The following is a 69,972-nucleotide window of genomic DNA, read 5'->3' on the forward strand; positions in this document are numbered from 1 at the left end:
ATCAGGCCATTATGGTAAAGTGGCCAGACGGAAGCCACTTCTCAGTAAAAGGTACATGACAGCCCGCTTGGAGTTTGTCAAAAGGCACCTAAAGACTCTCAGACCATGAGAAACAAGATTCTCTGGTCTGATGAAACCAAGATTGAACTCTTTGACCTGAATGGCAAGCGTCACATCAGGAGGAAACCTGGCACCATCCCTACGGTGAAGCATATTGTGGCAGCATCATGCTGTGAGGATGGCTTCAAAACCTCTCAATGGAGAATGCATCATCAATCCAGGGTTCATATACTCTGAATATACAAAACACCTGCTCTTTCCATGACAGTTGAATATATGAAATGATGTATCTGTAATATAGAATAGAACACATTGTTATTTTAGTTGTTCAAACCGTTATCAACATATTTTTCAATGTTTTAAAACATAAAGCCTTGTGGTTATTCTGTGACTTTAGCTAATACGCTTTCTTTTTCTTTTTGCCATGGTATCGTTTCAGTATCGAGTATCGTTTTGGTATTGAGTATCATTTAGGGGTTGAGTATCGTGATACTTAACCTGGTATCAAAGTCAAAATTCTGCTATCATGACAACACTACTTAACACTTCGCCCATGTTACTTGAACTGGTCTAAAAAAGGACAAAACTGGCACCTGGCTTCAGAACAATGGTTCAGTTTAAGTTTTGGATATCTGCAACAAGGACACATTTGATGCATTCCGAAGCAGTCATTCTGGGGCCACAAAAACACATCTTGTGCCCCCGGGCATTGAGTTTGAGACCCACGTCCTACTGTATTTGTTGGTGGCATAAACGATTATGTGTGAGGGATTACTGCTTGTGACAGGGAGCCCAGAGAGATTCTACTGTACAAAGGTAAAGGTGAGGACGAACGGGATCATGTTTCAGCACCATACTGTGCGGGTTCCCGCTGTGAGGGAACGATGTCTCAAATGGGACAGTCACAACAATCCTGTGACAGAACTTGGGAACTATTATACAGGGACACAGCATCTCATCAAATCCTATACAGTGGAAGTGAGGTCACACACAAATCCAATGGGCAACCCACTGACTGTCAACCAGTGACAGTAACATACAACCAGTCACAGCCTATACTGGAGTGAGAGGTTTGAGTGATGGGTGGGACAGTCAAGCACTCTGTGTCACCCACACAAGCGAGGAGAATTATAGGCAGAAAGACAAGAGATTCCTCTGCTCTTCAATTTGTCTTCGGAGGGATTGTCTATTATTGATAGATTTCTAGGTCAGCGACCCTTTGTGCTGTTCAAAGGATCTAAAAGCCCCCAGATGGGCCTTCTCAAGATGGAGCCTATTGTGGTGGGCTTTCTATGGCGTCTAACACATGAAAACTGCAGGAGCCATTAGCCGGCCCGGGATTGTTTTAGGGGTGGCCACTCCTCTCATGTGGGGTACTGATGACAGTCTCCACCACAGATCAGTCATCTCGACCATTGTAGCCTGGCTCCTTTCTCGGGAAAAAGGCTTTGCTCATTTCACTCTCACATTGCTTTGCTCTGGGGAATAAACACTTGGTTGGGCTTTACAAAAGAGCGCCGGAGGCCAGAGACGTTAGTGATGTTGTGAGACCTGTTCAGGCCAGTATCTTCAGTCTCAACAATCATAGGTTTAGAGTCCACAGCATCAATGGGAAATGATTAGCCCACATTATCTTTCCAACACCTGTCAATTCTGTACTATGGCAACTAATGACATGGTTCACTTTATTTTCAATAATTTGATGCATCACATTTGTAAGTTCTCTCAAAAGAAAAAAGGTATTTATTCTCTCTAACAATGTATTTATATAGTTCCCCATTGCTTTACATCTAAATAACAAATAGGTATTGTCACTCGGTCTCTGGGGTTTTGTTGAGCCAGAAAGTCATCACATCCTCCACCACAGCTTCCCGGTATTTGTTGTCGTCCACCAGGGTTTGTCGGATTTCTTTGAGTTTCTCGTGGATGTAGATCGCCTCCTTCAGTTCATGTAGGAAAGCCTCGGTTACCCCGTAAACTCTGGGAATAGAAGGCACAAGACCCATAGACTCCAGGGCTCTGACCAGCGCAGGTATAAACCTGCAGGACCCCAGTCTTTTCACCAGCTCCTCAAAATGGTTGAAGAAGTAGTATTTTGGGGGCTCGTATAAACACGGATGCCGGCGCTGGCTGGGGTGATTGATCTCACTCTCCAATCACCACGTTTAAAAGTGTGGCTACAGAGGCCTTGATGGTGTCCACAAAAATAGTACTGACCACCCCATCAAACACATCCTCAGGCTGTGGACATGTAGGGGGTGTCGAGGGTCTTGGCTGGGGGGAGTAGAATGGTTGGCTGCGAGGCATACAGTCCTTAAGGGTCTGGCCCCCATGACGTATCAGAGTCCAGGTATGTTGTAGGAATATCCATGGTATATGCTGAAATGAAGAAGTGGAGGCTTTAAGGGACCTCCTTTTATTGTAGAACCAGGCCTTTGGGTGGGGTCAGGGCGTGGTTAACGCAGCCGCGTACTTAGTTTTCTTCAGGGGCTGACCCTTCTGAGGATGAGCCTTCTTGGGATTGCTTTGAATTATAATCCTCAGGATTCGTATATATTATGCACTTCCTTAGCCGAACAATGCTCTGCCACTGTTGGCTCTGTACAAAAAGAACATCCAACAACTCTAACATGCTCAATTCCATTAGATCTCAACTTTTAAAAGGAATAAGCATGCGTAACCTGAAATCCCCAGTCAGGCCACCATCACAAATGTTTTGGTTGCGGGTTTCCTCGTTGCTGATATAGAACTCCACGCAGCCACATGGAAGTCCATTCTTTCTCTGTATTTTCACCCTGTGAAATACTCTTCCTGAGGAGTCTGGGGTACCTTCCCAACGGGTCTCGTAGCCCGTGAACAAGCTATACCCCTTGGTGATAACTCTCAGTTCGGGACACAAAACCTTGCGAAAAACCGCCCAGTCTTCAACCCCATAGTCCACTCCTAAAGTCTGGTCTGTATATTCTCCACCTTCGGCTACAGTATAGAGTTTCACTCTACGGGCCGGGTAATCAAACTGATACCCCCAGTGCTGTCCATTAGACATCATCACTTGATCTTTCAGTGCAGTTGCGGGCGGTATTTGGGTTCTACACACACATATAAACCGCTTTTTTGGCGCGTCGTATATTGTTGCTTTATACTGGGTCTTTTCTCTATGTTTCAGCCGAGGTCCTGCTTCCATTGTTACGGTCATCACTGCTTTACCAAAATCCATGTTTATTTTTAAAATCTTGTTTAGTGTTCTGGGGCCGCATGTGTGTCTGGGGTGTATTTATAAGACGTCTGCCTCCAACACATAACCCCCCGGACATTCCTAATTCATAGACAACAACCCTAAGAGCAATAAAATAGGGGGGTGTGGGGTCAGCCTCTTTGAAATGTTCAAACACAACCCCCCCAGTTCAATGAGGGCCCTACACATCAATCATCATGACAACTTCAAAGAGATGCAATATAGATATAACACACACTCTAACACGTGACAGAACAGGATAAAACTATATGACCCTAACCACGTGACACCTTCCCGCCAGGATGTCCAGACCGGATGCCCTTATTTGGGCATGTACGAACCAGCCGGACATAGGGTCATAAATCAGACGCATAGGGTCATAAATCACGATTTTGACCGATGCTGTCTCCTTTATTCTCTCTCTGGCGCTCTCTCTGGCCCGCCCCCCCCCCTCTCTCTCTCTCTCTCTCGCTCTCTCTCTCTCTCTCTCTCTCTCTCTCTCTCTCTCTCTCTCTCTCTCTCTCTCTCTCTCTCTCTCTCTCTCACTGGCCCTCTCTCTCTCTTTATCTCTCTCTCTCTCTGGCCATCTCTCTCTCTCTCTCTGGCCCTCTCTCTTTCTCGCTCTCTGGCCCTCTCTCTCGCTCTCTGGCCCTCTCTCTATTTCTCTGGCCCTCTCTCTCTTTCTCTGGCCCTCTCTCTATTTCTCTGGCCCTCTCTCTCTTTCTCTGGCCCTCTCTCTCTCTCTCTCCATCTCTGGCCCCTCTCTCTCTCTCTCTCTCTCTCTTTCTCTGGCCCCCTCTCTCGCTCTTTGGCCCCCTCTCGCTCTCTCTCTCTGGTCACCTCTCTCTCTCTCTCTGGCCCTCTCTCTCTCTCTCTCTCTCTCTGGCCCTCTCTCTCTCTCTCTCTGGCCCTCTCTCTCTCGCTCTCTCTCTGGCCCCCTCTCTCTCTCTCTATCTCTCTCTCTCTCTCTCTCTCTCAATCTCTGGCCCCTCTCTCTCTCTCTCGCTCTCTCTGCCCCGCTCTCTCTCTCACTCTCTCTGGCCCCCTCTCTCTCTCTCCCTGGCCCCCCCCTCTCTCTCTCTCTGGCCCCCTCTCTCTCTCTCTCTGGCCCCCTCTCTCTCTCCCTCTGGCCCCCTCTCTCTCTCTCTCTCTCTGGCCCCCTCTCTCTCTCTCTCTGGCCCCCTCTCTCTCTCTCTCTGGCCCTCTCTCTCTCTGGCCCTCTCTCTCTCTGGCCCTCTCTCTCTCTGGCCCTCTCTCTCTCTCTGGATGCTGGGAGTCGGGAAGTAGGAGCAATTGTGGGAGCAACTGGAATTATTTTCACCCTATTGGGTTTCAGTGTGTATATACACTGCTCAAAAAAATAAAGGGAACACTTAAACACCACAATGTAACTCCAAGTCAATCACACTTCTGTGAAATCAAACTGTCCACTTAGGAAGCAACACTGACTGACAATAAATTTCACATGCTGTTGTGTTGTGCAAATGGAATAGACAACAGGTGGAAATTATAGGCAATTAGCAAGACACCCCCAATAAAGGAGTGGTCCTGCAGGTGGGGACCACAGACCACTTCTCAGTTCCTATGCTTCCTGGCTGATGTTTTGGTCTCTTTTGAATGCTGGCGGTGCTTTCACTCTAGTGGTAGCATGAGATGGAGTCTACAACCCACACAAGTGGCTCAGGTAGCGCAGCTCATCCAGGATGGCACATCAATGCGAGCTATGGCAAGAAGGTTTGCTGTGTCTGTCAGCGTAGTGTCCAGAGCATGGAGGCGCTACCAGGAGACAGGCCAGTACATCAGGAGACGTGGAGGAGGCCGTAGGAGGGCAACAACCCAGCAGCAGGACCGCTACCTCCGCCTTTGTGCAAGGAAGAGCAGGAGAAGCACTGCCAGAGCCCTGAAAAATGACCTCCAGCAGGCCACAAATGTGCATGTGTCTGCTCAAACGGTCAGAAACAGACTCCATGAGGGTGGTATGAGGGCCCGACGTCCACAGGTGGGGGTTGTGCTTACAACCCAACACCGTGCAGGACGTTTGGCATTTACCAGAGAACACCAAGATTGGCAAATTCGCAACTGGCGCCCTGTGCTCTTCACAGATGAAAGCAGGTTCACACTGAGCACATGTGACAGACGTGACAGAGTCTGGAGATGCCGTGGAGAACGTTCTGCCTGCAACATCCTCCAGCATGACCGGTTTGGAGGTGGGTCAGTCATGGTGTGGGGTGGCATTTCTTTGGGGGGCCGCACAGCCCTCCATGTGCTCGCCAGAGGTAGCCTGACTGCCATTAGGTACCGAGATGAGATCCTCAGACCCCTTGTGAGACCATATGCTGGTGCGGTTGACCCTGGGTTCCTCCTAATGCAAGACAATGCTAGACCTCATGTGGCTGGAGTGTGTCAGCAGTTCCTGCAAGAGGAAGGCATTGATGCAATGGACTGGCCCGCCCGTTCCCCAGACCTGAATCAAATTGAGCACATCTGGGACATCATGTCTCGCTCCATCCACCAACGCCACGTTGCACCACAGACTGTCCAGGAGTTGGCAGATGCTTTAGTCCAGGTCTGGGAGGAGATCCCTCAGGAGACCATCCGCCACCTCATCAGGAGCATGCCCAGGCGTTGTAGGGAGGTCATACAGGCACGTGGAGGCCACACACACTACTGAGCCTCATTTTGACTTGTTTTAAGGACATTACATCAAAGTTGGATCAGCCTGTAGTGTGGTTTTCCACTTTAATTTTGAGTGTGACTCCAAATCCAGACCTCCATGGGTTGATAAATTGGATTTCCATTGATTATTTTTGTGTGATTTTGTTGTCAGCACATTCAACTATGTAAAGAAAAAAGTATTTAATAACATTATTTCATTCATTCAGATCTAGGTTGTGTTGTTTAAGTGTTCCCTTTATTTTTTTGAGCAGTATATTTATATATACAGTATATATTGATTAGTTGAGTTGTTTTAAGGTTGTATTGTCTCACTATCACTAAGCACGTGTAGGGGTGGTGAGACCGTTGAGGTTGTTTCTCTCGAGGGCGCAACCAGTGGGAGCGGCTGGCTGTAATGGTCACTCGTGGAGGTGTAGAGTTTTAAAAACTTAGTCGGCAGCATGGGGTGAAGATTCCCTCTGTGACAGGTTGTTCGGTGGAAGAATGTAGATTAGCAGTGGGCGCTATCATTGGGTATGATAGCAATAAATCAGCCTCAAGGAAGAATAGCGCTATAGTAATGTTCTTAGACTCCATTGAAAATGTGAATACGATAGTTGAGAGTGGTGTTGTGTTGCGGGAGACACAGACGTCAGTGTTCCCTCTTATAAATCCGGCGAAGAAAGTTATACTTTCTAACATGAGATGAAGTGTTGGAGCGAGAGTTATCTCATCATGGACAACTTGTTTCTACAATAAAAAAGGTTATTTTAGGATGCAAATCGCCTTTGCTGAAACATGTCATATCTCTTAGGAGACAAGTGCACATAATTTTAAAGAAGGATACTGATGAAGTGAATTTAGCATTCAGTTTCAAGATTGATGGGTTTGATGATGTGTTCTACACTTCTACTGAGTCAATGAAATGCTTTGGGTGTGGAAGAGAGGCGTATTTGGTGCATAATTGTCCAGAGAACGAGCGTGCAGAGCCCGTTAGCAGCTCTAGCGCTGGTGCAGCTAAAGCACCACTGAGAAGGAACAACAGGCTAAAGGTTCAGGAGAAGGGAGAAGGTGGGCAGATGTGGTGGGAAAAATAGGAAAGGAGAGCAATGTGGCTACGGGGGAAGTTGTGATAGAGCAGAGAAAAGGGGGGGGGCAGTAGGTGAGGCTGCGATTGAGGTCGCTGAGGGGGTGCTGGAGAATGAAATGGGAGTTCAAGAGGAGAGTGAAACAATGGAAAATGAAACAGCGGTTTCAAAGTACCGAGGTGGAAGAGGAAGAATTTAAGGGGTGGTGAAGGTTCTAATTCTAAGAGGAAAGTAGAGATGATAAATCAGTTGAGGATAAACAGGTTGTAGAGATGATAAATCAGTTGAGGATAAACAGGAAGTAGAGATGATAAATCAGTTGAGGATAAACAGGTTGTAGAGATGATAAATCAGTTGAGGATAAACAGGTTGTAGAGATGATAAATCAGTTGAGGATAAACAGGTTGTAGAGATGATAAATCAGTTGAGGATAAACAGGAAGGAGAGATGATAAATCAGTTGAGGATAAACAGGTTGTAGAGATGATAAATCAGTTGAGGATAAACAGGTTGTAGAGATGATAAATCAGTTGAGGATAAATAGGTTGTAGAGATGATAAATCAGTTGAGGATAAACAGGTTGTAGAGATGATAAATCAGTTGAGGATAAACAGGTTGTAGAGATGGAATGTTCTTCTAGGGATGATAGTGGCAGTGAGGCATCTGATGCGTCACAAAATATAGCGAGAGAAATGGGGTGGAAGGGAGGTATGGGATTGAAAAGGTACGTTAATTTCTGAATTTGATAAAAGGGAAGAAATATATGCAGGATTATAATGTAACAGATTTTTTCCCTGAAAGTGAATTGTTTATTGAATCAGCAAAGTTTCTGATATAAAACATAACGGGTGGAGGTTTGACAAGCCCAGAAATTGCTAGACTAAAGAAAGTGGTCACGAGAGTGACAACTGAGGTTGACATTTGACCGAGTTGAACGTCAATACCGATGGCACACTTTTGAGGCTTTTGGTTTCAGCTCTGGTTTTATTGCCATGATTAGGGTGATATACAGTGATATTGAAAGTGTATTGAAAGTTAACGGTGGCTTGAGTGCTCCTTTTAAAGTGTGTAGAGGAATTAGGCAGGGGTGTTCGTTGTCAGGAATGTTGTATTCCATCGCTATAGAGCCACTACTAAATAGCATTAGAAGTCACATTGAAGGGGGATATTCCTCCTATTGGTCTCTCAGCATATGCTGATGTAGTTACATTGGTGAAAAATCAAGCTGAGGTGGATAGCTTGAGTCTCATAGTTGATGGGCTTAAGGGAATATCCTCTGCAAAGGTAAATTGGGAAAAAAAGTGCTTTACAGATTGGGAAATGGTCTGGAGGGATCATGGCTTTGCCGGGGGGTTGGAATGGTAGAAAGAAGGTTTCAGGTATCTTGTAGTGTACCTAGGGGATGAGGGGACTATGGAAAAAAATTGGAATGGGGGGTTGAAATTGTGGAAGGGAGGATGAGATGGCGGTGGTTGTTATCTCGTATGTCATATAGGGGGCGCACTATTATTGTTAACAATGGGGTTGTCTCTGCACTGTGGTATCGGTTGTCATGTTAGAGCCGCTGTCTGGCCTTCTGGCCGAGATACAGGCAATTATAGTAGGTTTTTGGGGGGATAAATATCATTGGGTTCCACAAAGTGTTTTGTATTTGTCAAAAGAAGAGGGGGGACAAGGTCTTGTACATCTTGCTAGTAGGGCCGCTGCTTTCTGGTTCCAGTTTATTCAAAGGTTGCTCTATGGACCGGAAAATGTGGTGTGGAGATGGGTGGCAGGTCTGGTATTACAGAAGGTAGGGGGATTAGATTTAAAGAAGGCTTTATTTTTGGTTGATAGTAGCGATGGAGTATCTCCATTTTACAGAGGCCTTCTTAGGGTTTGGAGGATAATGAAGGTGTCCAGACACACTAAGGCGGAGTCAGTGCATTGGCTGTTGGAGGATCCTCTGGTGTATGGGGCAAGACTGGATTGTACAACTGAAGCTATTCCACATTTCTCCAAGATGCTGATGGGCAAAATCATCACCTCAAGGAAGTTAATGGACATGGCTGGTCCCACATTAATGGATGGAGGACGGGTGGCTGAACATTTGGGGGTGAGGTCGGAAAGGATTGTCGGACAACTGCTGGGAAGTTGCAGGAAGGCTCTGTCAGAAGAGGAGTGGATTATGCTCAAGAGTTACTACAAAAAGGCACAAGATGAAGACGCCCCATTTCCAAGACTAAGGATTAGACCCAATATGCCAGAGTCAGACAGAAAGGCTTTATTAGTGGATTTGAGAGGGTTGGAAGAGGTGGGTTTGGATGAGGTGAATGGGAAGGAGTTATATAGGGGGTGTGTCAAGGTTTTAAATAAAGAAAACATTTTAAATAGAAAAGACACTCCTTCGAGGGTAAAACTGGGACTTGATGACAAGGTAAAACCAGCATGGAGAGCACTGTACAAGCCACTGGTACAAAAGGGTACTGGTGATATGCAATGGAGGGTGTTGCATGGCATCATTGCAGTTAATGCTTTTGTATCTGTCATTAATTCAGATGTTGGAGATGGATGTCCTTTTTGTAATATAAGAGAAACAATGTTTCACTGTTTTATGGAGTGTGAGAGGATAAAGCCTCTCTTTGAAATATTAGAGTTGTTGTTTACAGCTGGGGAGATTTTCAATAACACTGTTTTAATTTTGGGGTTTCAATACAGTAAGCAGCAGAAAAGAGAATGTCAACTGTTAAATTTTATTTTGGGACAAGCTAAAATGTCAATTTTTCTGAGTAGGAAAAATAAGATAGACAAGGGCTATAGTAAGGATGTAAGATGTGTTTTTAAAAGATTAGTAAAAGCGAGAATAAAAGTGGATTTTCAGTTCTTCTCGGCTGTAAAAGACCTCCCATTGTTTGAGGAGAAGTTGACTTATGAAGGAGCGGTATGTTTTGTGGAGGAGGGGAAACTATTTTTTGTTAATGTAATAAGTTGAATAATTTTTTCTTTTAATTAAATGTATTCATTTTTTATGTTTATTTAAGGAGGACACATTTGTTGTGTAATTTCTGAAAAGGTAGTGTGCAAATATTTGTGTTAATACTTTAGTTAAAAAAAAAGGTTTAATAAAATCTCTCTCGCTCTGTCTCCCTGGCCCTCGCTCTCTCTCTCTCTGGCCCTCGCTCTCGCTGTCTCTGGCCCTCGCTCTCGCTGTCTCTGGCCCTCGCTCTCGCTGTCTCTGGCCCTCGCTCTCGCTGTCTCTGGCCCTCGCTCTCTCTCTCTCTGGCCCTCGCTCTCGCTGTCTCTGGCCCTCGCTCTCTCTCTCTCTGGCCCTCGCTCTCTCTCTCTCTGGCCCTCGCTCTCGCTGTCTCTGGCCCTTGCTCGCTCTCTCTCTCTCTGGCCCTCGCTCTCTCTCTCTCTGGCCCTCGCTCTCTCTCTCTCTGGCCCTCGCTCTCTCTCTCTCTGGCCCTCGCTCTCTCTCTCTCTGGCCCTCGCTCTCGCTGTCTCTGGCCCTTGCTCGCTCTCTCTCTCTCTGGCCCTCGCTCTCGCTGTCTCTGGCCCTTGCTCGCTCTCTCTCTCTCTGGCCCTCGCTCTTTCTCTCTCTCTCTCTCTCTCTGGCCCTAGCACGCTCTCTACCTCTATCTCTGGCTCTCTCTCTCTCTCTGGCCCTCGCTCTCTTTGGCCCTCGCTTGCTCTCTCTCTGGCTCGCGCTCTCTCTCTCTCTCTCTCTGGCCCTCGCTCTCGCTGTCTCTGGCCCTTGCTCGCTCTCTCTCTCTCTGGCCCTCGCTCTCTCTCTCTCTGGCCCTCGCTCTCGCTGTCTCTGGCCCTTGCTCGCTCTCTCTCTCTCTGGCCCTCGCTCTCGCTGTCTCTGGCCCTTGCTCGCTCTCTCTCTCTCTGGCCCTCGCTCTTTCTCTCTCTCTCTCTCTCTCTGGCCCTAGCACGCTCTCTACCTCTATCTCTGGCTCTCTCTCTCTCTCTGGCCCTCGCTCTCTTTGGCCCTCGCTTGCTCTCTCTCTGGCTCGCGCTCTCTCTCTCTCTCTCTCTGGCCCTCGCTCGCTCGATCTCTCTCTGGCCCTCGCTCGCTCGCTCTCTCTCTGGCCCTCGCTCGCTCTCTCTCTCTCTTTCCCTCGCTCGCTAGCTCTCTCTGGACCTCGCTCGCACTCTCTTGCTCTCTCTGGCCCTCACTCGCTCTCTCTCTCTGGCCATCGCTCGCTCTCTCTCTCTCTGGCCATCGCTCGCTCTTTCTCTGGCCCTCGCTCTCTCTCTCTCTGGCCCTCGCTCTCTCTCTGGCCCTCGCTCACTCTCTCTCTCTCTCTGGCCCTCGCTCTCTCTGGCCCTCGCTCTCTCTCTGGCCCTCGCTCTCTCTGGCCCTCGCTCTCTCTCTGGCCCTCGCTCTCTCTGGCCCTCGCTCTCTCTCTCTCTGGTCCTCGCTCTCTCTCTCTGGCCCTCGCTCGCTCTCTCTCTCTGGCCCTCGCTCGCTCGTACTCTCTCTCTCTCTGGCCCTCGCTCGCTCTCTCTCTCTGGCCCTCGCTCGCTCTCTCTCTCTGGCCCTCACTCGCTCTCTCTCTCTGGCCCTCGCTCGCTCTCTCTCTCTGGCCCTCGCTCGCTCTCTCTCTGGCCCTCGCTCGCTCTCTTTCTCTGGCCCTCGCTCGCTCTCTCTCTCTGGCCCTCACTCGCTCTTTCTCTCTGGCCCTAGCTTGCTCTCTCTCTCTGGCCCTCGTTCGCTCTCTCTTTTTCTGGCCCTCGCTCGCTCTCTCTCTCTCTGGCTCTCTCTCTCTCTGGCCCTAGCTTGCTCTCTCTCTCTCTGGCCCTCGCTCGCTCGTACTCTCTCTCTCTCTGGCCCTCGCTCGCTCTCTCTCTCTGGCCCTCACTCGCTCTCTCTCTCTGGCCCTCGCTCGCTCTCTCTCTCTGGCCCTCGCTCGCTCTCTCTCTCTGGCCCTCGCTCGCTCTCTCTCTCTGGCCCTCACTCGCTCTTTCTCTCTGGCCCTAGCTTGCTCTCTCTCTCTCTGGCCCTCGTTCGCTCTCTCTTTTTCTGGCCCTCGCTCGCTCTCTCTCTCTCTGGCTCTCTCTCTCTCTGGCCCTAGCTTGCTCTCTCTCTCTCTGGCCCTCGCTCGCTCGTACTCTCTCTCTCTCTGGCCCTCGCTTGCTCTCTCTCTCTGGCCCTCGCTCGCTCTCTCTCTGGCCCTCACTCGCTCTCTCTCTCTGGCCCTCGCTCGCTCTCTCTCTCTGGCCCTCGCTCGCTCTCTCTCTCTGGCCCTCACTCGCTCTTTCTCTCTGGCCCTAGCTTGCTCTCTCTCTCTCTGGCCCTCGTTCGCTCTCTCTTTTTCTGGCCCTCGCTCGCTCTCTCTCTCTCTGGCTCGCTCTCTCTCTGGCCCTAGCTTGCTCTCTCTCTCTCTCTCTCTGGCCCTCGCTCGCTCGTACTCCCCTCTCTCTGGCCCTCGCTCGCTCTCTCTCTCTCTCTGGCTTGCTCTCTCTCTCTCTGGCCCTAGCTCTCACTCTGGCCCTAGCTCACTCTCTCTCTCTCTCTCTCTCTCTCTGGCCCTCACTCGCTCTTTCTCTCTGGCCCTAGCTTGCTCTCGCTCTCTCTGGCCCTCGTTCGCTCTCTCTTTTTCTGGCCCTCGCTCGCTCTCTCTCTGGCTCTCTCTCTCTCTGGCCCTAGCTTGCTCTCTCTCTCTGGCCCTCGCTCGTACTCTCTCTCTCTCTCTGGCCCTCGCTCGCTCTCTCTCTCTCTCTCTGGCTCTAGCTTGCTCTCTCTCGCTCTCTGGCCCTAGCTCTCACTCTGGCCCTAGCTCACTCTCTCTCTCTCTCTCTGGCCCTCGCTCGCTCTCTCTGGCCCTCGCTCTCTCTCTCTCGCTCTCTCTCTTTTAAGGACAACAAAGTCAAGGCAATGGAGTGGCCATCACAAAGCCCTGACCTCAATCCTATAGAAAAAAACTGAAAAAGCGTGTGTGAGCAAGGAGGCCTACAAACCTGACTCAGTTACACCAGCTCTGTCAGGAGGAATGGGCCAAAATTCACCCAACTTATTGTGGGAAGCTTGTGAAAGGCTACCCAAAACGTTTGTCCCAAGTTATACAATTTCAAGGCAATGCTACCAAATACTAATTGAGTGTATGCAAACTTCTGACCCACTGGCAATGTGATGAAAGAAATAAAAGCTGAAATAAATCATTCTCTCTGCTATTATTCTGACATTTCACATTCTTAAAATAAAGTGGTGATCCTAACTGACCTAAATCAGGGAGTTTTTACAAGGATTAAATGTCAGAAATTGTGAAAAACTGAGTTTAAATGTATTTGGCTAAGGTGTATGTAAACTTCAGACTTCAACTGTACATATAAATATATGGATGAGCAATTGCCAAGTGGCATAGGAAAGATGCAATAGATGGTATAAAATACATTATACACATATGAGATGAGTAATGTAAGATATGTAAACATTATTAAATTGGCATTATTTAAAGTGACTAGTGATCCATTTATTAAAGTGGCCAATGATTTGAGTCTGTATGTAGGCAGCAGCCTCACTGTGTTAGTGACGGCAACTTCTTCAGGATCGGTGGGTCCCCCACGGGACGGTTGAGCTAACTTAGGCTAATGCGATTAGCATGAGGTTGTAAGTAACAAGAACATTTCCCAGGACATAGAAATATCTGATATTGGCAGAAAGCTTAAATTCTTGTTAGTCTAACTGCACTGTCCAATTTACAGTAGCTATTACAGTGAAATAATACCATACTATTATTTGAGGAGAGTGCACAGTTTTGAACTTGAAAAGTTATTAATAAACCAATTTGGCACATTTGACAAGTCCTGACACAACATTTTGAACAGAAATACAATGGTTCATTTGATCAGTCTAAAACTTTGCGCATACACTGCTGCCATCTGGTAGCCAAAATATAAATCGCACCTGGGCTGAACTAATACATTATGGCCTTTCTCTTGCATTTCAAAGATGTAACCAAAAAAAATACAAAAGATGTTGATTTTTTTCTTTGTATTCTCTTTTACCAGATCTAATGTGCTATATTCTCCTACATTCCTTTCACATTTCCACAAAATTCAAAGTGTTACCTTTCAAATGGTATCAAGAATATGCATATCCTTGCGTCAGGGCCTGAGCTACAGGCAGTTAGATTTGGGTATGTCATTTTAGGTAAAAATTGAAAAAAAGGGGCGTATCCTTAAGATTAACAGTCTGATGGCCTTGAGATAGCTGCTTTTCAGTCTCTCGGTCCCAGCTTTGATGCACCTGTACTGACCTCGCCTTCTGGATGGTAGCGGGGTGAACAGGCAGTGGCTCAGGTGGTTGTTGTCCTTGATGATCTTTTTGGCCTTCCTGTGACATCGGGTGCTGTAGATGTCCTGGAGGGCAGGTAGTTTTCCCCCGGTGATGTGTTGTGCAGACCGCACCACCCTCTGGAGAGCCTTGCGGCTAAGGGTGGTGCAGTTGCCGTACCAGGCGGTGATACATCCTCGACATGATGCTCTCAATTGTGCATTTGTAAAAGTTTGTGAGGGTTTCAGGTGACAAGCCAAATTTCTTCAGCCTATTTGGCTGTCTGTGTGGGTGGATCATTTCAGTTGGTCCGTGATGTGTACACCGAGGAACTTAACATTTTCTGCCTTCTCCACTACTGTCCCATCAATGTATATATGGGGGTGCTCCCTCCGCTATTTCCTGAAGTGCACGATCATCGGCTGATGATTCTTGACACACAAATACAATAAAAAGAGTATCCTGTTGACAATAGATCCCGCTTCGCCCTTTAGAATAATAACTAAGACTCTAACTGTTCAGCAAAGTCAACCATTTGACCCAGTATATTATGTGTTCCGTTTTGACTCAAACTGATTAAACCACAAGTAGAACCTACTATGAGCCGAACCGTTCTCTTTGTATCAGTTCCTTTCTCCCTCACAAAAAGGTGTCTGACCGTGCTTCCTGATCCACCGCAGGGTGACCACAGGGTGTGGGAAATGGGCCTGCCCGTCCCCTCCCTGAGCAGATCAATAAGCACTGGACACTATCTACCTGCTGTCCCCCAAATGACCAACAGGGAATGAGCCTTGGCAGCTCACGGTGTTCTACCACTGAATGACACACAGGACAAGGTAAAAACTCTCAGGCAAGTGGTGCAAATGGAACACCATGAGCTGCTTGCCAAGGCTCATTCCCTGTTGGTCATTTGGGGGACAGCGGGTGCATGGTGTCCGGTCATACACATTTCTGTGAGGGAGAAAGGAACTGGTACACAGAGGAGAAAGGTTTGTCTCATAGTAAGTTCTACTTGTGGTACCTACTTATTTATTCAATAAAGCATTCATTTTGTACATATTTACAGAGACTACAACAATGGCAAATACACTGGATGTCACATTCTAAAAGACACAGAAACGATAACGGTGATACATAGTGTAATCACCTCTATTTTGCTTCCTTAATTGTTCATTGGTAAACCAAATTCAAAGTGGGTTATAGATGAAGCTGACTTGACATCGACCTGTAGTAGTCGGCAGTAGGTTATGAGTAAGTGGACTGAGCCAACCTAAACCCCACACATGCAGCTGTGGGGGATGGAGTCTGACCCTGTGAGTATGGGACACCAGTGGCTGGGAATGGACAGCTAATTCAGAACACAATCCCATTTGATTTCCAGCAGCTCCTAGGCTGCCTGCCCCCCTCTGCGACACGTATCCCTCAGCCTACAGCAGGTGACAGTGAGCCAGCCGGCCACATATGGATCCTCCCTTGATTTCATCCAGTCAGCGTGTAATCTTATTATGCAAAGTCCTAATCCTCACCTATGTTTTATGCCCCAAGGGTCGCAATATTGTGATATCAAGGTTCTGGGGGGGTCATGTTTTGTGATCCCTGATCTATTCTTCTGAGGAGATGTGGGACTTAAGGACTGTCCCCAGAGGCCAACCGGCAATACACAGAGAGAAAGAGAAAGGGGGAAACCTGCAGCATGGGTTTGTAAAACGAGATTGACATGAGGTCCCTTGCTAGGATTACAGATTTGATTTGTAGCAGTGGGATTTTTCCAGCAGACACGTTATTGGACGGGGAATAAGGGGCCACCAGCGTGCTGAAATTAGATGAAGATTGGCATTCTCAGCGAGTCGGCGCGCCGGCTAAAACAGCAGCTGCCTGAAGATTTTCACTCCTTTCAGGTGAAGCCACCTCCAGTCACTTGGAAAGAGAAAGGATGGAAAGTGAGCAGGAGGATGGGAGGGGGGCAGGACAGCAGGGAGAGAAGGAGGAGAGAGGGAGAGGGGGAGGGTGTGAGTGGGGCAGGAGGGCAGGAGGGCAGGGAGAAAAGGAGGAGAGAGGGAGGTTGTGAGGGGGGCAGGAGGGCAGGGAGAGAAGGAGGGGTGATGGAGAGGGGGAGTTTGTGAGGGGAGCAGGAGGGCAGGAAGAGAAGGAGGAGTGATGGAGAGGGGGAGGTTGTGAGGGGGGCAGGAGGGCAGGAAGAGAAGGAGGAGTGATGAGAGACGGATATTGTGAGGGGGCAGGAGGGTAGGGAGAGGGAGAGGAGAGGGGGGCAGGAGGGCAGGGAGAGGAGGAGGAGAGAGGGAGGTTGTGAGGGGGCAGGAGGGCAGGGAGAGGAGGAGAGAGGGAGGTTGTGAGGGGGCAGGAGGGCAAGGAGAGGAGGAGGAGAGAGGGAGGTTGTGAGGGGGGCAGGAGGGCAGGGAGAGGAGGGGGAGGGGGGTGATCATTTTGATGTCTGTGAGATTTAATAGCGACGTAATGGGATTAAGTGTAACACCTTTGCTAGAGGAAAAAGCCACCTGGCGCTGTAACGAAGAGAGCAAGGCCTAATCCGTTCCCATCTGTAGGATGTCATTCATAAAGCTCCTGGTGGTTTCCGCTCTGCTTGCTTTAGTTAATGCCATCAACAGGAGCAATGTGGAGAAAAATGCAGAACTCATTACCCTGCAACAATAACAAGCCGATGAGGCGTCATCCTCCTACCCAAACTGGGTGGAGAGGTAAGTGTGTTATGGGAACAGGTTGTAATATAGCCTACACATTGGCATGAAATGTAATTTATAGAAGGCTACCTTTTTATGTCAGATGTACTAGTGCCAGTTAAATTGGAGGAGGAAGTAAATCCTACTGTGTCTACTGGACTACAGGTTTGTAGTGTGGTAACTGAGGTGTGAGGTTAGTTAGGGTATAATAAACATTTCTGATTGTAGTGTGGTAACAGTGAGGTGTAAAGTTAGTTAGGGTATAATAAACATTTCTGATTGTAGTGTGGTAACAGTGAGGTGTAAAGTTAGTTAGGGTATAATAAACATTTCTGATTGTAGTGTGGTAACAGTGAGGTGTAAAGTTAGTTAGGGTATAATAAACATTTCTGATTGTAGTGTGGTAACTGTGAGGTGTAAAGTTAGTTAGGGTATAATAAACATTTCTGATTGTAGTGTGGTAACAGTGAGGTGTAAAGTTAGTTAGGGTATAATAAACATTTCTGATTGTAGTGTGGTAACAGTGAGGTGTAAAGTTAGTTAGGGTATAATAAACATTTCTGATTGTAGTGTGGTAACTGTGAGGTGTAAAGTTAGTTAGGGTATAATGAACATCTCTAGACCGGTTAGTGATCAGCTGGGGATGCCAGGGTGGGGCTGTCATGTCACTAACAAGCTGCAGCTATGTTCATCTGCAGGTCCTGACATGTAGCAGGCAAAACCCAAGGGCTAAATGGCTTCTCTAACCAAGATGGCTGTCGCTCACTCTGCCTCAGCGTACATATGGGAGTTCAGCCAGGTATTCCTACCCTCACCAGTACTCGTCAATGTTAAAATTCCCAAAGGGTTAGTTTGCTTCTCTAACCAATATGGCTGTCGCTCACTCTGCCCCAGCGTACATAGTGGAGTTCGACCAGGAAATTGCTTTTAAAACTCCTGTCCTCCAAATGATGGAAAGATCTTGTTATATATTATAATTTTCTAATAATACAATATTAGACTCTGCTCACAGCGGCTGTAGGTAGACTAAAATAATATGAAAACTTGTATCAGACACCCTACATCAGAACGCAACCAACAGTGCAATGAGTCCTTTATACATGTTATTTTGTACATCTATTGTTCAACTAGAAACCAGTCATGTTTTAATCTTGTTCTCATTTGTCTATCCCTTTCAAAACACACAGACACACACAGGTCTACAATTGCATTCAGGGCTGTTAGTATTATTGCCAGCTGAGTTGACAGGCTGATGGGATGGGCAGTAAACCTCTGGCTCTGAAACAGGCTCAGACATAAACAAAGAGACAGTCTTAAGACTGCTATAGCGGTCTCATTACATACTGACTGGCCTTACCCATCTAACTACAATACAGCTCCAGTAATTCAACTTAACAACCCAAACCAAGTACCAACTTAACTTTAGCGATTCTGATTGATCATTAATATCTCATTCTGAAAGAGATTGTACCGTATTATTTTTCCTCTACCTGAAGTGAAATCAATGGTTCCAACGGTGGGTTTTATATCTGTGTATTGGATGTGGCCTTCGTTTAGCAGTAAAGTCAAGCAGAGTAGACTTCTCTCTGTCTGTCCCCTCCTGGCAGCTAGGCTAAAGCATGGGACCAATGTCACATTAAGGGAAGGCTTCTGTTTACCCTCTGGTTTAAGAGGGGCTCTGTGTAAAGAGGGTTGCCCACTGAGCTCTAAGGCAAACAAGAGGAGCAACATGGTGGTTTGAGGTGTTGACAACATGTCACTCTCACACAGTCTATCTCACTATCTAACAAGTCTCAATGTTAACACAATGCTTCAGACAAACTCCAAATAACAAGCCGAGCGTTTACTAGGGTCTTTCTCTCTGAGGCAGTGTTGTTTGCATAGGGCTTGGTATCCTTGTCTGCATTAAGCCATGTTGAGGAGGTACTAGATAGCACAACACAAGACTTTCACTTAATTGAAAGGAGGAAATATTGTACATATTGCCAAACAATTGACTTGCCGTTTAGATGATCTGCTGGTCATGAGTACTTCTCTAACAGATGTCCAACAATAATGGCCACTAAAAAAATGACCAGTTATTCATCATTTATTTGTGCTAGAAGACAAGCGGTTTCTAATATTGAGCTTACATTAATGAGCGTTCAAAAATCCTACTGTTTTACTGCATGTGATTTTCAAACTAAGTAACACCTGCAGTGTACTGTAAAGCCCACCTTTTGTCCAGCTAACACCAAGTCTCTGGGAGCGGCAATTCCATTGGTGGTAATAATAGCAGAGCACTACTTCTACAGATCTCAGTGTGTTGGGATATAAATTAGATGAGGCGGGGGGGGTCCTTCCTTTGTCCGTCTGAGATTAAGTCGGAGTTCCAGAGGAAAAACTAGGGAAGAAAATCCATTGAGGTTGATTAGGAGAAAGAGTGGCTTTCTCTCCCTCCCCCTTTGAGTGTGAGCCTCCCTTTCAGGCGTTCTTTTCAAAGATACCTGTGAACTTGGAAGGAGATCTGTGAAAGTCTCTCCTTCGTTCTGTTCACACTTGACAGGGGTTTCAGGTTACGGCTGCCATTCACACAGAAAGACCCAGCGCCACAGGACTCCTTCTCCTCCAATATCGTGACAACAACTAGCGGAGAGAGTAGGAGGCCCCACTTTTTTCCCGTACAGTATATACTGTGAGGTTCAAGATTACTGTCTCATAGAAATAATAAAAGATACTGACCAATATATGCTCCATAAAATGGGGAAATATTAGATTTTGTTTAACAAGTAATATACTTAAAAAATAAAAAGAGTTGGGGTTAAAATTATTGACACCCCCGTTTTCAATTCCTCACCTTGCGAGGATAACGGCACAGCCTTTTTCTCAAATGTTTTGAGTTGGAGAACACATTGGTAGGGATCTTAGTCCATTCCTCCATGAATATGTCTTTCCAGAGACTTGATATTCTTTGTCTGTGCTTATGGACTTCCCTTTTCAATTCAAACCACAGGTTCTCAATGGGTTTCAAATCCAGAGACTGAGATGGCTATTGCAAAATGTTGATTTGGTGGCCAATTAACCAAATCTTTGTGGAAGATCCCATTTCCATCGCTATTCACACAGCCTTAACACATCTCGACAAGAGGAACACCTATGTGAGAATGCTGTTCATTGACTACAGTTCAGCATTCAACACTATTGTTCCCTCCTAGCTCAATGCCCTGGGCCTGGACACTATGCTCTGCAACTGGATCCTGGACTTCCTGACGGGCAGACCACAGGCTGTGAGGATTGGCAACAACACCTCCTCCACATTGACTTAACACAGGGCCCCCCAGGGGGGTGCAATATGGTTATATTGCAGACTACAATTCGGAGCATTTCTTGATATCAGGAAACGCCCACCGACACCTGCCACTGGTCAGTTCCGTTATGAGACTGATGGTTTCTCGACACAGATGATTTGTTTACATAGCAGGTTAGGATAACTAACTTGGCAGGTTAGGTGAATTACCGTGGCAGGTTAAGAGAATGAGGTTAAGGTTAGGAAAGGAATTAGGGTTAGGCTTAGTTACAGTTGTCAACAACTGTTGTCCCCGACGCGAAAGAAACGGCCATGGGCCAATGGCGAGCACCAATGTGTGTAACTTGACTTTAAGAAACGCAGATATTAGAAAACAGACCTAATTGGGGTCTGCAATTACACCCTTCTCGGGGTGTGTCCTCAGTCCTCTGCTGTACTCCCTGTTCACCCACGACTGCCTGGCTTTGCATGACACCAACTCCATTGTAGGCCTGATAACCAACAATGACGAGTCAGCCTATAGGGAGGAAGTAAGTGAACTGGCATTGTGGTGCCAGAACAAAAACCTCTCCCTCAGTGTCAGAAAAACAAAGGAGTTAATTGTTGACTTCAGGAAGCTGAGGAGGGAACACGCCCAAATCCACATCAACGGGACTGCAGTAGAGTCAGCAGTTTTAAGTTCCTCTGCGTCCACATCACCAATGACTTGACATGGACTAACAACACCACCACTCAGAAGTGGTAGTATTGGTCCTCTCCAATACTACCACTGCACCATCGAGAGTGTCCTGACCGTTTGCATTACGGCCTGGTACAGGAATTGCTCTGTCCGCACCCGCAAAGCCCTTCAGTGGGTGAAGACGGCCCAGTACATCCCCTGGGGCTGTGTTCCCACCCATCCAGGACATCTACTTGAAACAGTGCCTGAGGTAGTCCCACAGCATCATAAAGAGCCCCACACACCCCAGCCACAAGCTATTTTCTCCCTTACCGTCGGGCAGGCGGTATCGAAGCATGAAGTCTGATACCAACAGGCTCAGAGACACTTCCTATCTAGAAGCCATCAGACTGCTGAACACTTGAACTGAACACCTGCACTGACTCTCCGCAACTTCACACATGCATTCACACACGCACATCTGCTACCAGACATTTATTTACTATTGCTAATTCTGCACAATTTAAACACTTGCCCCCCATTCCGCTCTTCTCTCATACATGTGTAAATACTGGACTATAAACTGTGCCTTCCTGTATTATACTTATGCTAAAATGTTTATTATATTCTACTGAGCCATTTACTTTATGTTCATATTCTAATATTATATTATTTCTTATTGTTCTTGCATTGTCAAGAAGAAACCTGCAAGTAAGCATTTGGTTGGACAGTGTATACCATGTGTATCCTGTATATAACATTCATAACACTTGGATTTTGACGTGTGTTTGAGTTATTGTCTTGCTGGAAGATCCACTTCAGGCTACATTTTAGTCTCCTGCTAGGGGCAACCAGGTTTTTGACTAAAATGTCCTGTTACTTGGTAGAGTTCATGATGCCGTTGACCTTAACAATGGACCCAGGACCAGTGGAAGAAAAATAGCTCATAACATCAGAGCTACCACCATATTTGACAGTAGGTATGGGGTTATTTTCAGCTTGTGTCTTCTCATTTCGAGACCAAACCCACCACTTGTGTGCGTGGGCAAAGAGCTCCATTTTCATGTCATTTGACCAAAGCACTGGTTTCAATCCAAGTGCCAATGCCTTTTAGCAAACACCAGGCTTTACATTTGTTGAATGACATGAAAGTCAAGCTCTTTGCCACACACACCAGTGGTGGGTTTGGCATCAAAATGAGAATGCATGAGCAGAAAACAGCACATATCACAATCCACAAAGAAATGGTTAATTGGCCACCAAATCAACATTTTGCAATGGCCATCTCAGACTTGAAACCATGTGGTTTGAATCGAAGAGGGCAGTCCATAAGCACAGATGAAGGATATAAAGGATCTGGAAGGATGCTGTAAGAAGGAATGGTCCAAGATCCCCCCCCCCCATTGTGTTCTCCAACTCATAAAACATTTAGAAAAAAGCTCAGTGCTGTTATCCTCACATGCTGAGGTATTGAAAGATATTGAAAACAGGGGGGGCAATATTTTTTGACCTCTACCTTTGAGAAAAAAATGTATTACTTGTTAAATGAAATCTCTCTGAGCAATAGTACAGGTATAAAATAATAAGATTTCCCAATTTTTTGGAGCATACAATATAGCTCAGTATTTGAATTATTTATTTTATACAGTCATTTTTGCATCTTTATCAAGTGTCAATCATTTCAGACCCCACTGTTGTATCTTTACAGAGAATCATCGGAATCTACAACATTTCTAAGTCACAACAAAACAAAGCTCAAAATGCCATCATATCAAACGTTCATTCCGACTACTATTGGAAGTCATTTAAATCAATACGGAGCTGAACATACACATTTTCCAACTGTAAACTAATATAGAAGATTTCTCCAAACAGAGACCCAAGTTCACACCAGGTTAAAAGTGACATCCACACAAATCGCCTCTGGGATTCTAATGTCCATCACTACACCATAATGTGTTGTTGATCTTGTCTGCACTATATAGGAGAGACACCGAGAGAACTTAATTAAAGCTTTGACAAGCCCAATCTCTAAAAGTGATGAGATTATTCCTAATTGATGTCACAGTGGATTAGGGTTCGGACTGTTGATGGCCCAATGGCAGGTCTAGCCCTGGTTCAGACTGTGGGATATTGGTGAAAAGTGTGGTTCGCCCCGCTCAAGCTGTTTCTGCTACAAAAGGATAGATTTTAGCGAACAGCCTAATGACTCTGTTTGAAGTATAATGAAGCCATGACCCCGTCCCATTGCTGTAACCTCTCCTATCTACCAACATGGGGGCTGAGGGACAATAAGACAAAAATGTTGGCATTCACTAGGGTGGTCTTCTGTGGTGAAGTGTGGAGGCCGTTTGTAACCGCATTGAGTCTATAAAAAAAGAATTTATTTACATGCAAACAAAGTTAAGAGCTAACAAGTTACCGAGCCATTTGCTTTTCACAATGGAAGGGGGGTGCAAACAAAGTGCAGATTATTTTACTCAATAGGACTTCAGGGTCTACTCAACAGGACTTCAGGATCTACCAGAGACTAAGGGCTCTATTTTCTGCTGGCGTTAAGGCATCAAAAGTGTCAAACGCATTATAGTTTGCAATTTCGTCATGTAAAAACTGGCACACTGGTATTTTCCAGGCCTAACGCCAGGTTTGGCAATTTACCTGTCTTCTATCAGCTTGCTTGCGCTCAGATGGGAGAGGTGGAAATATTTTAGGTGTGGCCTTAAAAACGTGCTAATTTCAGGCAGTGTTGACAGGGATAGTTAAGACCAATCAAAAGCAGGTTTTAGCATTAACACAGTTGGTTATGGCATGAATTCTGACAGCGGAAACACTGCCCATCTAACCGTGATGCACACTGCCCATATGAACATGGAACTAGAGTAGCCTAATGTGCTTTTGGTGCCTGTATACATCGTATTGAGAAACAAAAACACAAAATGTTTTTTCCCCATTTCGTTTTATTTGGTTAAAAACCAAGCATAGCCTTCCCTCCTCTCAATTAAGTAATTTTTTTTTGTCCTGCCCAATGCAATCACGAAGTAGTCAAGACTGTCGATAAAGGGTTTGGCTCCTGAGACCGCTTGGAAATTAATCTTAAAAATCACCAAAGATTTATTAAAGTTTGAGAGGAGTAAAACAGTGAGCTGACATTCCCTTTTTATCTATGCACTGTAGGCAGGCCCACATTATTTTAGCCATGCAGGTCCCTTTTTTTGGACGTGCATAAAACCCCCGATCTGAATGCGATCTAATAGGTTTCAATTATGTTCAGAAAACATAGACCTATTTGGGAGCACTATAACAGTGAGTGGACGTTATCCCTCTCTTTACAGTGGATTTTGTCCAGCTACTTTTAAAAGTTTGGATGTGCGCAAAACCCTCCACGTTGTTTTAATATTATATGCCCACAGGGAGAAATGATGGTGCCTGTAAGTGTGACATAGCCTATTTAAGATCAAGTTGTTTTGTTCAGAACTTGCTTCAAATTATTCACTCTCTTTCTAGGCCTTATCAACAATGAATTAAATCTTGTGCATTGACAATGTTTGACATGTCCATGCTCAGCCATAATGCAATTTATAGGAGGCCTAGCCCCTAAACCAGTGTGAATGCTATTGAAGCCACAACAAATGGGTTCAAGTTAATGTATTTAGCAAAGGTATACATTTTTTTATTTTTTATTATTTAAACTATAAAACGGACTAACATTGGAATTGGAGTTGATTCCAAGGCAATACATAAAAGACCCTAAATACACAACTTGAAGCAACCAAATATTTCACCATGGAGCATGTTCTGATTGGCCAGTGAGGGGCCAAGCCTCTACAGTTTATTCAAAACCCAGCCCTTTCGGCACCAACGGCAGCAAGTGCGCCGATATCTTTCATTATGAAAATAGCAAACATATTTCAGACACACCCCTGAACCTATAGCGCTACCACCTGCGTTTAGATGTACCATTGTACAAGGTCTGTTAAACTAGAGCCCATTATATGTGCGTGCATGTGAGACCCACACACCCATTACCATGACACAGTTCACTTGATTGGTTGTTAGTTGAATTTTGCACCATGATTTTATTGCATGACATTTAAAGGAGCAAAATCACATTTGCTTTCATTGTCCAATAGACAGGTGCACAAGGTCCCATGGGGGTGCCCATTTAAAAATAGGCTAAAATGTGACATGTTCGGTGGATGTAGATTAAAATAAAACTATGAACCTCCTTGATCTAGTTCTTCAGGATTTAGAGGCATCTGGCGAACAATGAGACAGTCAGTCAGGTTGTCGTCTTGACTTCTATGCTGAGTGAACAGGTATCACAGCACACAATGGCCTCTTCCCCCTCCACCTCCCCTCTTCCAATGGAGAATTCCCCTCCACAGCGACAGCCATACGTGTACACCTCGTTATCTGAAAAGAGAACACAGACAATGTCAAACAGCTGAGAGAACAGGGGCACATGGGATGAGACAGGTGGAGAAGGACTTTATGGATCTATCTACGATGACTTCAATGGCAGCAGAGAAGAGATCATGATTAAATAAGATAAAGAAGATGACTATAACTTGACTCACCGTCATCCCAAGTCATGTCATCCAGACAGACACAGGCGTCGACTGGCCAACTCTGATTCAGTTCGCTGGCTGTATTGAGACACAAAAGAAACATGAAAATATCACAAATCTATATTTTGAAAAAAGTGTCACTCCACAATGATACAATAATTGACAATAGAAAATACAGATTTTAAAAATCACATTGACGCTCTCAGATAAATATTTGTAGGCTACTGTTGTGCCAGTGACATTCAGTGTTCAAGAGAGTGACACAGGAGACTCAAGAGTATCACAGGCAAAGCACACAAACGAAAGGCAGATGGAGGGGAGATGGGAGGATGTGAGATGTTGGACTCTGATCTCATTCAATGGTAGTTTCTTGGGGAAGACAATTGAGATCTTGCATGAATCTCTGTCTACATAGTAAGGAATATGAAGGCATTAGGCAGCCCCTCCAGGACTGTTTATATGTTTTTATACAGAACCAGTCAAAAGTTTGTAGAATAGTGAAGACATGAAATAATACATATGGAGTCATGTAGTAACCAAAAAAGTGTTAAACAAATCAAAATATATTTTATTTTAGATTCTTCAAAGTAGCCACCCTTTGCCTTGATGACAGCTTTGCACTCTTGGCATTCTCTCAACCAGCTTCATGAGGTAGTCACCTGGAATGCATTTCAATTAACAGGTGTGCCTTAATTTAAGTTGTGGAATTTCTTTACTTCTTAATGCATTTGAGCCAATCAGTTGTGTTGTGACAAGGTAGGGGTGGTATATAGAAGATCGCCTTATTTGGTAAAAGACCAAGTCCATATTGTGGCACGAACAGCTCAAATAAGCAAAGAGAAATGACAGTCCATCATTACTTTGAGACATGAAGGTCAGTCAATCCGGAACATTTCAAGAACTTTGAAAGTACGCAGAGTAGTGCGGTCATCTTTGGTGACAATTCCGACACGCTCTTAGGTAACGTTAGGACACATACTGCTGAATATGCAAGATACAGATATACCTCCCTGCAAAGGATGGATGAACTATGTCTCAGTATCCTGGACCCAAACGTCCTGGTTTATAACAGTGCATATAGCCTAGTCTTATCTGTATTGTACTTCAAACTGTGTCAGACATTTGACGTTATAGGCCAGCCTACTGTTAATATAAGAACAAAGACAGACAACTACAGTAGTAGATTTTAACACTTCACTCCATTCCCAGCAGTACCTCTTCACCAGTCTCTGTGAGGAAACGGTAATTAGCACATTTTGATGCCACTCTTTAATGCTGGTCTTTAATTAGTCAGGAGACTAGCCTAAGTGGCCTACCTCACAGCTATGTATGGATATCATTGGATAGGTTTGGTGAATACATTTTCACCTGCTGTTCTCATGAGTTTTTTAAGTAGCGGTACAGTGAGATTGAGGAAAGGTGTCAGTAAATTCTCAGTAAAGGTGTCTGTTAATTCATCCTGGTGATATACTGTACCATTTTAGGGATGAGGCTCAAATGACAGATAACCAAATCTACATTTTGATTGGTGTAACTTCTGCCGTTGTTACTGCAATCTTGTGAGACCATAATTTGCCAGTGGTCAGGTGCAAATTATAGTCCTACATCTACGTGATTCAATACATCATACAAAACGAGGCTATACATTCACTGGTACCCTTTGTCACAGTGCTTCAACAGTTAAGCTAATACTACAGGGCAAATAAATGTCCATGCCTAATCAGAGCCTCAAAATGACTTGTAAAGGAACAAAAGTAGATCAACTACACTGCACACTGTAGTCTTGAAGGGACACTGTAGTCTTGCTAGTGTTGAGGGAGTCAGAGTGACCATGTCCTAATAATAGGGTGACTCAGCCAGTTGATGCACCCTTCCCAGAAGGCCCAGATGACAGCCAGTCACTACTGAGAGATCCCAAGGAGGCTCTGCCAGGTCCCATGAACAACTGCTATTTTATTCAGGTGCCGGAGCACCATTTTTTATGACGTCAGCATTTCTCTAAGTTTGTATCGACAAGATGTAGCCTATTGAATATCATTTTAGAAAGTGCATAAAATGCCTCGTCAAAATGCTACCACTGCATAGGCATATTTTTGGTGTATATTTTCGCAATACACCAAATTAGGCCATCACTGTCAATCATGAATGATAATTCTTCACGTTTTACAGGTGAAATGTCCAAACTGCATCTACAAGTCAATAATTTCATCTCAATCAGTTTCATGGGAATATCCATTTAAATCTTCTTGAATTATGTAGGTCAGGTCAGAGGTAGGCAACTCCATTCAGCCGCGGGACCATTTTTGTCGGATGGTCGGGGGCAGGAACATAATGATAATAATCATTTGTACACAGGAAATTGACGACAACTAAGCCCAAAAAGAGATTGTATTTCAAAATAATAATTTCATACCTCAAGTGGGGCTGATAATTAAAACATACGACTGAGACACGATCACATCCTGTCATTTTATTTGTGGGAATACTTGGGAACACATTTACTAAATGAAACTCCTGTTTTGCTGAATTCCTGGTGATTTGTGTTTTATTTTACTAAAAACTGAAATCCCCCACAAAATACACACATAATTTGTATTTATTTTTTACTTTGAGGGAGAAAAAAAAACAATCCTTTCACCTGTTGCCGACCCCTGATGTAGGCCTACATAGCATAGCTACTGTTTTGTGAGTGAATTAGAGCAGATAGTGTTAACTAAAGCATGTATTTTGCCTCGTGGCGAGCGGTTGGAGATCTATGGAGGTCACTGGTCTCAGTGTTGGGGAGGTGGAGAAACATGCCTCTCCAGTGGGCTGCTGCAAGGTGCCCTGAAACAACCCGGGAAGACGACCACTATGTGTTTGGCGATGGGGCGGTGGAGGTGGTGCACATTAAGAATGAGATGATTTAGTGTTAGTCAGGGCCGGCTGCACATCGCTCCTAGACAACCCAACAGCGTGTCAGAGACCTGGAGCAGAACGAGTCCACCCTGCACACACACACACACACACACACAAACACTTCTCCCTCCGCCACAAAACACAATTACCGTCCCTAGTAATTACCATACATGTCTGCCTAAACACAGGAAAATGCAACCCTGGTCTCAGTACCAAACTGATTTGCAACGCCGGTTGTTTATGATATAGTTTGACAGCCAACATGGGATTGGTTCCTAATGCTTTGAGACTATCAGCTTTTAACTATTTCTTTGTTGTAATGGTATTGAATATCACTTTGAGGAAGGAAAGGCTATACATTCTCAGTTGTAATAGACATGGGGATAGTAATGGATGAATATCCATCCCCCTTCATTTCTAATGAGCAAGAAGATAAAACATTCCACTCATGATGAAGTTCAAAAGGGCCTAGCAACAGAGTTTCATCCATCTCCCTCTGATAAACAACAGGAGGACTGACTGAGTTCCTCTGAAATCTGGATGAAACAGGCCTTTGAGCTGGCTTCAGTCGTGTTTGTTTTAATTATCAGCCCCACTTGATCACAGTGGAGAATGAGCCAGTCCTTCTGAATGGCTGGGCAACATTAAACACTATGGTGATGTTTACTGGTAGGTACTGGAGAGCTGCCTCTGATTGAACACTACAGAGATCTACAGCGGCCAGACAGATGGGAGCTGTGCGCTGCTAGTCTACTACCCAACCCTCCCTATTGGGCAGTGGTGGAAAAAGTACCCAATTGTCATAAAAGAAAGATACCATAAGAGAAAATACTTGCATAAAATACTTGCGCAAAAGTCAAAGTATTTGGTTTTAAATATACTTAAGTATCAAAGGTAAATGTAATTGCTAAAATATACTTAAGTATCAAAAGTAAAAGTATAAATCATTTCAAAATTCCTTATTTTAAGCAAACCTGACAGCGACATTCTTTTCTTAATTTATGGATAGCCAGGGTCACACTCCAATACTCAAGACATCATTTACAAACAAAGCATTTGTCTTTAGTGATTCCACCAGATCAGAGGAGGTAGGGATGACCAGGGATATTCTCCTGATAAGTGCGTGAATTGGACCATTTTCCTGTTCCTCTAAGCATTCAAAATGTAACGAGTACTTTTGGGTGCAGGGAAAACGTATGGGGTAAAAAAGTACATTATTTTCTTAAGGAATGTAGTGAAGTAAAAGTTGTCAAAAATATAAATAGTAAAGTACAGATAACCCACAAAACTACTTAAGTAGTACTTTAAATAATTTTTTACTTAAAGTACTTTACACCTCTGCTATTGGGTGCTTACAACAATCACCCTGCAACCAGCCATGAAGTACATACAATATTTTTTGACCGGCCAACAAAGAATGCCCAGATTTCACATTCAACAGAGAAACTCTGATTTGTCTGTGTTATAAAAATGTGTGTTGGATATAAAGTATTCATGCTGGAAATCAAAATGATCGTTAAATGAAAACACAACCTTCAATTCTTTCTTACTCATTGTTAGGTCATAATGGATAACTGTCCATGGAGATCTAAATGTTAGATATTCAGAGGATGAGTGAAAAAATAATGATTTAAAAAGCGGTTAAAAAAGGGTGTTTACAGAGGGAATCTTTGGAGTTTGGTTATTGTAAGGCAGCATACAATGGAAGACAAAGTCAATACCATCTATGAGGGCCAGACAGGGGTTTCTTTATATTACAGACACTCTATATGTCAATGCTATGGCTGGAATGTGTTGCCTTATAGAGTGGCACTGTGCTGTGGCTGGCTGGCTGAGTGTTTGCCCCCAAAGGCGATGAGAGCTCTCCCCTGCTAATGGTGCACACAGACACACACACAGGGCCTGGATGTAGAGTTGTTGAAGGTCCTAATGGAGAGCTAGCTAGGGGAACCTCTTTCCTGGGATCACGGGGGAGCATATCACTTCATGTAAAGCTAGGCCATGTGTAACAGGCCTGACCTACATTTCCCCCTTCTCTCCTCCCAGAAGCCCCTGCTCTCCTCCCCTCTTCTGTCCTGCAAGGAGCATTTTATGAGGGACAGAGATGGCAGAAAACAACCATTGTCAGGAGCCCGACACAATCTCTTGCTTGTTTTATTCATATATTGGCTGTGTGTGTGGGTGAATAGGAGGGTCTTTGCAAAACACACTCTCTGCCCTTTCTTGTGCACCCAGATAAGTGAGAAATGATCACGTGAACATACTTCGTAAAACAGGCCAGTCGGTACTAGAGACTATTATTGCTTCTGACTTTTAAAGTTTCAAGGAAATCTTGGAAATAGAATTTAAGTTATGCAAACTGGATTGGTTCATGCCTCCTTTAGTGTGACCTTTTCAGGCACAAAATAGGCCTACTAGTTATATGTGGCCTTAGCGACTTCACACAGCGTCACTCTTTATCACTCAATATTAAGCAAGGGATGGTCCCAAGGGGAATTGCTATTGAATTTAATTGAGCATGAACCAACCAGTAAGAATAAATAAAAATATAAAATTCCAAACGTGTAATGAAATGAAAAATCATGTTTCATGTTCAAATGAATCACAGCAGAGCTATTAAAAAAAAAGAGTGAGAGGGATGAGATGGTGGCTGAAGGAAGAGCATCAGAGAGTGGGAGTACAATATGCTAGTGTAGATGTAATGTACATTATGGGAGAGTGAGTGTTTAACGGAGCCGGGTTGTAGTGTGTTCCTCTGAGAGACTCCTCTGAACTGTGGAAGAGGACGACTTACCACGCAACTGCAGATCATAGGCTCTCTTTGTCTCCTGGTTGCTCAGGACCTTCCAAGCCTGATCGACCTCAATGAACCTGTGTAAGTGCTCCTCTGCCTCAGTCACAGTCACACCTGGGCCCTGCTTGTCGGGGTGATACTGTCAGCCAGTACAGAGGACAGGAGAAACACAGGTTAGAGACAGCCACAATGACAAGACTGACAACAGCCATCACAACAGAAACAATGACCAAAATCACAGCAGCCATCAGTCCCTTGAACTAGTACTTTGTTTGAGATGGTAGAGGGGAGAGGAGAGGTGTGGGAGGGGAGAGGAGAGGGGATGGCTCAGACACACTAGACAGAAGCTAGGTTAATTAGACCATAGTAGTCATTGACAATCTGCCAGTGAAAAAGCATGCACCTGCACCGTCAGCTTTTTCTGGGTAATTTGCTGATGGACCAATGCTCTTCTTCTAGACAATTTACCAGAGGAGGCAGAGTGCAGTTTTGTAAACACAACTAGATTGAGACATCAGAGGACAGAACCGTTATCCCAGACAGCTTTGGGCAGAGAGCTGGAGAAGAGCATTGGCCATCCCACGACACCTCTGGCCAAATACAGTAGCGATACCACCCATGCTCTCTTTTGCGTTTTATTGTTGTTTTGTTAGGGGAGAGGGGCTATAGCAATATCCGCATTATGTCATCCGCTGACTAATATCAATATTGAAGGATCCCCTCATGTAATGCTCACACTGGCCCTGAGGTATGTCCCTGTTCTCTAGTGGATACTGACGGCCCTGTCTGTGTGTTTCCTTGCACATGGAACAGCTCTAATTTCCTCCTGCAGGTCTATGCAGTCCAGGCTTCAGCCACCGATTAGTGAGGGTCGCAGGAGGATGGATCATGGGCTCCTGATCCGCCTATGGGAGAGGAGGGAGGTGGTGGAGGGGCTTTGGGAAAACTTAGATCTATCCTAGCAGCATTCACACAGACCATTGCACGTGTTCTTGTATGGTCACTGTAGTTCAGAAACGGAAGCTCTTCAAGAACGGGTAATGATACATGGGGTGATACTGAACTACAATGACCAATGGTCTCAGCTAGGCAAATTAATGTCCACCGCAAATATAATTTACATTTTAAGTAACTTGAAGACTGGCAAACAAATTTTAAAAAATACATAATGTCCGCCTCCACATACAATTTAAGAAAGATCGTCAAGGATAACACAATAAAGCTTAGCAGCTTATTTCCATTGTGGTCCTTTTGGAGGGGGAAGAGGGGAATGCAGCAAGATTAGGAACTGCATTGGCAACACACAATGACAGACGAAATTGTTGTTTGTTTCATAAAATTAGCTAATTAGTACAGTTCAATTTACTAATAAACAACAATTGATAGGTACATCTCCCTTGTCTCACATACCCCTAACATATAAAACAAGTCAATCCCTAATATATACAAGACATTCACAATATGATAGACAATAGCCAGACCACATGCTATCCTGGGTATTTTCTTCTCAGACACGTACTGTACTATAATCTTGACTCACTTGAAACATGCAACTATTTAGCAATTTTTTCATTGAGAATTTGAAACTACCCATTGAAGGTATACATTTCAAATTCCTCTGAAGACTATTCCAAAGAATGGCAGCCGAGTACGACCCATAGTCGAAGTGGCACTGAACAAGAGCCCCTACCAATGCCACCATTGCATTCTTATCCAGATATTTGGAGGTTCTTGCCAGAAACCACATTTTATGGTTCACTTTGGATATAACCATCTGACAGGGGAGAGCATGGCACAAAAGGTTATCTAGCCCACATCCAAGATAATTAACAGACTCTTTTGCTGTGACTGCTAAGTCACCTACTACCACCTTAAAATCAGTTTCACTTTGGACCCGAGCAAGATGGACTGTTTCCAAGGTGAAGTGACAGCTTGTCATAATAGAACCGTTTACTGACATTCAGAAGTTCAGCACTGAGGGCCTCCTCAACCACAATTTTGTCTTTGTAAGAAACCAACAGTGCAGAATCATCTGCATAAAGGAAAAGGTCACATGTACAGGCAGATTTTAGATAATTTCTACACACAACAGAAAGAAAAGTAGACCCAGCACACTCCCTCAGGGTACACTGCAGTTTTAGATTTTGGGTTTAGACAGGGTCCCATCCACACCTACCATGTGTTTTCTTCCTTGCAGATAAGAGCTAACCCATTTTACGGCTAAGTTGTTCAAGCCCATGGCTCTTAGTTTGATTAACAGAATCTCATGATCCACTGTACCAAACACCTTTTGGAGATCTAACATAACCATACCACAACATTTCCCTGAGGTCCAAAATAAGCACATAGAAAAGCATTGGCCTTATTTTGGACAGATCTTAGCGAGAGTGAAACTTCGTTTCGCCTCTTACTCTATCGTTTACACAGACCAGGCCCCTCCCCATCTCACACGCCAACAAAGTTGAGAAATCCTTCGCTCTGACAAGCAATTTCAACTCGCTATTTGCATTTGCGGTTTGGTCGAACAGAAAAATCGGTCATATGGACACAAACACATTGAGAGATTATCTTACTGTTATAAAGAAGAAGTTACCTTTTCTAACGATACCCTTTTTATGTCTGAACTACTCAAATTGCGCGCAGAGCAGACACTACTAAAACGAGAATCAGTGAAGTTTGATTCTGGAAAATGAATGCTCAGTGTCGTGTTTGGCATTGGGGTACTACGTACTGTTAGCAGCATTTTAGCCAAAGACTGTTCTACTAACTGTCTAGTCTGTGTTTTATAAAATGTGCAATAAGCATAAAACAATTATATACGGAATTGGCAACTCGTTCTCATTCTGAGAAATAAGGTAGGCCACTTCATTTGAACATCTGAACTAAGTGGACAGGCTAACATGCTTTTCAAACAGTTGACAGAAGGGTGTGCTCATAACAATTCAACTATTCTACCTTGTTAGCTAGCAAATACATCCAAGTTAGCTAAACTTGAAATATAAAGATTAGCTGACTAATCAGTAGCATGCAGGCTTGAGAGATTGTTGATGAGACCTGTGTTCCTTTTCTATAGCTTAATGCTTGATACAATAAGCCATTATTAGTGAATGTGCATTATGCATGGTTCTAGTTAAATTTGTAACTAGAAAAGGTCTCTTTCATAGATAGACTTGAAAGCCAGATGAGTGATTATTGCCCCCCCCAAAAAGCAGGTTAAATTATTTATGAAATAATTAAATTATTAGTGGGTCTTATGGTTGTGGAAGGCTTATATTTAGCCTAGGTGTGAGTTCATAAGCCCTGATTTCATTAGATTACTGCTGACTGTTTGAAATGCAGTGTATTTGACCTTAAAATTGTACAACGCTTATTTACAGAAAACAAACATTTAGACATTGTGAATAGCCCATAACTTCAAAAAAAATTAAGATATGATTTTTAGGCTATATCGCCCAGCCCTAACGTAATGTTAATTAATTTCTCTACCATAAGCCACCTCAGATGCCGCTTTAGAGAATTTGGCAGTACGTATAAATAAATGGTGGTCACACCAGATACCGATTGGTTTTCTGATCCACGTCCCTAACTTTCTTTTAAGGAACCTGTGACCACCAGATGCATATCTGTATTCCCAGTCATGTCAAAATCCATAGATTAGGGCCGTATTTATTTAAATTGACAGATTTCCTTATACGAACTGTAACTGTAAAATCATTGAAATGGTAGCATTTATATTTTTGTTCAGTGTACAATCACAACTCACTACCTAAAACACACACCCTTGGAGACCAACCACAACATTTCCTTACAACGCACTGAGGCATTATCAAATATTACACTACAGTGTTGTTTTCACTTTGTAAAAGGACAATCTGAATAGGATGAGAAAAAAAGCAACTTTACAACAAGCCAAAAATGTACTTCCTGATTGAATCATTAACAGCAATTTGCACTGAACTGAAGCAGAATTGTGTTTTATGACTGAGGGGACAGCATTCACACATCTCTCAAGAAAACCTGGAGCACAGGGCCAGCCACTCTTAAACACCTTCCGACTAACGAGATGGACAAGCCAGCACAGGTGTAACACATTGACTAACGTGGTGATACCAATTCATGCCCCCTACGTACTAACATGCTATACGTGCTAAAAGTCCAACCTCAAAACATAAATGGGAAAAACTAAACCTGTGACACCTTCCCCCTTAAGACAACAAATATATCCTATATTTTTGTTGGACAAGTTCTCACCAACAGAAAACAACTTCCATTTCACAACTAAAATGTGTCGCCTCCTCCAATATAAACATTTTAAATGTATATTGTATATATATTAGAGGTCGACCGATTATTCGGAATGGCCAATTAATTAGGGCTGATTTCACGTTTTCATAACAATCGGAAATTGGTATTTTTGGACACTGATTTGTTTTTTTACACCGTTATTTAACTAGGCAAGTCAGTTAAGAACACATTCTTATTTTCAATGACGGCCTAGGAATGGTGGGTTAACTGCCTTGTTCAGGGGCAGAACGACAGATTTTTACCTTGTCAGCTCGAGGATTCAATCTTGCAACCTTACGGTTAACTAGTCCAACGCTCTAACCACCTGCTTTACATTGCACTCCACGAGGAGCCTGCCTGTTCCGCGAATACAGTAAGAAGCCAAGGTAAGTTGCTAGCTAGCATTAAACTTATCTTATAAAAAACAATCAATAAATTATAATCACTAGTTAACTACACATGGTTGATGATATTACTAGTTTATCTAGCCTGTCCTGCGTTGTATATAATCGCTTAGGTACACGTTGCTCCAACGTGTACCTAACCATAAACATCAACGCCTTTCTTAAAATCAATACACAAGTATATATTTTTAAACCTGCATATTTAGTAAATATTGCCTGCTAACATGAATTTCTTTTAACTAGGGAAAATGTGTCACTTCTCTTGCAACAGTCAGGGTATCTGCAGCAGTTTGGGCCGCCTGGCTCGTTGCGAACTGTGAAGAGTATTTCTTCCAAACAAAGACAGCCGACTTCGCCAAACGGGGGGATGATTTAACAAAAGCGCATTTGCGAAAAAGCATAATCGTTGCACAAATCTACCTAACCATAAACATCAATGCCTTTCTTAAAATCAATACACAGATGTATATATTTTTAAACCTGCATATTTAGCTAAAAGAAATCCAGGTTAGCAGGCAATATTAACCAGGTGAAATTGTGTCACTTCTCTTGCATTCATTGCATGCAGAGTCAGGGTATATGCAACAGTTTAGGCCAGCTGGCTCGTTGCGAACTAATTTGCCAGAATTTTACGTAATTATGACATAACATTGATGGTTGTGCAATGTAACAGGAATATTTACTTATGGATGCCACCCGTTAGATAAAATACGGAACGGTTCCGTATTTCACTGAAAGAATAAACGTGATAGTTTCCGGATTCGACCATATTAATGACCTAAGGCTCGTATTTCTGTGTGTCATTATATTATAATTAAGTCTATGATTTGATAGAGCAGTCTGACTGAGCGATGATAAGCACCAGCAGGCTCGTAAGCATTCATTCAAACAGCACTTTCGTGCGTTTAGCCAGCAGCTCTTCGCAATGCTTCAAGCATTGCGCTGTTTATGACTTCAAGCCTATCAACTCCCGAGATTAGGCTGGTGTAACCCATGTGAAATGGCTAGCTAGTTAGCGGGGTGCGCGCTAATAGCGTTTCAAACGTCACTCGCTCTGAGACTTGGAGTAGTTGTTCCCCTTGCTCTGCATGGGAACGCTGCTTCGAGGGTGGCTGTTGTCGATGTGTTCCTGGTTCGAGCCCAGGTAGGAGCGAGGAGAGGGACGGAAGCTATACTGTTACACTGGCAATACTAAAGTGCCTATAAGAACATCCAATATTCAAAGGTATATGAAATACAAATCGTATAGAGAGAAATTGTCCATTAATTCCTATAATAGCTGACTACAACCTAAAACTTCTTACCTGGGAATATTGAAGACTCATGTTAAAAGGAATCACCAGCTTTCATATGTTCTCATGTTCTGAACAAGGAATTTAAAACGTTAGCTTTTTTACATGGCACATATTGCACTTTTACTTTCTTCTCCAACACTTTGTTTTTGCATTATTTAAACCAAATTGAACATGTTTCATTATTTATTTGAGGCTAAATTGATAGTATTTATGTATTATATTAAGTTAAAATAAGTGTTCATTCAGTATTGTTGTAATTGTCATTATTACAAATAAATAAATTGGCTGATTAATCAGTATCGTTTTTTTTGGGTCCTCCAATAATCGGTATCGGCGTTGAAAAATCATAAATTGGTCGACCTCTAATATATACACCCACTTCTTTTTGACAATATTTTCTTATTTAGTTTTTATTTTATACTTTTTTGGGGGGGGGGGACATAGTTGCCTAAAACTCAGAAGTTTTGAAAAACTCATGTATGTTTCTGTAACTCTTGTCCCCTTGGAACAAGCCCAAACAAAAACATCTCCAAAATGGAAAAACATAAATCAAAATAAAATGTGTGCCAGGGCTACACACAGGCTAAACACATAACTACTGGGTGCTTTATTTGTGATGGTAGTTTTGGGTGTAAACAAACTCATCTGCAAGAACTGCAGCTTTCTCAAGAGAGATCCTTGTGCTCAAATGTAGGTAGCAACCCTTTTGTGAAGGCAATTTTTTAACTGCTGGAGAAGTATGAGTGTCTAAGTCCTCAAGGTCCTTGACCTCCTGAGAACCACACCACCGATCAAAAAGACATGCTTGTTCCCTTGCGAACTCAACATGATTTTGCGATTCTGTCTTTCGTAATTTATGGAAATGTTGTCTGTATGCCTCTGGGACCAACTCGTAAGCCCGAAGGATAGCAGCTTTAACAGTGTCATAATCTGAACTCTGATCAAGAGATAAAGCAGCGTACACTTTGAGCTTTTCCCACAAGAACACTTTGGAGGAGCAGTGACCAACTACCGCTACTGCTTTTGGATCGCCAGATGCCACCTTGATGTCATAATGCTTTGCAATGATGAGCAGATTCACCTTCGTACATGTTTCTAGCATCTCCCATGTAGGGTTTTCCACAAATGCTTCCAACTTAAAGTCCATGGCTTTTTATTTTTACAAGGCTGTGTGTTTATGCAACTTTCAAAATGATTCCACCAATCTTATAACCGCTCAGGGACCGAAACTCCACCACAAATGTGTCTTTTGAACACTCCAATATGTGGGCAGAGCAAAGCTTCAGAGTAAGTGATTAGAGCAACTACCATACTCATGGGAAAATAGATTGTGGATGAGCCCCCATTGTGTTACGATCCCCTGCAAGACAACCAAACTTATGTTGAAACATAAGGAGGAATTAACAAAGAGTCACTGACAAAACAAAATGTGGGGTTTTAGGAGGGGTTCTGAAAGACACTCATGGGGCTGTCCACTGACAGTTGACTAGCAACAACAACTGGGACCTAAAAGACACCCACCATGAGCACCCACTAAATGTGCCCACTAAGAGGCAAACAAAAGAAAAACCCACACCAAACTTAAGACAGGAAGCAAACAAAAAAGTTGAGCAAAACAAAAAACAGGGAAGATCAGACAAAGGAATGTTTTTCTGAAATCAAATAGGGAGAGCCAACTAAAGGTGTTGACCCTCCACATCTCTCAAGACAACTGGAGCACTGGTCCAGCCACTCGTAAATGTCACCTGGGCCAGCACAGGTGTAACACATACTGACTAACGAGGTGACACCAAATTGGTGCACCCTACGTGCTAATAGTCCAACCTCAAAACATAAATGGAAAAAACAAAACCTGTAACACCAGTGCCAACCTCTTTATCGTCTAGCCTATTTAAAAGTATTGTTCAGCAATGGAAGTGTTACAGTTTAAAAGGACAAAGACTCAACAGAAGGCTGAGAAAGGAAGCTCATTTTCTAAAACATTCAGAGCGGTCACGCAATGCAAATTACAAGTCTATGTACGTGACCAGGCGCCTGTGATCAAGAAATGGGTCTGGCTTTCTGATGGATGGGGTGAGGAACTGATTCAGTCAACATTCTGACAGAAAAATATATTGTTCTCTTTCTAAAGAACATTACAAAATCCTTCTCACACCATTGAACCAGCTTTGTGGCTCTCTCAAATCCTGAAGGAAATCAAAGCAAACCTAGAGAAGCTGCTTGTTTCCACAGTGGTGATATAGTCCCAGAGGGTGTGCATGTCCAACTCCCCTTTGTGATCTGATTGTGACAGTGCTCTGCGCTGGAAGCTTACAGGTGTGAAGTATCTGGCTGTGGAACTAACATGCTGACCACACCGGTCACATCGTGTGCACGAGTGTTGCAAAATAAATGTACACATACATGTTATTCAAATCATTGCACCCACACTGCTCACGAGTTGATTGTATTTGTGGTGCAGAAGGCACTGCAAGTCCTGCCTCTCCCATCTCATTGGCTTTTAGAAGCATATACCCACGTGCCATCTCATTGGTAACACCCACATGGGTGATAGAAAGATGAACTGTGGTCGGTTATGGTAATACACCTTATTATTAAAGTTAGTTGCCACTCGCCATATAAAGTCCAAAGAAGAAAAAGCCTGGAAGGCACCTTGTGCATTTCAGGTAAAATAACAACTCAATGTTGTTTATCCCAGGACAAATTAGCTAGCAACAACAAGCTAGCAATCTAAATAGGACAAATTAGCTAGCAACTGCAAGCTAGCTAAATTGCCATATGTTTAATGCTTTTCGACCTGTCCCCAAATTAATATAATTGGTTCAGTTTGTTTTGATATTTCAATCTGTGTCGTGATCGCGTTTGGTATGGGGGGACAAAATCCAGTGTAGGCATGGTGTAAGGCTTGAAAACAGCCTACACCTCCATCTCCAGACCCACTGGTCCATGCTGCTACAGTACTTCTCACAACTTTCTGATTAAAACGAAACGTATACATTGAAGAGACTGTTTTAACTCACTATAGCCTGGTGATTGACTATTTGCTAATGACATTTGAGAAAATTTGAAGCTCAGAACTAAACATATTTTCATCTACTGTAAAAATTCTAGCCACAGACAGTATTTTGACATTTTACAGCAGAGAAACCCATTTGCTGTAATTCCTCCCCCCCACTTCTGAGTCCCCATGCAGCTCAGGTTATTTTTCATAAATACATAACACAATGAAAAGCCCCGGCTCTTATAAAATGGCCCACCCTCCGTTCCTGTGGAGTTACGTACTTTAATTGATGTCTCTTTGCACGCATTGTAAAATATTCATTTACTGGGGCTAATGGAGCTTAGAGAGGCTGGAACACAATATAAAGCACTGGCAATTTGGAGCACTAGGCGCTTCTTACCATGAATCATCTCTCTCTCCCTCTGTGCTGTATCAGACTTGTGTGTTTCTACCACGAGGCTGAGGCGTGTGCTGTGCAGGCATTCAGAAGATGGGAGCGGATGAGCTGGTGGCAGAGCAAAAGGCCACCATCATCACACTACTGCCCCCTAATGTCTGAGGGAGGCCGGACGCGAGCGGGCATTACTGAGGGGGGAAGGGGAATGCCAACAGCAAAGTCTAGGATGTTTTGTTCAAAGTAACATTGGATTAATCAAATATTATTTTAAGAAATGTTGACATTGATGGTAGCTTGAGGTTTGAGTGTTTTTACAATTGATAAGCATAAAGCCTATGGTTTATGTGAAATCCTACAGCACCTTAAATCCAGAAAGTCTGACAAAATAATACCCAGTAATCAGTTAATGGTGATATCTGTGGCCTACGCCTATGTCCTACTTACCGTGTGCTAATAAACATACATAATTACTAGAACTAACATACTCTTGCTCAAAGCCCTGTGTTTATAGAACAGTGCAGCTATTTTCAGACAAAAACATTTTCAGATAAAAAAAGCATTACTCTGAAAATCAACACCAAAATAGTTTTTGGGTTATAGCTTATTGATTAGAGTATGATTGATTTTACAGTTTCTAGGTGATTTCAGTAATTAAAATGGGTTTTGGATTATACAAATCCATTTTATGTTGTTCTCTGTCAAGGATTAAAAGAAATGTACAGATTAATATCAGAGGGCAAGATGCAGTTAATACTTCATCATACAGTCATCAATCACATCGACAATCTAAGCTTGCATGATAAGTAGCCTAACCTTGCCCGACACCTAGAAGACTTATCTTGAAGACACTCCCAGAAGTCATGCCGAAGCATGAGCGCAGTGGATTGATGTAGTCTTGACTTGCACACATGGCCAGAAATAAACACCCGGTCGATAATATGTGTGTGATAGAGAGGGTGTGTTTATATTGATAAAATGGATTACTTTCTAGAAATACAAGCTAAGTGCTAACGGACCAACAGTACTTTCTCACCCCGCCTCTCACTCAATTATTGGGACCTCTTTTGACATGCTTCATCAAGATGCAAATAAACCTAACAGCAGTTTATTCATCAGTACAATTGAAAAGACATGACACAGGAGACCGCCAGAGTTTACACATACCATTAAGGCCAGTCTTTGGTACTTCTGTTTGAGGTCTTGTAGCCCATCCGATGGACTGGATTCAAGTATAGAATACCAGTCTTTCTGGGATCTACGTTCACTTGTCATGCTGAGAAAACAATCATCTTTTGAATAAATTTGTGAGCCAAGCAAGGTAGTTTCATTACCAGAATAGGTGCGATCTAACCGTTTCGTCGCCTATGAATGACAGCTAGCCACAAGGCTAACAACAACAATGTCCACGTGTTCGTTGCAGGCTAACCAGTCAGCAAACATTATCGTTATAAACATGACATCAAAATATTCGTTTGTTAAACTGCATTATATATCGTAATCCCAAAAGGGTTCAACCAAAAGCGCTGTAATACTAGCAAGCTGAAACCAGCACATTATACAAATGTCTGGCACTTTGCTTTTCCAGCCGTGTGCCTGTGTCACGTGATGCCCCTGTGTAAGCGTGTGCATCAGTTTTTACAGCCCCCGCGGAAACATGTCCTATAGCGCTTTAGAGATAAAATATGATGTGCTATATTATAAATATAGATTCTATTGTCATCAACGAATTATGCATACAAGTTCAATATCTGTACAAGTACTAATTATCGTCGGTTTCAGCCATTGAGCCAGTAATTGAACGGGATATTACATTTTTCTACACGAAGTAAATATTGTAATACAGACATAAGAACACGGATGAGAGGATCTCCATGGAAACTAACGTTAGCTAAATGCAGGGCATGCACCAAGCACATCTGGGATAAGAAACGTCCAGCACGTTACCATCTTACAAGTCAATAATGTTTTAAAACATTTTGAAAACTAGGAATTACTTTGGATACAAGTTAATGCTTGTCTCTGCTACGGGCATTTGTTTTTTTAGTTCGAGGAATATCATGCGAAGAAGTGCGCATGCTCATGTTTCACTCAACAGAGAAATGCGCTCTCTCTCTCTTTCCAATTCAAATGCCTTCATTGGCATGGGAAACAAACACTGAGTGTACAAAACATTAGGAACACCTGCTCTTTCCATGACAGACTGACCAGGTGAATCCAGGTGAAAGCTGTGATCGCTTATTGATGTCACTTGAAAAATCCACTTCAATCAGTGTAGATGAAGGGGAGGAGAAATGTTTAAGCCTTCAGACAATTGAGACATTGATTGTGTATGAGTACTATTCAGAAGGTGAATGGGCAAGACAAAATGATTTAAGTGCCTTTGAACAAGGTATGGTAGTAGGTTCCACCGGTTTGAGTGTGTCAAGAACTGCAATGCTACTGGGTTTATGACGCTCAACAGTTTCCTGTGTGTATCAAGAATTGTCCAACAACAAAGGACATCCAGCCAACTTGACATCTGTGGGAGGCATTTGAGTCAAAATGGGCCAGCATCCCTGTGGAACGCTTTCGACACCTTGTAAAGCATGCCCCGACAAATTGAGTCTGTTCTGAGGGGAAAAGTGGGTTCAACTCAATAGTAGGAATGTGTTCATAATGTTTTGTACACTCAGCGTATGTTTACATTGCCAAAGCAAGTTAAATCAATAATAAACAAAAGTGAAATAAACAATCAGAAATTAACAGTAAACATTGCACTCACAAAAGTTTCAAAAGAATAGAGACATTTCAAATGTTATATTATGGTACAAAAGGGAAAATAAATAAACATAAATACGTGTTGTATTTACAATGGTGTTCTTCCCTGGTTGCCCTTTTCTTGTGGCAACAGGTCACAAATATTGCTGATGTGATGGCACACTGTGGTATTTCACCTAATAGATATGCGAGTTGATCAAAATTGGATTTGATTTCAAATTCTTTGTACATCTGTGTAATCTGAGGGAAATATGTGTCTCTAATATGGTCATGCATAGGCAGTAGTTTAGGAAGTGCAGCTCAGTTTCCACCTCATTTTGTGGGCAGTGTGCACATAGCCGGTCTTCTCTCGAGAGCCAGGTCTGCCTACGGCAATAGCAAGGCTATAAATGACTTAAATGTAAATGTAAATGTAATCACTGAGTCTGTACATAATCAAAGCGTTCCTTAAGTTTGGGTCAATCACAGTGGTCAGGTATTCTGCCACTGTGTACTCTCTGTTTAGGGCCAAATACCATTCCAGTTTGCTCTGTGTTTTTCTCTCTCTCTCTCACTCTCTCTCACTCTCTCTCACTCTCACTCTCTCACTCTCTCTCACTCTCTCTCTCTCTCACTCTCTCTCTCTCTCACTCTCTCTGTGTGTGTGTGTTTCTCATTTCAATTCAAAGGGGATTTATTGGCAGGGGAAACATATGTTTACATTGCCAAAGCAAGTAAAATAAAATATAAACATAAGTGAGAATAAACATTAACAACATCAACATAAAACCATTAGTAAACATTGCACTCAGAAAGATAAATACATTTCAGGTGTTATATTATCAGCCATGTACAGTGCATTGTCTCTAATGTGGTTATACTGTACATTTGGCAGGAGGTGAGGAAGTGCAATAGCAAGGCAATGCTCAAAGAGTCTGTAGATAGTCAAGGATTTTCTTAGTTTTGGGTCAGTCACAGTGGTCAGGTATTCTGCCACTGTGTTCTCTCTGTTTAGCGCAATATAGCATTCCAATTTGCTCTGTTTTTTGGTTGATTCTTTCCAGTGTGTCAAATAGTTATCTATTTGCTTTCTCACAATTTGGTTGGGTCTAATTGTGTTGCTGTCCTGGGGCTCTGTGGGGTCGGTTTGTGTTTGTGAACAGAGCCCCAGAACCAGCTGGCTGATGGGACTCTTCTCTAGGTTAATCTCTCTGTAGGTGAGGGCTTTGTAGTGGAATGGGTGGGAATCGCTTCCTTTTTAGGTGGTTGTAGAATTTAACAGCTCTTTTTTGCATTTTGATAACTTGCTGATATAGTTGAAATTCTGCTCTGCATGCATTGTTTGGAGCTTTGTACACAAAGTATATGTTTGCAGAATTCTGCATGCAGAGTCTCAATTGGGTGTTGGTACAATTTTGTAAATTATTGGTTGGTGAGTGGACCCCAGACCTCACAACCATAGAGGGCAATGAGTTCTAGAGGGCAATGAGTTTTTAGAATGTCGCCAGAGGAGATGGCTGCCGTTTTACGGGCTCCTAACCAATTGTGCTATTTTGTGTGTTTTTTCACGTTGTTTGTAACTTATTTTGTACATAATGTTTCTGCCACCGTCTCTTATGACCGAAAAAAGCTTCTGGATATCAGAACAGTGTAACGCCCTGGCCATAGAGAGGGGTTTTTGTTCTTTATTTTGGTTAGGCCAGGGTGTTACATTGGGTGGGCGTTCTATGTTCATTTTTCTATGTTTTTGTATTTCTTTGTTTTGGGCCGTGTGTGGCTCCCAATCAGGCACAGCTGTAGTTCGTTGTTGCTGATTGGGAGTCACACATAAGGAGCCTGTTTTTCCTTAGGGTTTTGTGGGGGATTGTTTCTGTTTAGTGTCTTGCACCTGACAGTACTGTTTGGCTGTCGGTTTTCTTGTTTTGTATCATGTTCGTTCGTTAATTAAAATTCAAAGATGAACACTAACTCCGCTGCACCTTGGTCTACTTCCACAGACAGCCGTGACAAACAGCGATTATTTACCTCGTTTAACGAGTCGGATGCGAAGGATTTACTCCAGACACCGGACCAAATCCTGTCATTCGCATGAAGAAAAGACACCGATACAGGGGACGCAGGTCCGGGTGCCTTGTTATAATTCGTCGGCGAGTGGGTAACCTGCCTTTAACATCCGTCCTATTGGCCAACGTGCAATTATTGGAGAATAAACTGGATGAGCTCTGTTCAAAACTATCCTACCAGCGGGACATTAAAAACTGTAATATCTTATGTTTCACCAAGTCGTGACCGAACGACTACATGGATTATATACAGTAGCCTGTCTGTGTCTATTTGTCAATAACAGCTGGTGGGTGAATTCAATTATTAAGGAAGTCTACGGGTCGGTAGTCATGTAGGCATATGCCCTCTATGCCCTCAGACGAACCATCAAACAGGCAAAGCGTAAATACAGGACTAAGATTGAATCCCTGTGGCAGGGCTTGTAAATGATTACGGACTACAAAGGGAAGCCCAGCAATGGGCTGCCCAGTGACACAAGCCTACCAGATGAGCTAAATTACTTACATGCACATTTTGAGGCAAGCAACACTGAAGCATGCATGACAGTACCAGCTGTTCCAGACGACTGTGTGATCACACTCACCATAGCCAATGTGAGTAAGACCTTTAAACAGGTCAACATTGACAAGGCCGCAGGCCCAGAAGGATTACCAGGACGTGTGTACTCTGAGCATGTGCTGACCAACTGGAAAGTGTTTTCACTGACATTTTCAACCTGTCCCTGGTCGAGTCTGTAATACCTACATATTTCAAGCAGTCCAACATAGTCCCTGTGCCCAAGAACACAAAGGTAATGTGCCTAAATTACTACCGACTCGTAGCATTCACGTCTGTAGCCATGAAGTGCTTTGAAAGGCTGGTCATGGGTCACATCAACACCATCATCCCAGAAACCCTAGACCCACTTCAGTTTGCATACCACCCCAACAGATCCACAGATAACACAATCTCTATTGCACTCAACACTGCCCTTTCCCACCTGGACAAAAGGAACACCTATGTGAGAATGCTGTTCATTGACTACAGCTCAGGGTTCAACACCATTGTGCCCTAAAAGCTCATAAGGACCCTGGGACTAAACACCACCTTCTGCAACTAGATCCTGGAGTTCTTGACGGGCCACCCCCAAGTGGCAAGTGGAGGTAACAACACATCTGCCACGCTGATCCTCAGGGGTGGATGCTTAGTCCCCTCCTGTACTCTCTGTTCACCCATGACTGCGTGGCCAAGCACGACTCCAACATTAAGTTTGCCGCAGACACAACGGTGGTAGGCCTGATCATCCACAACAATGAGACAGCATATAGGGAGGAGGTCAGAGACCTGGCAGTGTGGTACATCACTGGGGACAAGCTCCTGCAATCCAGGACCTATATTATAGGCGGTGTCAGAGGAAAGGCCCAAAAATTGTCAGAGACTCCAGTCACCTAAGTCATAGACTGTTTTCTCTGCTACCGCACGGCAAGCGGTACTGGAGGGCCAAGACTGGGACCAAAAGGCTCCTTCTACCTCCAAGCCATAAGACTTCTGAACAGTTAATCAAATGCCCCCCCCCCCCCCCCCCCCCCATTTGTTTTGTACACTGCTGCTACTCGCTGTTTTATCTAAGCATAGTCACTCCACCCCTACCTACATGTACAAATTACCTCAACTAACCTGTACCCCCCCACATTGACTCGGTACCGGTACCCCCTCTTTATAGCCTCGTTATTCTTATTTTACTGTTTTAGTTTTTATAATTTCTAACTTTAGTTTATTTGATAAATATTTTATTAACTCTTCTTGAACTGCACTGTTGGTTAAGGGCTTGTAAGTAAGCATTTCACGGTAAGGTCTACACTTGTTGTATTCGGCGCATATGACAAATAAAGTTTGATTTGGTGCCAGGACAACAACCTCTCCCTCAGTGTGATCAAGACAAAAGAGATGATTGTGGACTACAGGTAAAGGAGGGCCGGGCACGCTCCCATTCTAATCAACGGAGCTGCAGCGGAGCAGGTTGAGAGCTTCAAGTTCCTTGGTGTCCACATCACCAACAAACTATCATGATACAAACACACCAAGACCGTCATGAAGAGGGCACGACAGCGCCTATTCCCCCTCAGGAGACTGAGAAGATTTGGCATGGGTCCTCAGATCCTCAAAAAGTTCTAAAGCTGCACCATCGAGAGCAACCTGAATGGTTGCATCACCGCCTAGTATGGCAACTGCTCGCCCTCCGACCGCAAGGCGCTACAGAGGGTAGTGCGTACGGCCCAGTACATCACTGGGGCTAAGCTTCCTGCCATCCAGGACCTCTATACCAGGCAGTGTCAAAGGAAGGCCCTAAAAATTGCCAAAGACTCCAGCCACCCTAGTCATAGACTGTTCTCTCTGCTACCACACGGCAAGCGGTACAGGAGCGCCAAGTCTAGGTTCAAAAGACTTCTTAACAGCTTCTATCCCCAAGCCATTAGACTGCTGAACAATTAATCAAATGGCTACCCAGACTTTTTGCATTGCCCCCCTCCCCCTTTTTTTACGCTGCTACAACTCTCTATTTATTATTTATGCATAGTCACTTTACCCCTGATTTGATTTGATTTGATAAGCGATTTAAGTATTTTTAGCCAGATCCTAATTGAGATGTCGAGTTTTATGTTCCTTTTGATGGTATAGATGGTCCTTCTTTCCTTGTCTCTTAGATCGTTCACAGCCTTGAGGTAATTATTTTCTCTCTCTCTCGCTCCCTTACCTCTCTCTCTCTCTCTCTCTCTCCCTCCCCGTCACCTCTCTCTCTGGCTTTCTCTCTCTCTCGCTTTCTGTCTCTCTCTCGCTCTCAAGCCTTTCCTTTTATTAGGCCATATTTAATAACATATTTGTCTCTTTCCAGGCTTTCAAAAGCATATGCATGCCTGCCTTATCCCCCCCATCACGCTCTCAAAATTTTCATTGTCAACACATATGGAGTGTATAAATCCACAAATCAAGGATTTGATTGGTATTTAGAGCTAATAACATATGGTATAGATGACAGCTGAATAAGACTTGACATGCAGGAGGATTGGCTTGCATCTCAGCCCACATTTATAATCTATATCAGATGAGGAAAATACACATTGTGTATGTGATTAAATATTAATCATTTGTTATAAAATATCAATTACTTAGTTGGCCTATTCTGAAAGGTAGACTAAGGCAAACCATGCCAATTATATTGCATTGCATCTTACAGAACTGCAGTGAACAATAAAATACTAACATGTGCATGACTATTAAGGAAGCTGTAATTCGTTAACTGTGTTGCGAATGGAGTTACAATAAAGATTTTAAGGTGAAAAATATTGCGCACACCTTCAGTTCATGTCTTGTAGCTCATTTGCAAACTGCTTAAATTATCGCTATGATAGATAGCAAGCTCATGCAGCATACGAGTGACAGATTGTTCGTACGTTGTATCGAGAAACTCAGATACAACGTAACTTGTCTTCAGTTGTACTTCACTGCTAATTTGAGACATGTTTATTTCTGACTAGCGATTGAAGTGATTCTGAACGGGAGTTGTGCATGCTCATTAGGTTATGAATAAAGGTATAATAATACCTCACTGTCCTTGGTGTTCTTGTCAGTCTCGTTAATTTATGGAATTACTGACCCATGAGTTTTCGAGTCATTCAGTTGGCAACGAAAATAGATATTAGATTAGAATTTTTCTTTTGTTTTGTTGATCACACTAAGACACTCACGTTTTAATTGAATGGATGTTTCACTTTCTGTGACTGTATTAGTTACTAATATACCGTTTTAATTGCTCATATGTTGATTATAATGCTGGCAAAATATTTCCTTGCATCGGAAACCAAGAAAGTACACAAAGTACTTTCATCAAAATACCTTTCATTCTTTTCTTTGGGATTTGATAAGATCAGGTTAACTTTTAACTAACCATTGAACTGAATAGATGTTTGAATCATGGAACATATTAGCACGCTGATAAATTGCCGAAAATGGATGATATTCATCACCTGTGGTGTCCATCACTGAAGTACGCATCCATAAAGCATCAATAATGCTCCATAATGTTGCCCTCGTCACGGTACCGGAGCGCCAAGTCTTCGTCCAAGAGGCTTCTGAACAGTTTCTAACCCCAAGCCATTAGACTTCTGAACATCTTATCAAATGGCTGCCCTGATTACTTGCATTGCCCCCCCCCTCTCTTTTACGCCGCTGCTACTCTGTTATTATCTATGCAAAGTCACTTTAATAACTCTACCTACATGTACATATTACCTCAATTACCTCGACTAACCGGTGCCCCCACACATTGACTCTGTACCGGTACCACACTATATAGTCTCGCTATTGTTATTTTACTGCTGCTCTTTAACTACTTGTTTAGTTCATATCTGAAATCCCTTTTGGTTCAAGCTTTTCATAAGGTCCCTACAGGAATTCATTTGTTTCTTTCAAGAAAACATTTCAAATGTATAATAATATAAATCTATACGTCTGGTATAGAGTAATGAAAATCTACCAAACACAAATGTTGTTAAATATAACTATCACTCATACTGGTGATGGCTTAATAAGCTATAAAAAAAACAAAGACAGTGAGACCTGGAAGGTTTAGCTTACAGATGTTTTGTCTCTGAGAATTGAAGTAGTGTAGAAAGGTGTCAGTTTTACAGTACATCACACATCTTACCCGTCTCAATTTGCAGAAATTGTTGAAGCGGTGAGCGCGGCTCAACCGTGTGCTAGGTGTCTTCGAAGGTGTGTGGGGCGAACCGGAGAACTGTCAGGTGGTGCTCAATGTGACCCTCTCCCCAGAGTGAGGGGGGAAGAGCATTCATCTCCCCAGAGAGAGCAGATGAGTGGTTAGCTGCAGCCTGTTTGATGCCAAGACACTCATTAAATAAGGAACGAGCCAGGCTTTGTCTGAAAAAGTACCATGAGTGGAGTTTCATTTCAATAGTGTTTAAACATTTGAATGTAGGCTACTGATCAAATTGGAAATAGCTGTGTGCTTTGACATTGATGTGCATATGCTATTGCCATTGCATCATATGATGGAATTGGCCTTGTGAAAGAGGTAGCGTGTCTTGGGCATGACATAGCTGTCACATCCTGACCCTAGTAAGATGTAATTTTCTATAGTAGAGGAGGTCAGGGCGTGACAGGGGTGTTTTGGGGTTTTCTATGTTTTCTATTTCTATGTTTGTGTTCTAGGTTTTCTATTTCTATGTTGTTTTTTGGGGGGTTGATCTCCAATTGGAGGCAGCTGTTCCTCGTTGCCTCTGATTGGAGATCATATTTAAGTAGGGGTTTTTCTTCCTGGGTTTTCGTGGGTAGTTGTTTTCCATTTTGTCTGTAGTTCCTGACGGAACTGTTTGGTCGTTTTGTTGTTTTCTGTTTTAAGTGTATTCATTAAAGGAAATATGAGCACTTCACACACCGCGCCTTGGTCCCATTTAGACGACCCACGTTACAGAACTACCCACCATGGCGTTCCCGGGCTGAAATGGACACCTGGTCACATAGTGAGTGGACGGAGAGGAGAAATTGGACCTGGGGCCAGGTAATCGAGAGATACCGGAGCCTACCTGGGAAGAACGAGAGGCAGCCCCCCAAACATTTTTTTGGGGGGGGCACACGGGTAGTTTGGCTGGGCCAGGGGTGAGGCCTGAGTCAACTCCCCGTGCTTTTTGTGGTGAGCATGTGCCTGCCTCTCGCACTCTCTCTCCAGTGCCCCTCCATAGCACAGTATGTCCTGTGCCTGCTCCTCGCGCTCTCCCTCCAGTGCGCCTCCAGAATCCAGTACGTCCTGTGCCTGTTCTTCGCACTCTCCCTCCAGTGCGCATCCATAATCCAGTACGGCCGGTGCCTGCTTTGAGCACTCGGTCCTCAGTGCGTCTCCCCAGTCCGGTGAGACCGGTTCCTGTTCCACGTACAAAGCCTCCAGTGATAATTGATGGTCTGACGCCTGTAGAGATGATCCATGGCACTAAGCCTCTAGTGATGATCCATGGCCTGGAGCCTGTAGGGATATTCCATGGCACGAAGCCTGAAGAGGTAATCCATGGCCCGGAACCTGAAGAAATAATCCTTGGCAAAAAGCCTGGAGGGATTATAAATGGTCCGGTGCCTGTAGGGATAAACCATGGCACGAAGCCTGTAGGAATAATCAATGGCCCGGCACCTGTAGAGATAATCCATGGTAAGAAGCCTCCAGTGATGATCCTTGGCGTGGAACCTGTGGAGATGATCCATGGCATGGAGCCAGCAGCAACGGTCACTAGTCCGGAACCTATTATGACGCCTCCCAGTCCGGAGCCTCCGGCGACGCTTTTCCGTCCGGAGCCTCCAGCGACACTCCTCAGTTCAGAGCCTCCAGTGACGCTCCCCAGTCCGGAGCCTCCAGCGACGCTCCCCAGTCCGGAGCCTCCAGCGACGCTCCCCAGTCCGGAGCCTCCAGCGACGCTCCCCAGTCCGGAGCCTCCAGCGACGCTCCCCAGTCCGGAGTCTTCAACGGCGGTCCGCAGCACGGAGTCTTCAACGGCGATCCGCAGCACGGAGACTTCAGCGGCGGTCTGCAGCCCAGAGTCTTCAGCGGCGGTCTGCAGCCCGGAGTCTTCAGCAATCTGCAGCCCAGAACCTCCAGCGGCGGCCTGCAGCCCAGAACCTCCAGCAATGATCTACAGTCCGGTTCCTTCGACGACGATCCACGGTCAGGTGGTAATAAAGCAGAAGGATCAGCGGGTGGAGCGGGGAGTACGCCCAGAACCGGAGCCGCCTCCTATGCTGGAGGTTATGTGGACTGCATTTGAGCCGCCATAGACAATTATCACCCTCCCTACACTCCCTTTTTGTTTTGTGTTTTTTTTGTTGTTGTTGGTTTGTTGCATTCGGAGTCTGCACCTTTGAGAGGGGGGGGGGGGGGTACTGTCACATCCTGACCCTAGAAATATGTCATTTTCTATAGTAGAGTAGGTCAGGGCGTGACAGGGGGTGTTTTGTGTTTTTCTAGGTTTTCTATTTCTATGTTTGTGTTCTAGGTTTTCTATTTCTATGTTGTTGTTTTTTGGGTTGATCTCCAATTGGAGGCAGCTGGTCCTCGTTGCCTCTGATTGGAGATCATATTTAAGTAGGGGTTTTTCTTCCTGGGTTTTTGTGGGTGGTTGTTTTCCGTTTTGTCTATGTACCTGACAGAACTGTTGGCTGTCGTTTTTGTTATTTTGTTTAAGTGTTATCATTAAAAGGAAATATGAGCACTTTACACGCTGCACCTTGGTCCCCTTTATACGACCCGCGTTACAATAGCATGAGGCAGGTGCAAAATGGGTTTATTAAATAATACGTTGACAAATTAAAGTCTGGAAAATATTTATAAAAAGACAAACAAAAACAAATGAAACACACTGAATGTATATCAAATAAAAAGAACAGGTATAAGCATGTATTCCTGCCAAAGAACTCACTTGGCACACGTGGGGTCTACCAGACTCTCACCAGCCTCCCCCTGAGCAATTAATACGGTCTGAAAGTGAAAGTGACGCAGCATTTTCCAGGAAGTAGCCTTGTTGTTTTTGAACTTTTATTAGCTTTTTGAATGGTTTTCAATTGACAGAAACACAGAAACTTAATTAAAGGCATCTGTCAGAAGCAAATTCATCCACAAACACAAATATAATTGTATATTGTTGTCACGTTGTTTAATGATCGGAAATACGAACATGACAGGGACGAAGCCTAAAGCAAACACGTGTATAAACCGTTGAAGTTGGAAGTTTACATACACCTTAGCCAAATACATTTCTACTCAGTTTTTCACAATTCCTGACATTTAATCCTCGTAAAAATTCCCTGTCTTAGGTCAGTTAGGATCACCACTTTATTTTAAGATTGTGAAATGTCATAATAATAGTAGAGAATGATTCATTTCAGCTTTTATTTCTTTCATCACATTCCCAGTGGGTCAGAAGTTTACATACACTCAATTAGTATTTGGTAGCATTGCCTTTAAACTGTTTAACTTGGGTCAAACATTTCGGGTAGCCTTCCACAATCTTCCCACAATAAGTTGGGTGAATTTTGACCCATTCCTCCTGACAGAGCTGGTGTAACTGAGTCAGGTTTGTAGGCCTCCTTGCTCGCACACGCTTTTTCAGTTCTGCCCACAAATTTTCTATGGCATTGAGGTCAACGCTTTGTGAGTCCACTCCAGTACCTTGACTTTGTTGTCCTTAAGCCATTTTGCCACGACTTTGGAAGTATGCTTGTGGTCATTGTCCATTTGGAAGACCCATTTGCGACCAAGCTTTAACTTCCTGACTGATGTCTTGAGATGTTGCTTCAATATATCCACATCATTTTCCTCCCTCATGATGCCATCTATTTTGTGAAGTGCACCAGTCCCTCCTGCAGTAAAGCACCCCCACAACATGATGCTGCCACCCCCGTGCTTCACGGTTGGGATGGTGTTCTTCGGCTTGCAAGCCTTCCCCTTTTCCTCCAAACATAACGATGGTCACTATGGCCAAACTGTTTTATTTTTGTTTCATCAGACCAGAGGACATTTCTCCAAAAAGTACGATCTTTGTACCCATGTGCAGTTGCAAACCGTAGTCTGTTTTTTTATGGCAGGTTTGGAGCAGTGACTTCTTCCTTGCTGAGCGGCCTTTAAGGTTATGTCGATATAGGACTCGTTTTACTGTGTATATAGATACTTTTGTACCCGTTTCCTCCATCTTCACAAGGTCCTTTGCTGTTGTTCTGGGATTGATTTGCACTTTTCGCACCAAAGTACATTCATCTCTAGGAGACAGAACGCGTCACCTTCCTGAGAGGTATGACGGCTGCGTGGTCCCATGGTGTTTATATTTGCATACTATTGCTTGTACAGACGAACGTGGTACCTTCAGGCGTTTGGAAATTGCTCCCAAGGATGAACCAGATTTGTGGAGGTCTACAATCTTTTTTCTGAAGTCTTGGCTGATTTCTTTTGATTTTCCCATGATGTCAAGCAAAGAGGCAGTGAGTTGGAAGGTAGGCCTTGAAATACATCCACAGGTACACCTCCAATTGACTCAAATGATGTCAATTACCCTATCAGAAACTTCTAGAACCATGACATAATTTTCTGGAATTTTCCAAGCTGTTTAAAGGCACAGTCAACTTAGTGAATGTAAACTTCTGACCCACTGGATTTGTGATACAGTGAATTATAAGTGAAATAATTTGTCTGTAAACAATTGTTGGAAAAATGACTTGTGTCATGCACAAAGTAGATGTCCTAACCGACTTGCCAAAACTATAGTTTGTTAACAAGAAATTTGTGGAGTGGGACGGGATGAGACCCGTAATAACAATACACGGGACGAGACCCGTAATAACAATACACGGGACGAGACCCGTAATAACAATACACGGGACGAGACCCGTAATAACAATACACGGGACGAGACCCGTAATAACAATACACGGGATGAGACCCATAATAACAATACACGGGATGAGACCCATAATAACAAGTGCACACTAACACTGTAACACGCAAGCCGATACAACAGAGCACAGGTACTCACAAGACCAACGGACGTGGAACAATAATCAACCAAGACAATGGGGAACAGAGGGCACTTACATGCACATAGTAATCAGGGGGAATGGGAACCAGGGGTGCATAATGAGACAAGACAGTCTCGGGTTGGTGGTAATGATCCAGTTCAGTGATGCCTAGAAAGCCGGTGACGTAGACCTCTGGAGCTGGTGAAACGAATGAGCAGCAGTACCGGGCAATCCGTGACAATTGTAGCGATACTCGCTCTATGAGGTACATTACAATTCCGACCAGTGTCGCGATACTCGCTACATTATTTGAGTGGCGTTAAAATTGGTGGGTTAACCCTATTGGTGTGATGCATAGACCACGTTTTCACAAATTTGATTACATCACTGCCAAGCCCATTCAAAATATTATAGAGGACTGACACTGGAAGTATGACGTAATGCTGCGTCACTTTTACCTACCGGCATATCCACTGAGGAAATGTGGTTTTATGGTTCACTTACATACACATGTTATATGGTTGATATATCCAAGGCCTGTACTGTAGATATGTTGCTAAAATTGTATTACATTGATTGTGTTATAATATCTTCTTAACTTTTTTTCAGAGGGTAGGTCTACAGGTTGTGTGCCTAACCCTAACCCTGGCTCGGTCAAAGGACATCTGCTAACAGAATTTGATACAAGTGATTTAGGCAATAATGATGATATGATGATCTCCTGCCAGTGATGGCTGAGGGGAGAAGGGAGGCCAGCGGTAGCGGCAGCGGCCTTGGCAACCAGTGGTCAAAGTCAGGGTGCAGTAGGAGCAGCAGCATGTCATCCTCCACTCCTAGATCAAATCAAATCAAACTTTAATTGTCACATGCTCCAAAAACAACAGCTGTAGACCTTACTGTGAAATGCTTACTTACAAGAACTTAACCAACAGTGCAGTTCAAGAAAGAGTTAAGAAAATATTGACCAAATAAACTAAAGTAAAAAATAATAAAAAGTAACACAATAAATAACAATAACGAGGCTATAAACAGGGGGTGCCGGTACTGAGCCAATGTGGGGGGGTACAGGTTAGAGGTCATTTGTACATGTAGGTAGGGGTGAAGTGACTATGCATCAATACACATTAGAGGAAGAGCTAGTGAAGGAGTACAGCCAGCACTTCAGTACAACTACAAGCCTGTCAACATCCTCCTCTCCCCTCTCTGCCCAGGTAACCTGCTCTGATGTCATTCATACAAGATCAGCATTTTCACACCCTCACACGTATAGACGAGTTTCGAATGCAGACTTTTGTAATGTTGTAGATTGAATGGCTTGTAACTCTATTTAGAATGGAGGTACCACTCCCAGTTCCCCTAGGAATCACCTAACATCCCTATGCACTTCATCTCAAGTTGCAGTAGGGTTTGTCCTAATGCTGTAACGTTAGTTCCAGTATACTTTTTGGTGCTCTGAACTGGGTTGACCGAGTGTACTCCTGTGATGTTTGCTAGTCTTTCATCAGCAAAATGGGCAAATCTCCCCAAATGCATTATAATGCTGAGGCACTTTTTGTATTTAGCACAACATAACCAGGTCAACATGTCCAGAGAGACCCAGGCTGTTTGTACAGTAATGACGATGAGATTGCTACTCAAGGTTGTTTGTGGATGTTTATCAGCCTGTGTGTCTCTGCCCAGCATGCACCTAAGGTGAGGATCCATGATTCCCCTTGAATAGACCATTGAAGAACCTATTATTCACAAGGAGCACCAACCACTTGTAATTCAAGTAGAGTGGGCAGCTTTGTCCCCCAGTTTTCCCATTGTTTCTCACCGACATTCGTGCCCCCGAACCCGAACCCAGACTAAGCGGAGCGGAGGGACTCTACTGACACTGGGGGGAGTGGAGAGAAAGAAAGAAAGAAAGAAAGAAAGAAAGAAAGAGGGAGGGAGAGAAGATCCAGAGAGAGAAAGGAGAAACCAGTCTCTATGCCCTGGCATCCACGAGAGGGAAGAATGTTGAGGTCTTGGCTGGCTGCCAGGCTATTCGGCTGATGTCTCCGTCAGGATGGGGGGGCCCTTTGATTTTCCCTTTACAGTGAAATGTAACACAAGATGGCTTACCCCCTACTTGTCAGCGAGTGAAAGAGGACCAGGGAGAAAAAGGTTGCAAAGGTCCCTGTAACACCTGCGATGGCACAGAGGTAGCTCAGCAGAGCATGGAGAGAAAGGAACACGTGAGTAATGACGGATTAAAGAGTTATGTCGCAGCGTGACACACTGTGTCCACACAGAATTACCAGCCAATGCAAATTTCTCACAATAGTCCCCTCGGCAGAATGAAGGGAGAGGCAGAGGAGGGGAGTTTGACCGACAGTCGTTTGGCTGGGAGCCAGGGGGAATGGCGCCATCCCTGCCAACTGTCATTATCCATGGGGTGAACTCACCACCAGAGTGCTGCCTCACAGGCCCAAACCACATACCTATCCTGGAGTAAGTGGTCACATCCTGGAGTTGTTGTTCTGTTTTTCAATAGGATCTCTGGCCTCATGGGGGAATTGTTCCTCAGAGCAGGCAAACTGACTAGAGTGGGGGCTACAGTAGGTATCCCCACTGTCTTGATGCTGCATCAAAGGAAATGTTTTCAGAGATATGAAGGACTGGTGTGATCTACTATTGCAAAATCACATTACTTGTACGTTACTCTAAGTGTTCCTTTTCACCATACTTAATCACACACATTTAAATATAATCATTTTTAATTTGAAAGGATTTATCATAGCTTTTGTAAAGTACAGTATGAGATAAGTGTAATCTTTTATTGTCTTGCTGTGTTCTGATTACAGACAATCCTCCTTGACATATGCTGGCAACAGGAGCTCTTGGAGGACGAGTGGGAGAAAGCACCATGCTCCAACAACCTTTGACCTTAAAGAGAGTAAAGGAGTGGTCAAGTTCAAGACCCCCACCCCAGGGAAGAAGAGTCCACAGTGCCCCTGTCTCTGGACTTCGGTATCTAGAAGTATAGTATGTTTCAACCTAATCCATAACACAGGAGGTTGGTGGCACCTTAATTGGGGAGGACAGGCTTGTGGTAATGGCTGGAGCGGAATAGGTGGAATGGTATCAAATACATGGTTTCCATGGTTTCCAGGTATTTGATGCCATTCCATTTGTAGGAGGAAATGAATTCCAACAATTCTATGACCTTTTACAAAACTAAAGAACAAATCCTTTTAAATATTAACTTAATGTACTCAAATACTTTTTAGGATAATTGTACATTTTGACATGACTTATAGGCATGGTGTGTGTATGAATATTTTTTATTTCTCTATATTATTTTATATGTCTTTATTAAGAATCTAATCTGCCGGGAAGCCTCCCGTCTTTATGCGCCAGCCACATACAATCAGAGTGATTGCCTACAAGAACGGGACAAGAGAAACCTCTGCTAAAGTCACAGCTTCTAACATAACCACGGTGAAGTTCCTCTCTACCTTTTTCACAAATGTTTTCTTTACATTTTGTATTTATACCAGGGGTGTCCAACTCATTTTGCCCCGGGGCCGCATTCGGTCTTCAACGAGGTCCGGAGGGCCACATTGGTTATATTTCCTCTATTCATCGTTTTTAGATTTTTTGAAGCTCTCTGACTGTCTAGCTTTAATTTTGGTGATTTTTTGTGTGCTGGACACAGTCAAGAAACTGTATAAATGTAGGTCCATTATAATTTCAACAGAGTTTAGATTTTGGTTTTAGTCATTTTAAAGTATTTTGAGTTTATTTTAATTCAAACCACCCTCGGGCCGGATTGGACCCGCTTGCGGGCACCCCTGATTTATACAAAGCCCCCTTGAATCCTAATGATACTTGTGCCTTGTTGGTATTTCAGCTTCAGGAGGTCACATCTAACCTGAAGCTAAACTCTGCAGCCAGAAGGATCTTCCTGTCAGTCGGTACAGAGCTTTCTCTACCTAAGGATCTGGCCATCGATTTAGAGGTGTTCGTCTCAATTGGAGATGCTTTCCTGGACACACAGAGAGATATCTGAGGTATGGATCCCCAAGCTAAACCCACAGCTCTTCATTAATAGGGTTTATCACTATTAACCCTATTATTACTATTAATCACTATTAACCACTATCACTACTAATCACTATTCAGACACGGGGGAGCTGAAGAGATGATAAGATTTTGGGCAGGAAATTCTACTTAGTACAATACTGTGCCATCAGTCGGGTTAGCATCAGGTTGTATTTTAATCTGAATGGTATTTGTATTTCTTGGAAGAGCATATATTAACAAAACATTTAGTGTAAATTGTCCTATTTCAAGTAATTTCTAAATAATTAAATAAAACATCTAAGTAAGACTATGCATTCAGTTACAGAGAACACCTGATTAGAAACCCTATTGAGATGTTTCTCAAGTTTTTTTCATATTTTTTTTTACAAAGAGGGGTTTCAAAAGTTCATGTGCCATTTTATCCTGGCACCAGAGATGCTAAAACTGTGCCATCAGTCGGGTTAGCATCAGGTTGTATTTTAATCTGAATGGTATTTGTATTTCTTGGAAGAGCATATATTAACAAAACATTTAGTGTAAATTGTCCTATTTTAAGTAATTTCTAAATAATTAAATAAAACATCTAAGTAAGACTATGCATTCAGTTACAGAGAACACCTGATTAGAAACCCTATTGAGATGTTTCTCAAGTTTTTTTCATTTTTTTTTTTACAAAGAGGGGTTTCAAAAGTTCATGTGCCATTTTATCCTGGCACCAGAAATGCTAAAACTGTGCCATCCACAGCTAAGTTTATTTATGAACCCTTTGTCGAGCGCCAAGTTGAAGCCCGGAACTTCTGTGCTGCAGCTGTGTTTCCTTGGCTGGGTTTCATGGCGACACGCACTGCTGTTCTCCGAGCGCCATGATGCCTGCGCCATTGGCACGACACGCTGAGGCTTTGCACCGGCTCTTTGCTGGATCAGCAAGCTTAACCCAGCAAAATCTGGTGCAGCACGATGTGTCTTGACTGATAATCAATCTTGCGCTCCTCGACAGTTGTCACTGAGACAGAGAGACAGGGAGTGGAGCAGGTGGCAGATGGGCCCTGTCTGCAGAGATCCGAGCTGCTAGGTGGGTGTGTGCCCAGGCCGGGAAGAGTGGAGGGCACAGACTAGAATTAGCACACCTTAGTTAAGAACTGGGAGGAGGAGAGGGTCCTAGCAAACTCAGAGTATGTGTAATACAGACAATAACCCATCGTTTTGTGGGGTGACAAGGCTAGACCTATGGTCTGGTGTCACATGTATATTGTAAAAGTGAAATTAACTTCTGATTTCTTGTACTGTATCTGGGGAAATTATCTAACATTCTCTACCTTCTGATCCTTGTCTTTGATTCATGTTCCATGTTGACTCTGTGAAATTAAAGAACTTCATAAGTAAGAAAGAAAAGAGAATGGAATATAAATTATGAATAAATCAGAGAGTTTTATGTAATAAAAATAGTCCAACTTGAGGCTGTCATTAACTTCAATTCAATTCACTCCAAATGAAAAGTGTGTTGGATCTTCTCTGGGCTGAGTGCGGGTCCACAGTAACGGGAAGCAGCTCCCACAGGTGTGAGGTGTGGCGCTGTCAGGGAGAGTTTTCCACTGTTTGGCCATGTAGCTGATGTATTGTGACAAGCCGTGATTGACACGGGGAGGTGTGACTGGCGAGCGGCAGCCGTCGTCTGTTTTGGCGGCGAAAGCGACGTGTTTGCATCGCTCTAATTGCTGACTTATTTCGACGTTAGAACGGCGGCAGTCAGGGAACCAGGTAGCGCTGTAACACTCCCCGCGTCACACACAGGCAACGCTTAATTGCTCTGTCATTTTCTGTACTTCAGGATGAGCCAGGGTGCTGCTAAATGAAGCATGGCTGGCTCCTGCCTCGTGCAGCAAATGTTCTCCAGAATGTTCCCTGCTTCTTTTTTATCAAGTGGCGTGTACAGTGAAATAAGGTGAGGTGAGACAGACACTCACGTGGAGCGTAATTGCAATATGGTTCCACACACTTCTTTTCCTACACTCTGAGGTTCATGACCTTTTCTCTCATCACAAAATAACAAATGAGATGCTTTGTTTGTTGTATATTTGTTTATATCTTAAATTACAAAGAAACTTCTTCACTTGAAACTTATTGTTGACTGGTGGTGTAACTTATTGTTGACTGGTGGTGTAATGATACATGTCGAATTTTTGGAAATTTGAGCCTTTGATACTTGAAATGGCATCATCATTTACCTGTATTTAGTTAGATGTTTAGGCTGTGTGTGTATCTGTGTATGTGTATCTGTGTATTTGTGCGTGTGTGTGGGCATGTTAGAGACAGTGGGTTTGAGGTGAGGCTGAGACTAGGGCTTTGGTGGTCACAAAATTTTGTTAGCTGGTGATTGTCAAGTCGGTTTCACGGTAATTGACCGTTAATTAACATAAACACATTTAGCATCTCCTGGCTTCCACACATTGGAACATCTACATTTTAAAAAGTGTAATAAATCCATGTAATATAGCCTACACCTTCACAATAAATCCATTATTTATTTTAGACAGATCTATCTCAGAGGAACAGAATAGCATACTCTGAGTTGTCTTTATGTTAGGTCCTGATCTGGCTATGCCAATTGTCTGTGGGCTAGACTAGTTAATTTAGCAGACAAGATTTGCTTAGAATTACGTGGCTTTATTTTATAGTATGAAGAATACAATTGAACAAAGCTGAATAAAACAGAAAATATATTTTCTCCAAACGATTTGAGGGAGTGCGCACATGCGGCTATTCTGTATTGAGTGGTTAACTAAGAAATAGGTACTCCTATATGCTTCATTTAGAGTTATTAATGTAACTTTAGTTGTTCTACAAACGTTGGGCTATATGTTTAGATGTTTAAAACAGTGTAAGGCTGCATGATGAGACTCTAATGATGATTTGAAAACAGATTTTTGTGCAGGCTGTACACACTACATCAGTCACTCATTCACAATTTGACACTTTCTTGATAATGCCTGGAATTTCACGCTGGCATCCCCTTTGTGTGGCCGTAATGCACCCTAAAAAAATCCATGCCTTTTGCTGCCAGTGGCCATTGTGCCTGTCTCCCTGAGTGCTGCGCACTCCATCAGTTGATCAGGTCTTTCTCATAGGCTACAAGGGAAGACAGATACATCGGAGACGCAACTGGGCACATCCTTACCCAATTACAAGGTGCATATTGAAGATTTTGAAAGAACTGTCGACATTTACTTTTCGTCAGCCAAGAAGATGAGTAGGCCTAACGAACAACAAAAGGGGGTTAGAAGGATTACTTAATCCTATCCCAGGTATTCCTTAAAGAGGTGGGTTTTCAGGTGTCTCCGGAAGGTGGTGATTGCCTCCGCTGTCCTGGCGACGTGAGGGAGCTTGTTCCACCATTGGGGTGCCAGAGCAGCGAACAGTTTTGACTGGGCTGAGCGGGAACTGTGCTTCCGCAGAGGTAGGGAGGCGAGCAGGCCAGAGGTAGATGAACGCAGTGCCCTTCTTTGGGTGTAGGGACTGATCAGAGCCTGAAGGTACGGAGGTGCCGTTCCCCTCACAGCTCCGTAGGCAAGCACCAATGATCTTCCCCAAACTTGAAACGCATACTGCACTGCTTATGTATGCCAGTTAGGCTCTACACACCTTATAAAGTGGATTAATGTGCTTCATTTTAAGAAGATTTTTATTTAACCTTTATTTATCTAGACATGTCAGTTAAGAACAAATTCTTACTTACAATGACGGAGGTGTACGACTATGATAAAAAAAGTTGCAAAAAAAGGCATTGTTTCTTATGCTGGGCATCATGATAATATATAATTCACAAGTGATAGGCTAATATTGTCACCATCAGACTATTCCTGATTTAATCTTGTCTTTATGTATACTAAATAATACATGTGTGAATTTTTTGGGGATTTAGAATGGACCATTATCATGCACCTGTATCGAAACAGGGGCAGCGGGAAAAAATACATGTCATATCTGCACTTAAATAGTGAATGGAGGACACTTTTCCTTATGGTTTGTTTTTATTCCAGAGAGGTAGGCTATACTCCTGTTGTAAATATAAGCAAATGTGCTTAATATTAGGAAAGTTGAGAAATAAATATAGTAGGCCTAGCCTATAGAAAGCTGCTCCTCCTCATTTTAGTAGAGGCCATCACTCTGTTTTCTGGAACAATGGTATAGTCTATTGAAATGTTGCGCAAAATGAGCTCTCATGAAGTGTTTGATTAGATTTTTTAAATACATTTACATTGATGTCAGAGTGATTAGCGGGACAATAGAGTGCTGAGTACCAGGCAGTTAGCAAGTTCGGTAGTCTACTAATGACCATCAGCAGCATCAGAGCTTGGAGAAGCTTAATTACATGACTAAACGGTCACGTGGAATTTGACTGCCTTCATGACTCGTGACCGCCGGTTTTGCGGTAATACGGTCTCCTCAACAGCCCTAGTTGAGACTCACATTGGTCTTGTCTGGGGCTCACCTGGGAAAACTCTTGAAGAATGTGCTGCTCCTCCCTTTAGTGCTGTGTCTCTGCACTCCCTCTGAAATGCTGATTGGCACAGCTAATGGGCTGCTCATAATGAGAGCCTGAATGTCATGTCTGTCACAACCAGACCATGCCAAGTTATTAAAGGCAGCATTCTCACAAGTCAAGCCCCAGGGCTTCCATAACACCTTTAGTAACCTTTAATGGCCTGTTTTTGTTTTAATCTCCCTCTCATAGAAAACATTGGCAATCCCCATGATAGTTAACCTGTGGATGTACTGCATCTCTCACTCAGACACATTGTTTTCAGTGTTCCAGACAAAAGCTTATGTGTGTCAGTTACCTTTCCTAAAGACATACAAACTGTAATCCAATTAAAAATCAGCCCCATGTCACAACATTGAAGCAGGTGGACCTGATCCTTCTGTAAACAAACTGTGGTAGAGTCAACTTGAAAAGAGAGAATGACATCTGAAATACAAAACATTTTGATGAGCAGATTGAAAGACAACATTCTCTAAAGATGTTAAACAGAGAGCCCTGAGATGATGTACATGTAATGGGATGTATGGGAAAGAGGGTAGGAAGATGTGCCACACAGTTTACTGTAAGTGGTTAGATGTGGTTAGTTTCCATAAAGATGGCCTGGCCTCCTGCTGTGGTGATGTGTTCAGGTAATCATGTGGGATGACTCCACACACCAGGTGAGGGTTAGGGGGAGGCTGGGGCCGGGGGGGGAAGGAATCCCTTCCAACAAACACAATATTGAATCAGAGGGAAATAATCATTTGATTAGTGGCAGAGGCATGCTAAGGTGAATTTTAATTAGGGCTAAATCGTGGTAGTACTCCCCGATACCCGCGGCATCTGGTCCCTTCAGGAGCGGTGATTTATGGTGCCTATAAGCACGGCCAGCCTGCTGCAGCAGCTTATGTCAGGCTTAGTGGGAGACGACAGTAATGCCGTTTTGATACGCACCACCATGTGTAGGATGGCCCATGTATGTTGAGATGGAGTTATCACAGAGAGAGAGGGGGATAGGGAAATAGAGGGTTGTTACTGATTTCTGAGCCAAACCGTGTGTGTTTGTTCACCTGTCCTCCTCCCCATCTGTCACTGTGTGAGCAGTTGCTCTGAACGCTGGAGGGGGTGGAGCTTCCTGTGGACCAGGGGCGGGGTCGCACCAAGCCTGTGCCATGCCACGCCCACCCTGAGGGTTCTGGTCCTTCGGAATGGGGTGGGTTGTGCCAGTGTCCTCTGCTACTGACCACTTAGAACAAGTAGAGTCCCTCTCCCACAGCAGGAGGCTGTGTACCTTGGGGTTGTGGTAACTATCACCCTGGGTGGGGCTCATTGCATGTTGGTAATCATTTGGCTTGTTCACATACTGTATGTTTTATTGAATTAAGATGATGCCAATAGAATAATGATGTATGATATTTGTTGGAGTTTGATATTTTTTTATGTGTGTATTACTGGTTGTATTTGGCATGAGTAATCACACTGAAGTGGACATATTGTCTAATGTTCTCATTTACCTCACAAGTGGGGCAAAATACAATTATTTTTTCTGTGCAATGAAGGAAATCCCCTGGCTCATGGAGTTTCCCCAGATGAAATGAGTTAAGTTGAATGAAGAGCTTTGAGCTGTGAAGTGGAACCTCTCTTTTTGGGGTCAGCTGATCCTACAGTAGGGTGGGTGAAGTTACAGGGTGATAGGAATCTTGTACTTCTCTTCTTCCTCCAGTGGGTGTGAAATGTAAACCTAATCCGAGCCTAATCAGAGTCCAAGAACCAGCTGAGGGGATCCAACTGGAACAAAGTCTGTGTGTGTGCGTGCGTGCGTGTGCGCATGCATGTGTGTGTGTGTGCGTGTGTTTGTCTGTATGAGTCGTATCAAATCAAATGTTATTTGTCACATACGTCGAATACAACTGGTGTAGACTTTCCCGTGAGTTATTTGCTTACGAGCCCTTCCCAACGATGCAGAGTTTAAAAATAATAAGGTATTTGAGGTAGATATGTACATGAAGGCTGGGTAAAGTGACTAGGCATCAGGATAGATAATAATAAGGTATTTGAGGTAGATATGTACATGAAGGCTGGGTAAAGTGACTAGGCATCAGGATAGATAATAATAAGGTATTTGAGGTAGATATGTACATGAAGGCTGGGTAAAGTGACTAGGCATCAGGATAGATAATAATACAGTATTTGAGGTAGATATGTACATGAAGGCTGGGTAAAGTGACTAGGCATCAGGATAGATAATAATAAGGTATTTGAGGTAGATATGTACATGAAGGCTGGGTAAAGTGACTAGGCATCAGGATAGATAATAAGATTAAAATAAAGAGCCGATGGACCGGTACCGTTTGCCGGATGTCTATGGCTTGGGTGGCTGGAGTCTTTGGCAATTTTTTGGGCCTTCCTCTGACACCGCCTGATATAGAGGTCCTGGATGGCAGGGAGCTCGGCCTCAGTGATGTACTGTGCTGTCCACACCACCCTCTATAGCACTTTGCAGTCAAGGGCTGTGTATTTGCCATACCAAGCGGTGATGCAGCAAGTCAAGATGCTCTCGATGGTGCAGCTGTATAACTTTTTGAGGATCCGAGGGCCCATGCCAAATTTTTTCATGCTGTGTAAGGAGACACATTTATACAATATGCTAAATCAACAGTAATTTTTACAATATGGTCACTAATTAATTGCAAACAAATGTCCAGTAAGTGTAATATTGACAGTTGAGACTAGATGGTAAAACATGAAGTATACTTTACCTTGACTGATGTCTTTCACACATTTCCCATACATGAGGTAAAGAGATCAATCGAACTCGACCAAAACAATGCCATGGAAACGCGTGGGGGAAAGATCCAGAATCTCCTCATTGCCCTCCAGCAAAATGTGCCTACATTCAGGCTATTGGTTGTATGTGTATTTCATATTGAGGTAAAAATTAGAGTATAACGCTTATATGGATGTCAACCCCAACATATGTTCATGTCATCATTACTAATCAACTGCATTACAGTTAAAAAACGACTTTGACTACCACCACCGATTTCTGTAGGTGGTGGTATGGACTGGAGTTAGCATTTAGCAGTCACTTCTAAACCAGAAAATGGGACCACTTCTAAATGTTCTGCAGCGAAAACTTTCAAATATATCTAAATCAGACTTAATAAGTAACCACATTGTGGGACTGTTACAATACAGAAATCTTGACAGATTTGACGAATATGCACTTTGGTGCTCATTCAACAAATCGGATCTAACAATCTGGTCAATGGAACAGTCTTCGTTCCATTGACCCCTTCACAGCATCTATCCCAGTCGTAGACTAGCTTATCCGCAGAGGTGAGATGCATCTTCCTGGTGCACAGATCTGGGAACTTCAACAGAAAGAGAGCCAATGTTTCATTGTACTGTCCGTCCGGCAGCCCTGTTACCTGCTTGGATATTGGATTGCCTTTCACTGTGTACTGTGGGACACCATGTCGTTAAGTGTTGATGTGTGTGTGTGTGTGTGTGTGTGTGTGTGTGTGTGTGTGTGTGTGTGTGTGTGTGTGTGTGTGTGTGTGTGTGTGTGTGTGTGTGTGTGTGTGTGTGTGTGTGTTGGTGTGTGTTGGTGTGTGTGGGTGGGTGTATGTGGGTGTGTGTGTGTTAGTCAGTTCTCAGGGCTCTATGGTGTCAGTGGAGGCCCTGTCCTGAAATACTAATTCACCCTCCGCATCCACCAGGGTTCGACAAAGGGTTCAAATGAATTCATACGTCTGGAAGAATTGCATTACATATCAGAGGGCTACGGCACTAGCTACAGCAGTACACTCTTACAAAAAAAGCTGCTATCTAGAACCTAGGGTTCTTCAGCTGTACCCATAGGAGTACCCTTTGAAGAACCATTTTCGGTTCCACATAGAATCCTTTTGAGTTCCATGTAAAACCATTTCCACAGAGGGTAAGAGCAGCTAAACATTGCAGGCAGGGCAGTGAGAGACGCTTCATCTCCCACATGTAGGTTCTATGCTGAAGTGTCAGAGAGAAGAGAGGGGTCCAGGCACAAGACCTGCTCCTACTGAGGGCCTCTCCTAACACACAAGGCACAGCACTTGTGGCAATCTCAGCAGTAGGAAACAAAGATGGCCACCGGCCACAGTATCCACAGCAACCAACACGCCCCATGCACCTAATAGCTGTACTCTCTCCAATGTTCTTAGTTGAGAGACGAACATTTAAAATGTTGACATTGTATTTGTCTTCTTTAATTTGATTTTGTATCAAAAAAGACATACAATTATTAACATCCCCTGGATGTTCTCTGTCTGTTTAACCACTCCACACACGTGCTGCTTCCCCTGGATGTTCTCTGTCTGTTTAACCACTCCACACACGTGCTGCTTCCCCTGGATGTTATCTGTCTGTTTAACCACTCCACACACGTGCTGCTTCCCCTGGATGTTATCTGTCTGTTTAACCACTCCACACACGTGCTGCTTCCCCTGGATGTTCTCTGTCTGTTTAACCACTCCACACACGTGCTGCTTCCCCTGGATGTTCTCTGTCTCTTTAACCACTCCACACACGTGCTGCTTCCCCTGGATGTTCTCTGTCTGTTTAACCACTCCACACACGTGCTGCTTCCCCTGGATGTTCTCTGTCTGTTTAACCACTCCACACACGTGCTGCTTCCCCTGGATGTTCTCTGTCTGTTTAACCACTCCACACACGTGCTGCTTCCCCTGGATGTTCTCTGTCTGTTTAACCACTCCACACACGTGCTGCTTCCCCTGCATGTTCTCTGTCTCTTTAACCATTCCACACACGTGCTGCTTCCCCTGGATGTTTTAAATAAGAAGTGGCAGCGTCTGTGTTTCTTCCTAGATGTAAGGATGTAATATCAGCCCCAAAGTTGTAAGGAGACAGAAATATATAAAAAAAAGCACATAGTCAATCTCGCTCTTCCTACAGAATCAAACACAATGCATTGATATACACTGGTATGAATCATTTCTAAAACCATATGCCATGTCTTCCAAAGTAAAATGTCCCCGGCTCAGTTATTTTACTTCTCTGTTAAGCCCCACTCTCTGACCCCCTATACCGTCACAGAACTGTCACTGTTTGGAAACCCCATCTCCATAGAAACATTTTGACCGTTTGAGTGGCTCTGTAAGGAGTAAAATATATAAATATGTTGGAAAGCCCCACACATCCTTTGCAATTTGGGTCCCATTGGGGTTCAGGGAGCGTGTGATTGGTGGAGTGGCTCTGAATGTCTCCCTTTGCGCCCATGCTGCTTAGAGGCAGGGCCCCAACATGTCCCCTCTTGTTCACCCACACAGCAAACCCCTTCACTCTCAATTTAACCCGAAATCTGATGAACCTATTATCACACACACACAGAAACACACACACACACACACACACACACACACACACACACACACACACACACACACACACGTGCGCGCGCACACACGCACACGCGCACACGCACGCACGTACGCACACACTAACATCAGATTTCATGGAAGAAAGAGTGGATATAGTTGCAAGTGATCAATCACCAGGCGTGAACCCAGGCGGCAAGGCATTAGTAATTCCTACCGTTTTCAGTCCACTCGCCCGAGCAGAAGATCAGCCGGCATATTTAATGCTCAACTCTCTCACTCAACTCTCTCACTCAACTCTCTCACTTAATTTAAAGGAAATCATGACTCATGAGGCTTTCTATAGCACTGAAAGATGGTTACTCCCCAGTTCCCACTAACCATTTAGTTGCGGAGAACACACCTCATCCAATAATAAACAATTCTCCCAGGTACAATAAAAAGACCACATCCATTGGTTCTCTCACATAAAGTAGCTCCTCTGCTTCTATAATATTACCACGTGGATGAGGCTGCTGTATGCCCCTTTAGGTTGTAATGTGCAATTTGCCAGCTTGCTGTGGTAGACTGTGGTTCTGCTGGTCCCCTCGGGTGAACGCTGTCAATTTAATGGGATCACTGGAAAGCAAAGCTGCTGTGAAAGATTGGTTTAAGTACGTCAATCGTGCACTTGTCATTTCGCTCGTTACCGCGGAGATCCAGATTGAAAGAGGCATCAATGTTTAAGAAAACAAGCAGTAAAACAAGCACCTGAGGACAATAGGGTTGCCACGGACACTGTCAAGCACACAGGACCGCTGTATTCCCTCTGTCGTCTGGCAGCATTGCTTTAGACTGAGGGATGTAGAAATGCTTTTGCACTAGAGACATCTAGGAGATTTGTCCTTTTGCATAATTATTTTCATTTCGTTAGTCCTGGGATATACCTGTACTTATATGATTACACATAATATTTCAATTTATCTTCTCCTCTTTTACCCATAAACTGTGTAACAAAGCATGTTTTTGATAGAAAATGTTCTGCTGTTTTTATATTTCAAATGCAAACCTGCCAAGAAGTGAGATGGGTGTAGACTAGAGCACAGTGGGACGTCATAACTATT

At 43.7% G+C, this 69,972-nt stretch overlaps 1 protein-coding gene across 1 annotated transcript; it reads right to left on the reverse strand.

The window, feature by feature from the left end:
• Nucleotides 1–24,986: 24,986 nt before the first annotated feature.
• On the reverse strand, nt 24,987–42,203 carry dnajc24 (DnaJ (Hsp40) homolog, subfamily C, member 24). The gene is made up of 4 exons (XM_029759096.1): nt 41,747–42,203; nt 31,202–31,340; nt 25,519–25,587; nt 24,987–25,354 (listed from the first exon to the last, which is right to left on the reverse strand). Exons 1-4 carry the CDS (start codon nt 41,852–41,854, stop codon nt 25,221–25,223), a joined length of 450 nt encoding a protein of 149 aa, XP_029614956.1. The 5' UTR covers nt 41,855–42,203; the 3' UTR covers nt 24,987–25,220.
• Nucleotides 42,204–69,972: the final 27,769 nt, after the last annotated feature.

Source organism: Salmo trutta, chromosome 7 (genome assembly GCF_901001165.1).
Source record: "Salmo trutta chromosome 7, fSalTru1.1, whole genome shotgun sequence".
NCBI lineage: Eukaryota > Metazoa > Chordata > Actinopteri > Salmoniformes > Salmonidae > Salmo > Salmo trutta.

Excerpts from the sequence above, each read along its gene's own strand:
- dnajc24 (XM_029759096.1), bottom strand. The coding sequence starts at position 41,854 with ATGACAAGTGAACGTAGATCCCAGAAAGACTGGTATTCTATACTTGAA. Across the intron at positions 31,341-41,746 it reads ACCAAAGACTGGCCTTAATG|TATCACCCCGACAAGCAGGG; the intron begins GTATGTGTAAAC and ends ACTGGCTGACAG. Across the intron at positions 25,355-25,518 it reads TGACATGACTTGGGATGACG|ATAACGAGGTGTACACGTAT; the intron begins GTGAGTCAAGTT and ends TTCTCTTTTCAG.